Source organism: Mercenaria mercenaria, chromosome 12 (genome assembly GCF_021730395.1).
Source record: "Mercenaria mercenaria strain notata chromosome 12, MADL_Memer_1, whole genome shotgun sequence".
NCBI lineage: Eukaryota > Metazoa > Mollusca > Bivalvia > Venerida > Veneridae > Mercenaria > Mercenaria mercenaria.
The window spans coordinates 22,685,995-22,746,942 of NC_069372.1; the positions used below are offsets into that span (position 1 = coordinate 22,685,995).

General features: G+C 34.4%; 1 protein-coding gene and 1 long non-coding RNA gene across 2 annotated transcripts; both read right to left on the reverse strand.

Moving 5' to 3' along the window:
• Positions 1-3,647: 3,647 nt before the first annotated feature.
• LOC128547269 (uncharacterized) lies at positions 3,648-9,076 on the reverse strand. Its single transcript, XR_008366416.1, has 3 exons — positions 9,054-9,076; positions 7,617-7,681; positions 3,648-3,723 (listed from the first exon to the last, which is right to left on the reverse strand). It is a non-coding gene; the product is annotated as an uncharacterized LOC128547269 (long non-coding RNA).
• Positions 9,077-10,073: 997 nt separating this feature from the next.
• Positions 10,074-59,853, reverse strand: LOC128547513 (uncharacterized). The gene is made up of 8 exons (XM_053520477.1): positions 59,350-59,853; positions 32,017-32,074; positions 30,420-30,623; positions 30,042-30,151; positions 29,240-29,362; positions 12,329-12,418; positions 10,510-10,566; positions 10,074-10,112 (listed from the first exon to the last, which is right to left on the reverse strand). The coding sequence occupies exons 1-8, from the start codon at positions 59,851-59,853 to the stop codon at positions 10,074-10,076; spliced, it is 1,185 nt and encodes a 394-aa protein (XP_053376452.1).
• Positions 59,854-60,948: the final 1,095 nt, after the last annotated feature.

Genomic DNA, 60,948 nt, shown 5'->3' on the forward strand with positions numbered 1-60,948 from the left:
CCACGTTGAGGAATACTAAACCATCCGCCATGCGGTAACACACTGATGCGCATGTGCAGAACACAAGCTCATTAAATGATGAAAATAGTTTTGAATGAAATAGAATTGAATAATATACCTACGTATAATTGAATGATATACCTACATTTAATTGAATGATATACCTCTTCTTAGTCTTCTATTTACTACACTCAAACATAACTTTGAAGATTATGTGTAGGTGCTGAATAAAAACTTATGGTGTTTTTACATCAAATTTGTACATGTGCCAAAACAATAAAACTTTGTACACTGGTTGATGTTTAAAGATTGGGGGCAGAGATTAGAACAGGCACAGTGACATAAGCTTTGAACGAGTCAACAGTGGCTGCTGTGTGTGCAACAGCCAGCAACATGTTCCACTGACCTGCTGTTCTCGGGGAAAATGAATATACTACTTATAAGAATCTTTGGGTGTGCCAATGTGTCTGAAGCTGTATGTTACCTACTTATAATTGAATGATATACCTGTGTATAATTGAATGATATACCTATGTATAATTGAATGATATACCTATGTATAATTGAATGATATACCTATGTATAATTGAATGATATACCTATGTATAATTGAATGATATACTTGTGTATAATTGAATGATATACCTACATATAATTGAATGATATACCTATTTATAAATGAATGGTATACTACATGTACTTACTTATAATTGAATGATATACCTACATATAATTGAATGATAAACCTATGTATAATTGAATGATATACCTACATATAATTGAATGATATACCTACTTATAATTGAATGATATACCTATGTATAATTGAATGATATACCTACTTATAATTGAATGATATACCTATGTATAATTGAATGATATACCTACTTATAATTGAATGATGAATGATATACCTGTGTATAATTGAATGATATACCTACTTATAATTGAATGATATACCTACATATAATTGAATGATATACTACATGTACTTACTTATAATTGAATGATATACCTACATGTAATTGAATGATAAACTTATGTATAATTGAATGATATACCTACTTATAATTGAATGATATACCTACATATAATTGAATGATATACCAATGTATAATTGAATGATATACCTTCTTATAATTGAATGATATACCTACTTATAATTAAATGATATACCTACATATAATTGAATGATATACCTATTTATAAATGAATGATATACTACACGTACTTACTTATAATTGAATGGTACACCTTTATAGACGACATCCACCATCTGATATTAAGAAATGCTTCCATTTCATCATGTTTTAAATGTTCGAAAGGCTTAAGAATTTACCTTTGAAATACAAATAAGATGGTACTGAACAAATTTTTTAATCAAATATCCTGGTCTAGAGGTTATACAGTTGTGTTTGGAGTTCAGTCTGAAAACGCCAGCGTCCAGTTGGTAGGTTCTCAGAGTAGTCAATGGCAAAGTAGCATCCCGAGACTGGCCTCCAGACTCTGCTGCATAACTTACATATTTCATGTTAAGTTTCATCTTGCGTAAATGGTTATTCTTTTAAATTATTTAGTTATTGAATAAATGAATTGATTGAAATTACCTGTTTTATGTTTTCTGTGTATGTAACTTACAAATCTTTGTCTTCTTTCAAAAGGGTTTATATTTATTTTACAGATTTACCCTCGTTTTTCAGAGGCCTCTGTGGCCGAGTGGTTAGGACTGCTGACACTTAACGCTGTTTTTCAACAGTATTTCAGTTATGTAATGGCGGGCAGTTAACCTAACCAGTGTTCCTGGATTCTGTACTAATACAAACCTGTTCTCCACAGTTAACTGCCAACTTCACATAAATCAGAGGTAGAGGACGAATGATTTCAGACACAATGTCTTTTATCAAGTCATCATGGAGAACATAGGCCTCGCCTGAGGATCGAACTTATGACCCAGCGATCCATAGATATGCCCTCTCCCTACTGAGCTAAGCAGGCGGGCTGACTGAATCACTTGCCCCTCACCGATGTGGGTTCAAAATTTTACATGGAGTGTAGAATTCTTCATCTAAGGAAACCATCCACCTAGCTTACAGAAGATCTGTGGTTCTACCCAGGAGCCTGCACAAGCCTGAACAATGCCAGAGGGGCACCTTGGAGTCTCCTTCCACTATAAAAAGCTGGAAAAGTTGCCGTATGACCTAAATTCTGTCATTGTGACTGTAAACCCTACCAATAATGAAAAAAAAACACACCAGATCCAGTAATAAAAAAAAATACACCAGATCCAGTAATATATCTTAACATTTACCCTGCTAAATTTCTAAAATGGAGTGGTCTGTCATTCAATATGGGCAGCACCATTTATTATTTGAAGGGGTGTTCACGGAAAGTTCAGGGATGTGCAGGCTGATCTTAGTCTGCACTGGTTGCAAAGGCAGAATAGCTTGCCGCCAACAGGCTAAAGGTTAACTTATACAGACTTCCAACTTTGTTTTTGTTTTGATGGGTTTAACGTCACACCAACACAATTATATGTCATATGACAATTTTCCAGCTTTGATGGTGGAGGAAGACCCTAGGTGCCCCTCTGTGCTTTATTTCAACTCGAGCAAACACCTGAGTAGAACCACCGACCTTCCATTAGCCAGCTGGATGGCTTCCTCACATGAAGAATTCAACGCCCCGAGTGAGGCTCAAACCCTAATTGGTGAGGGGCAAGTGATTTGAAGTCAGCGACCTTAACCACTCGGTCACGGAGGCCACCAACTTTAGCCAGCAGCAACTGGGTCTTTTAAATCAACAAGAATAAGAGCAAAGAACTAGTATTTAAAACCTTTTATTTTCCCCTCTATGAATAATTCATTGGTATACAAATTACTCTTTCAACTGTCATTTAAAATATATGAATATGAAAAACATGCACTAAATGTGATGATTTTATCTAGATTTAGAATGTCACTTTGAGGCTTTTGGCGTCTATTTTGGATATTGAATGGTTTCTTGAATCTTTTCAAGTTTTGCAATTTTAAGGTTTAATACAAAATCTCTCCAAATATGAAAATTTTAACATAGTCTTATTATACACTGCACGGAAAACTCAATATTTCTGAAGGAGAGAATCAAGTCTGTTATCAAATCAAAGATAAAAATTTTTGTCTGATGACTATGCAGGTCAGTTATGGATGAATAATGCAAGCTACATGAAATTACATTTCCAAGCTTCAAAATATTCTTATGCCACACTTGTACCAAATGATGATAAAATCCTTTGAAATTCCCATATTTACAGTGATAAACAGTACAAAACAGTAAGTCAAACAAGTAGCTTGTCAGGTAAGAATTTGGAGAAAATGTGACTAATAGTATGCTTCAATTACTTAATGAAATTAAAGCCTAAAAAATAACAGTTCTGAAAAGGCTTACATTTTTACACTATTCAGGATCCTTTGAGAAACATTTCCAAAACTAGTAATAAAAACTGGGTTTTTTTAGGGCTTTCCTAATAATCTAAATGTATAACTTGTAAGATTTTAAAGTGATTATTAAGATTAAGAAAGTTTTAAAAACGCATAGTTTTTCAAGAAAAAAATGAAAATTGATTGGTCAATATGAAGTTGTCTTTCTTGGTCATAAATGCAGTTGCCTCCCTTGGTCCCTCACGGATGTTCATGTCCATGTAGCCAGTCCTTCTCTCCGTGAGCCTTCAACATGTGCTCAGCAAACCTAGAAATAGACACAGGATTTGTAAAACTGAAAACTTAACCCTTACCCATCTAAATTTCTATTATGAACTTGTCGATCTTTCAATTTGGACAGTGCCATTAACTGTTAAAAGGGGTGCATACCAAAAGGATACTGACTGAATGGCGAACAGTGCAGACCATGATCAGACTGCATGGATGTGCAGGCTGATCATGATCTGCACTGGTCGCAAAGGCAGAATCAATCATGTCCAGCATTATAAGGGTTAAACAATTACTAGTCTTCTTTGTAAAAATCTAAATAGAAACTACCATATTTTCTTGGCAATCCAGATAATGGGACAACTTTTACACAAGCTAATGAATTAGAAACTGTGGTTAAGTCAAGAAGGCATACACTGATGAAGTGATCTGTAATTTTATGTCTCAAAAAAGTATTATAACAAAGTTCTGTACATGTAATTACAGTCATGAACTGTTGAAATGTAATTTTAACAAAAATATCTACCACTAAAGGGCTTGGGTTTTGTCCCTATCTACACAGCTGGTCTTATTGAGGATAACCAAAACTGGAGCAACGTGCATAAAGCAATACCTCAAAAACTGAATTTTGAAAGAAAACTGATACTACACACCACAAGGCCAGGGAACAAAAGCCTACTAATAAAGAAAATTGAGTCGCACCATGAGAAAACCAACATAGGGCATTTGCGACCAGCATGAATCCAGACCAGCCTGCACATCCTCACAGTCTGGTCAGGATCCATACTGTTCGCTAACGGTTTCTCTAATTGCAATAGGATTTGAAAGTGAACAGTATGGATCCTGACCAAACTATGCAGATGTGCAGGCCAGCCTGGATGCAGGCTGGTTGCAAATGCACTGTGTTGGTTTTCTCATGGCACGGCTCATTAATGTTTGTTGCTTACTTTGGTGCTTACTTGTTTTTCTGAATACTGAACAAAAAAACAAAACAAAATAAATTGCAATATGTGAATGAACGAGGATTAACACAGTTTGGCAAATGACTTCAGGTTCCGTGCAAAGGAAATAATTCTGAGCAAAAATTTGAGCTTCAAACTTGTGCATGTTGCATCTAAAGCCTTTTAACACTGGCATTGAAACAACAAGATACCCAACTTGGCCTAAGTTGCTCATCATAAGGTAATGCCACATAATATAATAAGAATATAGTGAAGAAAAGCCCTAGACTTTACGAAAAGGACTTTTTTTGAAAGCTACTTTCTGTTGTATTAATAGTCCTTACCCTGCTGAATTTCTAAAATGGACTGACCCATCATTCAATTTGGGCAATACCATTTATTATTTGAAGGGGTAAAAATTACTGACTGAATAGCAAACAGGGCAGGCCATGCTGATCTTGGTCTGCACTGGTCGCGAAGGCAGAATCACTTGCCGCCAGCAAGCTAAGAATTAGTACCCTACTGGTGGAACTTCTGGGACTTCTGTATTGCCACTGCAATACTTGGTCACTTGTTTTAAACTTTGGAGTCACAAGATACGGCATGCAAGAGGGCCAAGATGGCCCTAAGTCGCTCACCTGTATAATGCACCATAACACTGTAAACATGTTTTACCTAGTGATTTCATGGAGACTAATATTCTGACCAATTTTCATTAAGATCGGACCAAAAAACATAGCCTCTTGAGTGTAAACAAGCATTTTCTTTGATTTGACCTAGTGACCTAGTTTTTTATCCTACATGACCCAGATTAGAACTTGTCCAAAATTTCATGAAAACAAACATTCTGACAAAGTTTTGGGAAGATTGGAGCAAAAAAGTGGCCTCTAGAGTGTATACAAGCTTTTCCTATGATTTGACCTAGTGACCTAGTTTTTGAACCCACGTTACCCAGATCTGAAATCATCCAAAGACTTCATGATAACAAACATTCTGACCAAAATTTATGAAGATAGAATCAAAAATGTGCCCCCTAGGGTGTAAACAAGCTTATTCTTTGATTTGACCTGGTGACCTAGTTTTTTGACCCCACATGACCCAGATAAAAATTTATTTCGATATTTCATGCAGACAAACATTCTGACCAAGTTTCATGCACATCAAATGAACAAGAGTGTTAAAAAGCTTTTCCTTTGATTTAACTGGGTGACCTAGTTTTTGACCCCATATGACCCATTTTCAAATGTGGCCTTGAAATCATCAAGATAAACATTCTGACAAAGTTTCATGAAAACAGAGTCATAAATGTGGCCCCTAGGTTGTTAACAAGCTTTTCTTTTGATTTGGCCTGATGACCTAGATTTTGACCCGACATGACCCAGTTTTGATCCAGGCCTAGAGATCATCAAGATAATTATTCTATACAAGTTTGTATCAAATCAAAGCATAAATGAAACCTCTAAATAGAAAATTCTGCCCCTGTCAGGGGCAGTAACTCTAAAACCTGTGAGGAAATCTAGCCGGTTTTCAAAAGGAACTGAGATCTTATTGTGACTTAAGCTGTTTGTAAGTGTGGTTAAAATCAAATATAAAATGTCACTTCTATCGTGTTCACAAGGTAAAAATTACCAAACTTTGGCTCTTTATGGGGTCAATCAGGGGCCGTAACTCCGGAACCTATGATTGGATCTGACAGATTCATCATGGAATCTAAGATTTATTGTTGTTGAAAAGTAGAGTTATGGGACCTATACAGTGCATGTCAGATCATGACAGTGAACAAGTGTGTGAAGTTTCAATCCATTCCCATTAGTGGGTACTGAGATACCAGCTTACATACAAAACCTTAACCAAGAATTTCTAAGTCGAAAAAGGGGCATAATTTTGTACAAAAGCAAAACAGAGTTATGGAAGCTGTGCAGTGTAGGTCAGTTTATCACAGTGAATAGGTGTGTAAAGTTTCAATCCATTCCCACAAGTGGTTACTGAGATACCAGCTTACATACAAAACCTTAACCAAGAATTTCTAAGTCGAAAAAGGGTCATAATTTTGTAAAAAAGCAAAATAGAGTTATGGAACCTGTGCAATGTAGGTCAGTTTATTCACAGTGAATAAGTGTGTGAAGTTTCAATCCATTCCCACAAGTGGTTACTGAGATACCAGTTTACATACAAAACCTTAACCAAATCGGGATGTCGACGCAGATGCGGACGCCGACACATGGGTGAGTCCAATAGCTCTACTATTCTTTGAACAGTCGAGCTAAAAATGTAGATGATGAATGAACAACAAGGGACTAGCACTTGTCGCAAAGGTATGATCACTTGCCACCAGCAGACTAAAGGTTTACTAACCGTAGGTATGGACTGGAATATCCAGCTCGTGGGTAATTGTTTAGGCGGTATTGAGGCTCTGTCTCGTTACCTCAAAAACAGTATAAATTCAGTTTCTTATGGTGTCATTTAAAGCATTAGAGCCAGCTTACAATAAGACAGAATTTTTAGCATGGATAAAAAAACTGTATGTACTCCTGGGAGGGTAGTTCATGGCTTTATCCTTTAACTTGCTAAATTTCTATAATTAACTTGTCCATCTTCCACTTTGGACAGTACCATTAACTATTAAAAGTTGTGCTTACCAAAAAGATACTGACTGAATAGTGAACAGTGCAGATCATGATCAGACTGCACAGTGTGCGACTGATCATGATCTACACTGGTCGCAAAGGCAGAGCAAAATGTGTCAAGCATAGTAAGGGTTATACCAAAATGCAAAAGATAGATGAAAGTATGTGGTGTTTTCTCTTTTTCTTTTCTTAGTTCTAAAACCGTCTTAATTAGATTCATGAAAACTAATTTTTACATGCAAATGAGATAAAATACTGGATAAAATTTGTTCTGTTTTCGTGACAACTGCATGAAATTGTGAAAATGTCAGAAATATAATTGTAAAAATGTCAGAGATATAAGAAAAGTGTGTTGTATATCTTACTCTTGATGACATTCCAGCGACGTGTCGCGTTTTACCGACTCTGTATGCGCCAACTTGTACAGCACCTGAAATATCAAATTTTAAGAATGCGATGTCAGAATTAACGGTTTACTGAATTACAGAATTTTATGTCAAAACACAGGAAATAGAGCAAAATTAAAACATTTTGCTAATTTTGTCACTTCTGATATTTTAATAAAGCATTATAATTTAAACGGGACACGCCTTAAGATTTTTACAATTTTTTTTTAAATTTAAGAAAGTGCCCTGATTAGTTTATAAATCTATATCAAATGATTTGGTGTGTTTTAAAAAAAGTGGTCATAATTTATGAAAACCTCCATCCAATTTATTTTACAACAAACACTTAATAATGTTTAAAAGTAAGCATTGTTATATTTTCAGGTCCTTTGGGATCATGGAATCCATTAAACGTTTATGTTTAATAGAGTTCCATTTTATAGACAACAGAGTTCCACTTTATGGCTAATAGAGTTCCACTTTATGATTAACAGAGTTCCACTTTAAGGTTAATAGAGTTCCACTTTATGGTTAATAGAGTTCCACTTTACGGCTAACTGAGTTCCACTTTATGGTTACTAGAGTTCCACTTTATAGACAACAGAGTTTCACTTTATGGCTAATAGAGTTCCACTTTATGGTTATTAGAGTTCCACTTTACGGCTGAGTTCCACTTTATGGTTAATAGAGTTCCACTTTATGGACAACAGAGTTTCACTTTATGGACAACAGAGTTCCACTTTATGGCTAACAGAGTTCCACTTTATGGTTAATAGAGTTCCACTTTATGGACAACAGAGTTTCACTTTATGGACAACAGAGTTCCACTTTATGGCTAACAGAGTTCCACTTTATGGTTAATAGAGTTCCACTTTATGGCTAATATAGTTCCACTTTATGGACAATGGAGTTCCATTTTATGGTTAATAGAGTTCCATTTTATGGCTAACAGAGTTCCATTTTATGGTTAATAGAGTTCCATTTTATGGTTAATATAGTTCCACTTTATGGTTAATAGAGTTCCATTTTATGGTTAATATAGTTCCACTTTATGGTTAATAGAGTTCCATTTTATGGACAACAGAGTTCCATTTTATGGACAACAGAGTTCCATTTTATGGTTAATAGAGTTCCATTCTATGATTAACAGAGTTACATTTTATAGTTAACAGAGTTCCACTTTATGGACAACAGAGATCCACTTTATGGGCAATAGAGTTCCACTTTATAGACAATACAGTTCCACTTTATGGTTAATATAGAATTCCATTAGTTCAGAACTTGCAACAACGACTAGAGAATGAAGGAGTAAAGAATTTGCAGCAAAGACTAGAGAATCAAGGAGTTGTTAACTTGCAACAAAGACTTACAAAATAAAGGAGTAAAGACTAGAGACTGAAGGAGTTGATAGCCTACAACAAAGACTAGAGAATGAAGGAGCTGAGAACTTACAATAAAGACTAGAAAACGAAGGAGTTTAGAACTTGCAACAATGGCTAGAGAATGAAGGAACAAAGACTGGAGAATGAAGGAGCTGATATTTACAACAAAGAATAGGCAATGTAAAATTTGAGAACTTACAACAAAGACTAGAGAATGTAGGAGAACCGTGTAGAAGAATGCAAATGTACGAGCTGTCTTGTTTCCCATGATGAACTTGCCCTGTAACAAAAATAATCATTCAGTTTCACCATCAGCAAACAAGCAATTAAGTTCATTGTAACTGTTTCTCTATCATTATCCTTTACTTGAAATAAAATCTCTACATCGTTGACATAAAATCAATGCCTTACAGCTTTAACATAAAATCTATGCTTGGAGCTAGGGGTCTGGGTCTTGTGCATGACATATCAACTCAGTATAGGGAACATTTGTGCAAAGTTATTTCAAAATCCTTTGATGAATGACAGAGTTATGGACCAGACAAGAAACAGACCATGTTAACCTTTAACCTCTAAATGTGACCTTGATGTTGGAGCTAGGGGTCTGGGTTTTGCGCACGACACATCGTCTCATTATGGAGAACATTTGTGCCATCCCTTGATGAATGGCAGGGAACATTTGTGTAAAGTTATTCAAAATCCTTTGATAAATAACAGAGTTATGGACCGGACACAAAATAGATTCTATTAACCTTTGACCTCTAAGTGTGACCTTGACCTAGGAGCTAGGGATCTGGCTCTTGCGGATGACATGTTGTCTCATTATTGGGACATTTGTGCCAAGTTATTTCAAAATCCTTTCATGAATGGCAGTTATGGACCAGACAAAAAATGTGAGATGGAAGGACACAGCCTATTACCATGTCCCCTTTTTTTTCTTCAAAAAAGGTGGATGACAGTATGAGAATAACATCCCACAAAAAGTACTTGTTGTATATGCATGACTTCTAATAATGACACAAGTAAAAGTAAACATGGAATTTCATCATTTCACTTATTTGTTTGCTTTTCCAGTAGAATAATCAGTGAAGCACTGATCACATTTAATAACATATTGCTAAAAGTGTCCCAACAACGAAACCATACTTAGCACAAGGGGCTGGATAATCTGCTTTTTTGCAAACTCTCACAAGCTTTTTTATCACCCTACTAACATTGACCGTTAGGATACCTGTCCCTAAACTATCAAATGCCTGCCCCTCACCAAAATCAACCAGTATGTGAAGTTCTAATGATAATAGAGGCAGTAGTTCAGAAGACAGTGAAATTGAGAAGCCATTAACATGAATGCAACAGCATAACTGACGGCGATTGTGACACTGGCGCCCAGGACAAGTACAATAGCCTTCCTCATTCTTCTAAAAGTCGAGCTAAAAATGTTAATTTAGAACTTAAGGTGTTTTACTCAATATGTCTGCAGAAGAACTTACCATACTGAGTGTGATTTTATCATATGGTTTGAGATTCATGTAACGTTTTATCCGCTCCTGAAATCATAGGAAACAGAACTGGAAATAATTATTCGTGAAAATGCTTAATTTTTAAAAAAATATAAATATAAAATATTAAGCCAGAAGTTAAACATCCTTTTACCACCTTTGTGGTCTCTCTCTCTCAAAAAAAAGTAAAACTGTATTGTTTGTACACAAACAGGAAGGAAATATGGTGACATTTTAAGGCAGGTCATATACTGTAAAAGCAGAAATTTTCACAAGGGTTTAAATTTCGCTATATTCGCGAGGTCCTACATCTAGCGAAAATTAATCCTCGCATACATATTTACCATTAGTATAATTCAAATTCAAGTAGGATACAATTTTTACAATTTCGCGAATATAAAACCTCGCAAACATACTCAAAATTTCAAATTCACGAAATTTTAACCAAGCGAAAATATGTGCTTTTACAGTAGCTGTGTTAGACTTTACAAAGAGGTTTGAAATGTACTTTTTCAAGTTCAGATAATTATTCATTCACGCCAAAAATAAAAACAACAAGGCAGTCAGAAAGACAGCTATATCCCCCGCCACTGCTATGGATAGTGAAAGGGTAAACCTTTGATTTTAGCTGTGACCTTGACCTTGAACTGACATGGCTGACTCATGAATTCTGCACAACGTCTTGATGAGGTGATCATTTGACCCAAGTTTCATGAAAATCCTTCAAGGGGTTTAGGAGATACAGAGCTGAAACCTTTGACCTTCAGTTGTGACCTTGACCTTGAGTTGACATGGCTGACTCATGAGTTCTTGATGAGGTGATCATTTGACCTAAGTTTGATGAAAATCCTTCAAGGGGTTTAGGAGATACAGAGTGGACACAAAATGGAAGGCTCAAACCTTCGACCCTTAGTTGTGACCTTGACCTTGAGCTGGCATGGTTGACTCATAATTTCTTCACATCGTTCTGATGAGGTAATCATTTTACCCAAGTTTTATAAAATTCCTTCAAGGGGTTTAGGAGATATAGAGCGGACACGAAATGGAGGGCTCAAACCTTTGACCCTAAGCTGTGACCTTGACCTTGAGCCGGCATGACTGACTCATGGGTTCTGCATATCGTCTAGATGAGGTGATCATTTGACCCAAGTTTGATAAAATTCCTTCAAGGGGTTTAGGAGATATAGAGAGGACAGAAAATGGAAGGCTCAAACCTTTGACCTTGAGTTGTGACCTTGACCTTGAGCAGACAAGGCTGACCCATGGGTTCTGCACATCGTCTTGATGAGGTGATCATTTGACCCAAGTTTCATGAAAATCCTTCAAGGAGTTTAGAAGATATAGAGCGGACACAAAATGGAAGGCTCAAAACCTTTGACCCTAAGTTGTGACCTTGACCTTGAGCCGGCATGGCTGACTCATGGGTTCTGCACATCGTCTTGATGAGGTGATCATTTGACCCAAGTTTTATAAAATTCCTTCAAGGGGTTTATGAGATATAGAGCGGACACAAAATGGCAGGCTCAAACCTTTGACCTTGAGTTGTGACCTTGACCTTGAACTGACAAGGCTGACTCATGGGTTCTGCACATCGTCTTGATGAGGTGATCATTTGACCCAAGTTTCATGAAAATCCTTCAAGGGGTTTAGGAGATATGGACCGGACACGATTTTGTTACGGACGGAAGGACGGACGGACGGAAGGACGGAAGGACGGAAAGACGGAAGGACGGAAGGACGGACGGACGCAGACCATTCCTATAATCCCTCCGCCACGGCGGGGGATTAAAAAGAAACACCTATGACTGACCTTTCTGCTGAAAGATGAGAATGGATCCAGACGCTCCTCGTACTGGGTAGAGTATTTGGTCAATGTTCCATCATCATGGTGACCAGCAGCCTGCAATAAAATTGCCATTCATCAATGCTGATAGTTACTAAATATGGTTATCGACAGATTAAACTGGCAGTCAATTTTGAAACTTTCGTTGATGGCTGACATAATGCTTTTAAAGTTTCAAATCTAAAACCAGAATCTAAATGAATGTCAAAGTTCAGAATCTAGCTCAGATTTTCATGTATGAGTTGCAAGAGTGGTTATGGAGATATCAACTAATCTAATAAGAAAAGATCTATTTTAGATTAAAAATGTGCATCTAAATACTGTAAGAACCCCTATATTTATGGTAAGCATGCTAATAATTTGTTGATTTGTTAGGTGCTGTGAGAAACCATATATTTAACCAAGCTAATTATCTTTATGTGGCCCTGTATGAACCCCTATATTTATAACCATGCTTATAATTCACTGATTTGCGTGGTGCTGTAAGAACCCGCATACTGTAAATTCATTTAATTTCATGGGCAAGAAATATCGTGGTTCTGGTCAAAACAGCAATTTCGTGGGGATATGAATTCGTGGATTTCAACTTTTGAACATAAAATGAATGGGAATTTTACTTGTTCGTTGGGATTAAATTTCATGGATTGGCACAACCAAGAAATCCATGAAAATTAGTCCCCCACGAATATTAATGATTTCACAGTACATGTATTTAACCATGTATTTGTCTAGTAATTCACAGATTTGTGTGGCACTGTAAGAGATGCTTTTGTCCAGTAATACACTTTTGTGGCACTGTAAGGACCTCTATATTTAACCATGTGTTTGTCCAATAACTCACTGACTTTTGTGGCACTCTAAGGACCTCTATATTTAACCATGCCTTTGTCCAATAACTCACTGACTTTTGTGGCACTCTAAGGACCCCTATATTTAACCATGCCTTTGTCCAATAACTCACTGACTTTTGTGGCACTCTAAGGACCCCTATATTTAACCATGCCTTTGTCCAATAACTCACTGACTTTTGTGGCACTCTAAGGACCTCTATATTTAACCATGCCTTTGTCCAATAACTCACTGACTTTTGTGAAACTCTAAGGACCCCTATATTTAACCATGCCTTTGTCCAATAACCATGACTTTTGTGGCACTCTAAGGACCCTCATATTTCCATCCCCTTTGTAAATTCCTGACTTTTGGGGCATCTAAGGACCCAATTTTTAAAACCATCCTTTGTCCAATACTCATTGCTTTTGGGGCACTTAAGGAACCCCTATTTTAACCAGCCTTTGCCCAATAATCACTGACTTTTTGGCCTCTAAGGACCCCTTTTTTAAACCATGCCTATATAATGACCTTTATGTATTTCCAGCTGTAAAAATACATCCCTGACGGGAGACCCAAAATAGCCAAAATGTGGTAAAAAATGCTTGCTGCATTTCATTTAAAATATATAAGTTTTTTTGGCACTGTATAGCTTTTACTTATTTATTTTGCGCTGCATGAAAAAACGGATAAAATTTTTTGAAAATTCTTGATTTTTTGTTTAAATATTTCAGAATTTTCTTTATTACATGAGATTTAGGGTAAAAATTTTTAAAGATTGTTGTTAAAAAAGTTATATCTTTAAGGATTTATAGGCCCCTATTGGCCGGTGTTTGAAAATTGTTTTTTTGCTTTGTACATTATTTTTATACAATGTCACTTAAAAAAAATTTACTTACTTATTTATTTTCTTTGCAATGTTTTTGTGTTGCTTGTATTTTGGTAGCTTCTTTCATAAACTTGGGTCATACCCACTATTTAATTTTGGGGGTCTTATTTTTTTATCTTTTTGATTTTTATTTGTTGGACTAAATATACTTCTTTTGCAATAAAAAAATGACCCTGACTTCTTTTCAATCCATGAAATGTTTTCAAAAAAAAAACTGGGTTTTTATACAAAAAAAAGAAAAGGGTCCTTTTGAACTGCAGCCCTTTGGGAAAATTTAAAATTTTTCAAAAAAGAGAAGGTCAGCTTTTTAGTGATTGACGTCTAAAAAATAGGTCCAAACTACATTTGCATCCTGCTGCACCAGAGACATATTGCCATCCCTTTTAAAACACAAGGGCAATTTTTAAAAAAACCCCAAATATTTAACAAAAAGGGTTGAAAAATGACTCTGCATGTTTTCAGGGAAACTTTTTAGGTGTTAATTATGCCATTTAATGCAAAAATTCTTCAAAATGCAAATTTAAATTTTATACGTTTTGAAAAATTTTGATTGTTTATAATAAATAAAATTCTCTCCAATTTAAATTTATTTTTCATACTAATCTTTTCAAATAATATTTTAAAATGTTTTTTTTTTTTTTGTTAAAAAAAAACAAATTGTGTATTAATGCTTTTTTTACTGAAAAGGAGATTTAAAAAACAACTTCCAGTGTTGCTTTTTTTTTATGAAATTTTTATTTTTTTAAAAAATTAAACTTTAGAATATTCAAGGTGTACAAAAATTTTTTTATTAAAATGACACATTTTTCATTTAATGTATAAAAGCCTTTTTGATTCATTGGGTTTTTAAAAAACTGAAAAAAAAAAAAAAAATTCAAAAATATCCTTCTAAAATTAAAGTCTTAAACACTATTTTAAAACTTTTCTTAAGGGGTTTTGGGGGGGGTGGGGGGGGGGGTGGGGAGGGGGTCTTTAATAGAAATTATTTTACACTTTTAAATTTTTTAAAACCCCAAAAATTTTTGCTCCCCCCCCCCCCCACCCCCTTGTCCCTTCCCTCCTCCCCCCCTCTCAACAACACATTACCTCAAAGTTGGGGAAATCGTTTTACCGTTTTCGTCGCAAACGAAAAACGGGATCAATCCCCACGGTAAATACGAGGGTACCCAAAAACACAAACTACCAAATAAAAAAATAGGGGTTTCCCGGGTTTGGGGACCATGGGCGTGCGCGACCCGATAAAATTGGGGGATATCACGTCTTCGTTATGTTAAACGTGTAGATCATAGCGAAAACGAAATATCCGCACAAAAAGATTTCTGCACTCAAAAGAATTTTCAAAGTAAGCTGTTTTTTTATTGCGTCAGAAGCAATAGCCGGAAACGTGACTAAACTGTTTTAATTTTGGGATCAACATCTTTATTCAATATGAGTAGCTTTTTTAAAGGGGACATTTTGAACATTTTTTATATTTGAGTGAGGTAGATTCACTGGCCCCGAATTTTGAAAATTTGGGGAAATCAAAAACATTCTCCAAACGAGTTCTTCAGCTGGGGGAATGAGAGAATTTTCACCTTTGTGCCCTTTTTTCAATCGTATTTAATTCCCTTTTCCGGTTTTTTGTTTTTTTGAACTTCTTAGTTACAAAGCCTTATTAAATTTTTAAAATTAAAAAACCCTGATTTTTATTTGCAGGAAATGAGGCATGACTGTTTAAGGGAATTATTTTACTTTATTGAATTTTGGACGGCACTCCATTACAGCATGTGCAGGGTTTGGGACCTTTTTACTTTTTAAAAACTTTGGTTCAACTTTCCATTGTATAAAAATAATTTAAAAAAAAACCCCCCCACCCATAAAAAAATGAAATTCCTTATTTTTTACATTTTTATTTATTCTCATTTGAAAGGGGCTTTTGATTTTTAAATTTTCTTAGGCTCCTGCATGTAACCAGTTTTAAGTTGAGCTTGTGATTCTCCCGTAACTGTCCCGGGCCTAAATATCTTTATTTTTATGGGAATGGGATGGCTTTAGAAAAAAATAATTTTAAACGGGCGGAAACATTGCCCGATGGGTTTTCACAAAAAAACAACATTTTTTGAAAATAGAAAAGATTTTCTTTAAAAAACTTGGTTCATCGTTCATATGACACAAAAAAAAATAAAAAATTGGTTGCCTTTCATTTTGGTAGATTATTTCCCTTTTTCAATTTTTATATGCTAATTTTTGAAGTTCAAAAATTATGTGTTAATGCATTACATTATCTAGGTTTTTTGTTTCGTTTTCCACACTCATTTACACGTGAAAATTGTCAAGGGGGAAATAGCGTTGATAACCCAACTTGGCGCAGACATGAAATTGGGCTCACTTTTTTTGGAAATATGTATACTGTTTAACGTCTACTGAACCCCAATTTTTTAAATAAATTGGTATTGAACTCCACTTTTTTAAAATAAAGTCATTTTGACCCCAAAAGTTCGAAATTAAAAAAATACACCCTTTTCTGGAGTTTTGAAGCATGCTCGATTTTTTGGGTCGAATTAAAGAATAAATTCAAACTGTTCAAAAAATGCAAGATTTTAAGAGTTGTCAAAACCCATAATCATGCGAAGTTTTAATTACTTTCAAATCCAGGGGCTAAAATTTTGGATCGCAAATTGAGTAAATTTCATGGAATGATAAAGATAAAATTTCACACAATTTATTTTGAAAATACAAATAATAAAAAGGGTTTGCGGTTTTTGTTAATGTTGTAGATTCGTTTTTCTTTTTGAGGAAAACATCTTTTTGTTAGCCATTTTTTGTTGTGGTTACTGTTATAAAAAAATGTGAGTCTATTTTATAATTAAATCTAAAAACGCAGGCTATTTTACAAATTGTACTGTTACGTTGAATCGCTTTTTAAAATATTGGTACAAAAATTTGCCTTGCCTTTTTTCAGCCATTTAGTTAAATTACGCCATAAATGATACTTTCCCAAAATTACTTTAAAGGGTCTTTTGGGTTTTAAAACGCAAAAAATTGTCCCCAAGAAAAGTGCAAAAAATTTTGAAGTTCGCAGTTTTTTTTAGGTTTCTAACATTTTTAAATTGAAGTCTAAATTTAAAAAGTAGATTTCAAATTAAGCAACAGAAAAAACTCTGCAAAAATTTGCAGTATTTTGGGTAAAAAAATTTAAATTTTGAGCCCCAAAATTTCAAACTAAGCCGCCACATTTTTTTGGTCCGATCTTATTTCCCGTTCCCGGAATCCCGAGTCGAGAGCCCAAAAATGATGAAGTTTTTGGGTATGACTAGACCTTTTGTTTTATTTTTAAAAAATTCCCCGGCTTTAAATTCGGGAAATTGTGAATTGGGTAGGCTTGGAAAATTTTCTATTTTGTTTCCAGCATGGTTATTAAAACTGAATTTTGCATGCCCATACTCAAATACTTTTAAAGTTATACGTTTATAAATCATGACTGTCAGATACCAAAAAAACCTTGTAGCTTTGGGGCTCCGGTTCATAAAAAACTGGGGGGGACGAAAGATTTTTAGCTGCTTTACCTCTTTTTTTTGCCTTTTCATAAACCGAAAAGTAAAGGTCGACCCCAAGTAAAAAAGGTCCCGGGAAATTCAAAGGGTTTAAAAGAAATTTTTCATACCTGTCAAGACCCCCATTGCGCGGTCCCAACGCATTCGCCTTAGATCACGTCACACCCCTACTATTAAAGGTCCCACCCAGTTAAAAAAAAAAGCAATAAATTGTTTTTTTCGTAAAAAAATTTTGAATCAACATGAAAGGTGACGTTGACACAGTTTTTTTTATACCGTATAATTTACTTTTACATTCACTGGTGAAAAATTTTTTTCTACCGCATGAAAAAACTCACAAAGAAAAACATGGAGGGAAATTCAAAACAGATCTATTGTGTGTTAAAAGTTAAATTTTTTTTGTGGGGGGGCGTTTCCGGTTTTTAAGGGTCATCGCCCTCCAGACCCACGAGGGAACCTTTCCCCCTTCGAACCCCCTCACCTCGGGGCCCTTTGTGGACCCTTTGACATATAAATGTTTGGTTTTTCTGGCTGGTCAGTCGTGTAAACAAACTACTCAACTGACTTTTTTTTTTTAAAAACTAAAATTTTTAACCGCATTACTTCTTTCTTTCTTTTTGAAAAAATTTGCTACGTTTTATTTCATTAAAAAAAGTTTTATTTAACAAATTTCTCCCCCCCATCCCAAATGATGTATGGGGTTCTTATTGCTGAAATTGATAACTGAAAAAAGGTGTTGGTCTTCCTTTAAAAATTTCAAAAGCGGTTGTCCGGTTTTTTTTTTTTTGTCCCCTTTTCACTTTTTTCAGGCATCTTGGTCTATTTACAGTATTGTTGTACTGCCCCAAGTGCTTGTTAAAAGCTAAAACCATTGCTGCGGCTCAAAAGGGTTTTCATCTTTGTTTCTTTTTTTATATTTGCAGCTGTGCCCCATGGGGGCAGTTTCAATCATTCAAAGGCATGATATATTATAAAAATTTTGTATTTGTGTAAACAGATTTTGGATTAAATCAGTGCATAGAATCAAATCCCAAAGGGGAACTTGGGCGAAAAAAAAATATTTTTGTTTCCTGTATCCTGACCTACCAAAAATTTTTGGCCCGACCCAAAATGGCGGTCCGTCCCCCTTTTGCTTTGAAAAATTTTTTTCAATTTTTTTGACAAAAATTGAAAAATTTTGCACTTTTTATGCTTTAAACATGGACGTGATGTTATAATTAAATTTACTGATACTCTAGGGGCAAAACCCCCCCCTATTTTTTTTTCTTTTTTTGCACAAAAAAAATTTTCCCAAAAAAGTTCCCTAAAAAAAATTTTTAAAAAATCCAAAAAAAATTTTTTCCCGACCTACCTACCCTAATTTTTTTAGCATGTTACCGGAAACAAAAATTTTTTTTTGACCTTAGTAAAAACTCCATTATTTTTTTGATGATAAAACTTTCGGACAAACCCTAAAATTTAAAACTGTTTTCAAAAATTTTAAACATTATTAGCTCGATCACCGTCACGGGGGGACAAAATAGTTAGTCTGATGTGCCGTAATTTTTTAAAAACTTCTTTAGAACCACTGGGCGATTTTACACCAAACTTCACGAAGCTGGGGTTGGGGCCTCTTTCAAATTACCCCCAAATATTTAATTTCCCTTAGAACTCCGAAAAAAAAACTTTTTAAATGATTTCTTGTCGAAATTGTTAGCCGGGAGGGTTTTATCCTTTATACAGGGGCCCACATTGGGGCCCCTTTCCCATCCAAAATATTGCATTTTTTCCCCAACATCCCAAAATGCAAGGTAACATTTCCCCAAAAAACACATAACAAATGGTTTTTTTTTTTTTTTTAATTTTTGTGTTACCGCGAAGCGGTTCTCGATATTTATTTTTAGCTCACCTGTCACAAAGGACAAGGGGAGCTTTTGTGATAGTGCCCCATCCGTCGTCCTCCATGCGTCGGTAAACTTTTTCTTGTGACCACTCTATGGGCCATTTTTCGTGGGTCTTTAGAAAATTGGTTGGGGCCTTTTATCAAATTTTCAATTTATTTCTGTTTTTTTCAGGGGTTTACTTCTTGAAGAGGCACACAAAAAGGAAAGGTCAAAAAATCCCGTTCTTGAAAACAAGAAAAAAACACCAGAAAATAAAAAAGACAGAAGAACAAGGGAATTTAAAAAAAAAAAAACTTTTTAAGGGAAAGGAAATTCAGGGTTTATTTAAAACTAAATTATTTTGAGAAAAGCAGTGTTTTACTAAACCTTTTTTACTTTTAAAATAATGGATTATCACATTGGTTTTTTTATTGTGAGCCCGTTGCGGAAGCGAGACATGTTTCCAAAAATCTATTGGTGTAGTGGTGGTGTGTCCCCCCGGTTTGTTTGTCCGACCAAAATTTTTGGAAAGCATTAGCATCTTATTTAATATGGTATGAATGTTTCCCCCTGAACGGTGCAGCGCGCCCCCGGGTTCCCATCTCAAAGGGGGAAGATCACACTTTAAAGGGCAAAGGCAAAAAAAAAATGACTTTGCCGGAGCATTTTTTTTTTCATGCTGGGGGATTTTGATGTAATTGGCAAATTTTTCACCATCATAAGATGGGTGTCATGGCAAAAAACCAGGCCCCCAGGCTAGGTCAAGGGCAACTTGAGGTCAAAGGGAAAAAATGACAACTTTTCTGGGGCCTTTCTTCTTCACCATGGAGGGGCTTTTATTTAAATTTGGGCCAAATTTTTACCACCTGAAGGAGTGTATGGGAAGAACCAGGGCTAAGGGCAAGGTCACACTTTGAGGTCAAAAGTCGTACGAAAGACTTTGGCTGGAGCATTTTTTTTGATGCATAGAGGGATTTTGATGTAACTTGGCACAATTGTTCTCTCATCGACGGGGTTATCATAAAATCCCAAATTACTTCCTTTGTTGTTACTAAAATGTTACATTTGTAACTTGTTTATTAGGTCGTAGGGGAAAAAACAAAACCACTTTTCTTAGTAAAAATCATGTTACATCCATTTTTTGGTGTATTTTGACTTATCCTGTGGTGCGGATTTTTGTGGGAATTTTTTTTTAAATTTTTTTTTTTAAATTTTGCTTCCCTTTTTTGTTACTTAAATAAATTATATTTTTAAATTTTTGCAATTCTTTTATTTTTCTAAATGTTTTCCTCATAGGCAAGAAGTGTCATGCACAACTCCGTCCTTTTGAAGCTGGTGGGCTTGACAAATTTCCTGGGGATTAGTTCTCTATTTTTCTGAGATTTTAAAGAGAATGTTTTTTTTATCCCCCCTGCCGTAAGCTTGTCTGTCTTTTGGGGAGTAGGTTTTTATGGCTTCCAGATGAAAAAACCATGAAAAATTTCGATTTAAAAATTTTTTGGGCATATTAAGGCAAATTCGACTTTGGGGTCAGTAGGTCAAAGGCAAGATAACTGCAACGCTTTGGCCTGGGTCATGCTTTTTAAAACGGTGTAACATGTAAAATTTCGTTTTTTGAATTTTAGGGGCAAAAGATCAAAAGGGCAAAGGCCATGTTTTGAAAAAGTTTAACCCTTTCCGAATGTACTTGAGACCTTGAGCCTAGGGGTGTAAAATTTGGTAATAGGTGTCACTCATGAAATCGGTCAGGTTTTCTTTTAGGTCATAGGTCAGGTCAAAAATAAGGCAAAACGTGAAATGTTTTTTTAATTTAATTGGAGCTTGGTGGTCATGAAAATTGTTAGGGAGGTTATTTTGACCCCAAAGGGGACCCCAAAAGGTTAGGTCAGTTGGGCCGGTCAAAGGGAAACCCCGGCCCGTTTTTAAAATGATGCACGGGGGGGCCCTGGGTTTCCTCCCCATTAAAAAATGGGAAAATCGCCATAGACCTATCCTGGTCGGGGTGAATTAAATTAACAAATAAATAACGGTTTTTTAAAACGGTTTTTATACGCCCCTTTGAAAAAGGACGTAATTTTGGGGAAAGCCCCCGGGGGGGGGGGGCTCCCAACTTTGTCCGGAGTATTTTCTACTGATTAAGGGATTTTGATGAAACTTGGACTTTGTTCACCACAAAGACGGATTTTTCATGCCAAAAACCAGGTCCCTAGGGCTGAGGGCGGGTAACTTTAAAGGGCAAAGGTCAAATTCAAGAAAGACTTTGTCCCAGCTATTTTTCTTTTCATGCATGGGGGGGTTTTTATGAAAATTGGCACAATTGTTTTATCATCTGGACGGATGTCTGCCGAAAACCCGGTCCCTAGGGGGTTTTGGTCAAAGGCCACTTAGGGATCAAAGGATACAAGAAAAAAAACTTGTCCGAGCATTTTCTTTATGCATGGGGGATTTTTGATATAAGTTGACAAAATGTTCTCCCACGGGCAAGGGGCATGCGAAAAACCAGGTCCCAGGCAAAAGGGCAAGGGCCAAATTAGAGGGCAAAGATACAAGAATGAAAACCTTGTCGGACTTTCTTCTTTTTGCATAGAAGATTTTGATATAACTTTGCACAATGTTTTACCACCCTGGGCAGTGTCTGCCAAGAAAAGGGGCCCTGGAAAAGGGCAATCACACTTAAACCAAAGGTCAGATACAAGAATGACTTTGTCGAAAACATTTTTTCTTCCTGAAGGGATTTTTTATGTAAATCTGGGACAATTTACCCCTTGAATGAAAGTTCATGCCTTTTCCCTTTTTTTAAATTAAATTCCCCTTTTTTGTTACTATAAATAGCTTATATTGTACTTTTTTTATTTCTAGTCGTAGGGGAAAAATCGAGACCCCTTTTTTTTTAGTACAACATGCATCACACAAATTTTGAGGTTATTTTGACCAATCCCTCCCGGTAAAGATTTTTGTGTGGACTTACAATTTTTTTTATGGGGTTTTTTTTTTTTTTTTTTTTTTTTTAAAATTTCTTTTCCTTGTTTTTACTATAAATAAATTATATTGTAACTTTTTTTTTTAAATTGACCGTAGGAAAAACAAGCCACTTTTCTGTGGTACAACTAGATTCTTTAAATTTAGGTTATTTTAAAAGTATCTCTACCTGGTAAGGGGTTTTTTTTGACTTAGAAAAAAAAATGACTTTCAATGATTACTAAAAAACCACAAATAAATTTTATTTTAAATCAGGGCTAAGGGAAGAAATTTACTGTGAGGGCGTATATTGTGCTTCTGGCACTCTTGTTGGGCAAAACTTCAGGGTGCTTTGGGGGGAGAACACAAAAATTTTTACAAGTTTGGCTTGCCCAGTTACCTTATTGTTTTTTGTTCCAAAGGTCGGATACCCGGAAAAATTTTAAAACTTTTCCATACAACAAATTGAGAACCTTGGGGGGGCATAAACTATGGGGATTGAATTTTTAGGTCTTAGGTAAAAGCTCAAAAAAAGCTGCTTTTTATTTGGTTAGTTCTTTTAAAGGGGTTTTGGGGGGGGTATATTCGTCCTCCTGTGACAACTTACATTTAGCTCACCTGAGCACAAAAATGTCAAGGTGACTTTTTTTATCGCCCTGTGTCCGTTCGTCGTCAAAATTTACTGTTAAAACTCTAGAGGGCACAATTTTGACTTGTCTTTTTGAAACTTGGTCAGGGTTACCCTCATAAAATCTTGGCCTTTGATGTTGGGGCATCTTTAATCAAAAACAGATCACAAGTCAAATAAAGGAAAAACTTGTTAACACGTAAGGTCACATTTAAGACATTTCTTCATGAAACTTGGTCCGAATGTTAAAATTAATTCCATGATCGATTTAATTGGGTCAAGTGGGGAAAAAATAGGTCACCATAAAAACAAGGGAAAAACTTGTTACCTCAGAGGTCACATTTTTTTGGCCCCCTCTTAAGAAAATTGGTCAAATTTACCCCAAAAAAATATTGGACAATTTTTATATGGGCGTCTGGGTCAAAAATAGGTGCTTAACCGGTCAAATCAAAGGAAAAGCTTTTTAACACTGAGTGGCCACATTTTTGACCTACTTAAAGAAACTTTGTCGAATTTTAATCTTGATGATCTATAGGCCAAATAAACTAGGGCAGGTGGGTTAAAAATGGGCGTGGGCAAAACAAAGGGAAAACCCTTTTTAACACTCCAAGGCCACTTTATGACTGCATCTTCATGAACTTAATCAAAAGTTAATTTAGTTTTTTAGTCAAGTTTTAATCTGGGTCATGTGGGGGCAAAACAGGGCCCAAATCAAATCAAAGGGAAAAACTAGTTAATCTTTAGAGGCTACATTTTTATCATTCTTATTTAACTGGTCAAAAAGTTGATCTTGTGATCTTTAGTCAAAAATGCCCGGTTTTAGCGTCAGGGGCCCTATGGCCCCCTTGTTTTTTGTTCTTGTGTAAGAGAAATTGACATTTTTGAATACAGATTACACAATCACATTTTCTTTATTTTGACAAACTTATTTCAAGCCTGACAAAAGCCCGTACGTTATTAAAAATTGTTATTCACAGTTCAGTATATTTCATGATGGATAAACAAAATTTTGTGATCTGTGATCATTATAAAAGTTAACAAAATAAAACTTTAAAATGTGAACATTTTTTCAAAAATAAAAAGTAATGCAAATCTTTTTATTGGTTTTATAAAAGCAAAATTGGGGTTTGGGTTTTTCGAAATAAAATTTTAAATTCAATTAAAACAAAAGAAAAAACCCAAACCCGCACAAGAAGGCTAATATGTCTCCCAGACCCCCCCCGACTCTTAACCTGCCGTGGGGCAAATAGATTTTTAATTGTGTCTGTTTTAAATCTTGTTAACAGTAGGTTGGGAATTTTTGTTTAAATTTTTTAAATTTGTATGATTTTACTCCCTGGGCACCGTGTGAGCTGGGTTTTGATAACCCTTTTCTTCCCCTTGGGGCTTTTTCCCAAAAATTTGCCTTTTATTAAACCCCCCTATAAACATTTTTTTAAAGGGAAAGGGGTATTTAATCCATCGATTCCCCCATTGAGCATGCCTTAATTCCAAAATTTTTGTTTTAAAAAAATTAAAAAATTTTTTAAAATTAAAATTTTTATGTAAAATTTTTTTGTTTCAACATCAAAGTTACCGCATTTCAAAAATTTGCTAAATTTAAATCTGACATTTAAATGTCAACTAGCTCGGCTTAAAAAGTTTTTGACAGGTTTTTTTTAAATTTTTAAAGACCCTTTTTCATCATAATTAAACAACAAGTCCAGAAATTATTGCTTAATTTAAAAAAAAAACCAAAATTTTTTGCATTTCCCAAATGCTTCCCTTTTTTAACAAAAAGGGGGAAAAAAATTTAATGATTTTTTTCCCAAGTTCCTTGGGAGTAGGCCCATTTAAATATAAAAAAAAAACAACATTTGCTTTTAAGAATTTGATGAAAACAAAAATTTCAAGGGAAATTTTAAAACAATACTTTTCTCATAAAAAAAAGCTTCGGGAAAACAGGGAAAAGCTCGACATACCCCAACCCCGTTAAAATGAATAATTTTAACCGAAAACGGGGGATAATTTTATAAAAATGCAAACAGGTTTTGGGCCCGTCCAAAAGGGAATTTACCCCAAAACAGTGATTTAATTTTGTGAATTTTTAATATCCCTTTCCAAAATTTTTTTGTTGGGGGCTGAGATACCACTTATAAACAAAAACACCCCCCAAATTTTTTAAAAACAATTTAAAGGGGATAATTCTGGGAAAAAAAAATGGAGTTTTGGAAATTGTGCATTTTAATCAAATTTCACAGTGAATAAATTAAAGTGAAATTTCAATCCCTTCTCACAAGTTATCGAAAAACCCGCTGACAAAAACGAAAACCCTAATCAAAAAAGGGGGCGCTGACAAAGGCCGCAAAGGCAAAACCCCCTTGGGCCCTCACGGCTAAAATTTTTAAAATTTTCTAACTTTTTTATACTGAAAAATATTTAAAAGAAATTTTTGGCTTCTGTTCTATTGGGAAAGGGTATTCAAACCAAAGTTTTTTTACTCTCTTGCTAAAAAAAACAACGGGAGAACAAAAAAAATTTTAGTATTTTTAAAATCTTAAATTTAATTTTGACTTTTTTGATCCCCCAAATAATAACATTTTGATTCTGGGGACCCCAAAGTTTTTTTTTTGTATCATTTAAAAAAGTTTGGGGTCTGCTGAAAAAAATTTTAAAAAGAACCATAATAATATTCCAACATAATAACATAAAGCCTTTTTTTCAAAATTCGGCCCCTATTTTCTGTTATGAACATAAAATACATTAATTTCTTGTTAAATCCTATTTCTGGTAAATACTTTCTTTAACATTTGTCAAAGGTTTGAATATTGCTGAATACACTAGACTGTTTCATTGAATCTGTTGGTTTTTATTACCTCCCTTTATGGCTCTAACTGTAACAGTTCGTGTGAAATATTAAAAGCAGTGCTCTTCTAACCATGTAATTACGCATACCATCTATTTGGAAAGAAAGCTATTTAATCTGTTTTTAAGATAAAAATTTAAAGCATTACGGACCTTTAAGACTTAAAACAGCTGGTGAAATTCAACTCTAGATTTTCTTGTAGGCACTACCACTAATTTTTGACTCTTTTTTTTTTCTTGCATAAATAATTGTATTTTGCAAAAAGGTTACGCGAAATAAAATATAACAAATGGCATTTATACCTCTATTTTCTTACAATGTCATGTTTTCAACAAAGTGCATGAAATTCATGCCTTGGAAAAGAAATGAAGTCATGATATGTCAAAGGCACACAACAATGCATAGTTCCAGTTAAGTTTTTTGTATCTGCATTGTAGTTTCATGTTTTTTTTATCTGTAAAACAACTTTTTCTGAATCAAGAAATATACAATAAGATACAAAGAGGAACTTTCAAAGTATTTGGTTTTATCCGGTTTTATGTAAGATACAATATTTAACCCTTAGCCTGCTGGTAGCAAGTGAATTCTGCCTTTGCGACCAGTGCAGACCAAGATCAGCCTGCTGCAGTCTGATCATGGTCTGCACTGTTCGCCATTCAGTCAGTATCTTTTTGGTAAGCACCCCTTTTAACAGTTAATGATACTGTCCAAAATGAAAGATGGACAAGTTCATTATAGAAATTTGACAGAGTAAGTGTAAATGAACTAATCTACTAGAAAGAACAAACTTTGTCTGACAACATTTACTACATATTCCTATTCTTACACCAAGGAGTATAGACAAGAGTTTTCCAGCAACTGTGAAAATTTTTGAAAATATTTACATAAAAAATTGGGGGAGATATGCCCCTTTTGAATATATTCATTTATATTGATGCCAGTGAAGGTTTCAAACATGAAAGTTACTAGTTATTAAACTTTAAAAGAGGGACATATATCTGTCAAATTAAAATGGGAGACACAGCTGCTGTGATTAAATATATAACATGAATTTCCTAAAACCTTTATGAAAATTAATGTGCTTCCATGCAGTGAAAATTTGACAGTATTTGACATAATACAGTATAATGGATATTTCCTTTCACTCTGACAGTCATTCCAGACATAAACAAAGGTCTTGTTATAATGTGCCTATTATCATGATAGGTGAATGAATAATATCAGTGAATCTATATTAACAAGCATCAAATTTATAATATTCACATTTTGCGTATGAAAGTCTCGTCAAATTAAGGTTACGTATACAGCTAAAACCCTGGAATCTTACACATTTAAGATTTTACGGGAACAATACAATCTGTTATTGTTATTGGCAATATTTGTCAAAGAACCCAAGATTTGTGCCTTAAGAAAACACAAATACACAATTTTATTTATTTCAGAATTCGCTGGTAAGAAGTTTTTCAGATAAAATACACTGCAAAGCTTTTCGCCCCTTAATTTTTAGATTTTCAACTGCAACAAAAATGCTATCTAAATTTTTTTTTAAAATGACACACATATGAGCCGCACCATGAGAAAACCAACATAGTGCATTTGCAACCAGCAATGGATCCAGACCAGCCTGCGCATCCGCACAGTCTGGTCAGGATCCATGCTGTTCGCTTTCAAAGCCTATTGCAATTAGGGAAACCATTAGTGAACAACATGGATCCTGACCAGACTGCGCGGATTCCTGACCAGACTGCGTGGATGCACAGGCTGGTCCTGATCCATGCTGGTCGCAAACGCACTATGTTGGTTTTCTCATGGTGCGGCTCATATGTGAAATCATGTCCCTTTGATTAATGCAGTGGATAGGCAATATTTGTGTGATTATGTATCCTTGTATGGTATTTTGTCACTGACTCCGGACAAAAATGAAGCTCATTTCAACAGCTGTCTTTTCATCCATACTGCAGAATGCCTAAATCTCTTAGGAAGAACCCGTTATCAGACGGTAATTTACAACTGTCATTATGGCTCTACTACATTAACCCTTACCCTGCTAAATTTCTATAATGAACTTGACCATCTATCAATTTGGACAGTACCATTAACTGTTAAAAGGGGTGCATATCACTGGCGCCATATCAGAAAGAAAATGCGTCTGTACATGTTATACCCTACCCCTAGGTATTCTATAAGAACCATGGTCATGAACGGGAAAATATACTAACCCATTTCAATCGCGTATTTCATAACTAAAACACGCAGTTCGGTAAATGTGTAATATGGATATTAAACACGCGATAATTTATCTTCCATTGTGTACAGGTCACATTTCTACAATACTTCTTCTCTTAGAAAAACAACGCGTACTTTACAGTTTTTCAACGTTACACAAAAACTTGCTTGAACTTCCCTGGTGAGTTCCGTTCTAGATTACAAAACCATTCTGATTGGCTGATGTGAAAATGTATGTCAATCGTCATTTTAAGACACGTGTATGCTAAAATGTGTATATGCAGGATAAATGTTCAAAATGAATTAAATAAACAGAACAGATGTTTACCAATGAATGATTTAAAATTCAAAATCACATACAAGATGAATTTCATTCATCATTTCGAGTTTTATTGTATAACTGTGAATATTTTGCATTCTGTTTTTTTTGTTTACATTTCGCCTAACATGTGCACACTGCTGTGACCTCTAGCCCGGATTTTCATTAGGGGAGTTCACGCAAGTTTTTTCTGTAACGTTGACGAAAGCATAAAATATATGGAGCATCTCTGCAATATGGAATTTTAAGACAATGTGACTGGTGCACGGTGGAAGATAAATATTCGCTTGTTTATATCAGTAGTACACATTTCCCTGAACTGCGTGTTTTAGGTATGAAATACGCGATTGAAATGGGTTAGTATATTTTCCCGTTCATGACCATGGTTCTTATAGAATACCTAGGGGTAGGGTATAACATGTACAGAGGCATTTTCTTTCTGATCTGGCGCCAGTGTTGCATATCAAAAAAATACTGACTGAATAGCGAACAGTGCCGGTCATGATCAGACTGCACGGATGTGCACTAGTTGCAAAGGCAGAATCAGTTATGTCCAGCATGATTAGAGTTAACCTTTAGCCTGCTAGCGGCAAATATTTTTGCCTTTGCGACCATTGCAGACCAAGGTCAGCCTGTGCAGGCTGATCATGGTCTGCACTGTTTACGATTCAGTCTGTAAATTTCCAGTGAATACCCCTTCAAATAATAAATGGTACTGTCCAGTTTGGAAGATGGACCAGTCCTTTTTTGAAATTTAGCAGGGTAAAGGTTAAAGTATAATTGAGATTACCTTAGTAGAGTATCCTGCTGACTGAAGGTAGCGGACTTTCTCGTACAGTTTGACGTTGTCAGATCTTAGCTTGTCTATCTCGTTCTGAAGCATCGTGATCTGTTGTTGCTGACCGATAGTTTGCTGAAATTTAACAGTTTACGTAGTCAGTAGATAACATGCCACAAAATCGACAATTTTTCCAGTCCAAGGAGAGAAACCTGCTTTAAACCTTCTGAATAATGTATATTTAGTTTGATTTACATAATTATGCTTATTAAATGGACAAATTGTTGGCCTTATTCCACAATACCATAAATCCACTTTTGACATTCTGAGCAAAAACAAGTTTTAAGTTTTTAAATATTAATGGTTAAAAATACATATGGCTTTTTGGAGTCACTTTTTTGCTGTATTGATTAGTTCTATAAAGATGTAAATAATATGAGAAGATAGAGCTCTTTAAGATGAACAAAATAATACCAAAATTTCAAAACTGCTATATTAATTGGAATTAAGCAGACAAAATTTTACCATTCTTTGCACAAAAAAATCCTTATGAAACAAAAATTTTGATTTTTTTCAAATATCGCTTTAAAAATCCAATGAGTCGGAATAATATCAAAATGATCATTTCATTAGCCAAACTTATCACTTATAAAGCATACTTCATAAATATGATCAAAAATTAATAACAAAAAAAAAAAAAAAAAAAAAAAAAAAAAAAAAAACCAGATACACCCGGTGTTTAAAATGTTTACAAAAATGTGAAAATCTTCCATTTTGTTTGACATTGGTTAGTTCAGAAAAAATGTATATTTACTGCCTCAAGTTCCTGGGCTCGGACCCTGTACCTCTCCCTCTGGCTCTGGACAATGGGCAGCAAAGAGTCAGCTGCTGACTTGGAGCCATCTGGGGACTGCGGGGTCATTGCTGCAAGTAAACTGATCATGTATAAAATAATTCAACCAATTCTCACTTATTCATGTGCTTGAAACAATGTAGTAATTAACATTTTAAAAGAAATTTAAATAAAAGTATTCTTTCAGTTTGCTTTTATTTTCCTCATATTAAATTCATTTCATAGAAATTTTAAAATTCAAGAAGGATTACATTCATAATACAAACTGTTGTAGAACATGATTGTACTAACAGTATATTGAAGTATTTGTAAGTTCATTGATGAACTAGGAAAACTTACCGGCTGTACTGACTTCTTTCACAGCTGAAGCAACCATCTCCGCGCCGGGAGTTACAGACTCAACTCCCTCGCCCTCGCCACGGAACATGGACGACAAGGCATTTACGTTACGTAGGTCATCTTCCAGCTGACTGATCAGGGACTTCTGTTCCTGTACGGTGGTTCCAAGCTCCACATACTCTGTCTGTAACTGTTGGTACCTGGCTGTAAAGAAAAACAAGACAGATACAATTTTAATCATGTCTAAACAATATTGGCAATTGGTACTATCTGCAATTAATTACCAATAATCATCTGCTTATCTGTAAATCTAGCTTTCCATATAGATAATGAGCTATGAATTTAAACACCACCAACCTTCTCCTCACACAAACAAGGAGCGGCGTTCAATAAACGCTTGATGCCCCCAGTGGCATCCTTGTCGGTACATTTTGCACCTAAATCCAAAACGAGGTCAAGGTCAAGGTCAAACTGAGGTCAGGTGATGTTTGAAGATGGGGAATGGTCACAGTTTACATCTGTATTAGTATCAATTCATTCTTGTAAGGGGTATTGATGCTAGACTAAACGGTCCCATTTGGTTAACCAAGAGATGGCCCATATAAAGCAACCTAAGTCCAAAATGAGGTCAAGGTCAAACTGAGGTCAGGTGATGTCTGAAGATGAGGAATGGTCACAGGTTACATCTGCATTAGTATCAAGTCATTCTAGTAAGGGGTATTGATGCTAGACGAAATGGTCCCATTTGGTTAACCTCGTACGGACCGATGAACGAATGAACAAACGGATGAACAGATGGACAGGACAATCACTATATGCTCCCGCATCAGTAGATGCTGGGGGCATAAAAACAAAGCTTAACACCTTAACACCAAGAAAGAGTGCTACTATACTTTATCTTCTGTTTTAGATTAAGAGCATATCTAAGAATCGAAATAATGTATAGCAAAATCGTGTTTTACCTAAATTAATACACTCAAAATTGGTTCTGCAGACGTATAAACTCTTTCCATGTATTAATAACATTAAAACACGTTTTTCTATACATTATTTCTTAAATGAAGAATACGTAATTTCTGATTGTCATTACAGGTCAAAGAAATTAGTCTTTATAATTTAAACCAAACATATGATTAAATACATTTATCGAAACTTCTAATTCTCCCTCAATATTTATATTATTTAATATATCCTTTGTGTTACAAATACTATATCAATGAAATGTCCCATATGTTTAGAGCAATTAAATTGTAAAAGGTTATGAATATTATTTTTTATTTTTTATTTCATTTTGCAACCTCAACCAAATTTTAACAAGTCACAAAATACACATAGATGTCATACAGAACTTTCTTTAATCAACAAATGTAGGAATTCAGAAACTGTTATAATATATACATGAACAAAATGACCTTCTCTTAGGAAAAAAAAAATATTGTGACATGATATTTGATCATATAACAAAAATAATTCAATATCTGCCCTTCAATATCCTTAATAAATGATATTTTCATAATATTTAGAAGAAAAACATCCAGGTATATTTTTGTGACTTTTTAAAAATAGGAAGCGGTCATAAAATGAATAAAAATAATACCATTGCAAAGCCCACAGACACTTGGGAGTCTGGGTACCCGCTCCTCCGCCCGTGCCAACTGCAAGTCAATATAATATGTGGTTATCATAGAACATGTTTTATTACAATTTTAATATGTTTTTAAAAAATGTACTTTTCACTTTCAATGCTCTAAGTACTTAGAAGTAGTATTCAGAGAATTGATAGTAAGAAGTGTATTTTTAAAACATGCTGAAATTGTGACAAAACATGCTCTATGATCACCACATTATGGTAAGTTTGTGTTAAAATGCTAAAATATATTGACTTACAGTTGACAGGGGTGGAGGAGTGGGGGTATCCTGACTCCAAGTGTCTGTGGCATAGCCCAATTTGTTTGAGATTTCAGTATATTATTTACAACATATTCTCCTATTAAAACATGTGAGAAATTTTATAAATGTACAACTTGCAATATGAAATATATTATAAAAAATATTGTGAGGGGACACTAGAAATTTCTATTAGTGTATTTGTCTTCCAAGGTCTTCCATTAGGTAAAAACTAAATTACCCCAGAACAGTATGGTACATTAATAGCTAGTTTATTCAGATGGCATATTGTTTATATAACCCATGTCAATGGTTGAGTTTATGTTTGGACATTTTTTGAGCATATATTTTGTAAAAAGCAGTTCCAAGGAATTCGTTTTTGTAGGACATACCTAGTTGACAGCATTGACCATAATTTACATTTCAGTTAAATTGTAAGGTTATTGCAGTATCTATTTGAATACGGTAATTTGTAAATAATCATGGCTACATTTATTTCTGTGTATTTAAAACTGAACAAGAGCACCGCCAATGGGTGCCACTTCTATTCATCTGCAAGTGCTGGACAATATGCAAGAAAAGAGTTATAGTTCAGATTTTCTAGGTACAAAAAGGGCCATAATTCTGACAAAATGCAGGTTAGAGTTATGGTTCTTGGTCTACGAAGTCAACTGATAAACGTGTGCAAAGTTTCAAAGCTGTAGCTCTTATAGTTTTTGAGAAAAGGTGACTTAAAACAAAAATTTTAACTCTAAGTACAAAAAAGGTCATAATTCTGACAAGATGCATATCAAAGTTATGGTTCTTGGCCTACATAGTCCCCTAATGATGATAAACAAGTTTGAAAGCTGTAGCTCTTACAGTTTTTGAGAAAATGTGGACCTAAACAAAAATAACCAATGCCGACACCGATGATCAAGTGACGACAATACCTTGTAGATTTTTGTCAAAAATCAGACGAGCTAAAAATGACATCACATGTCCTGCTTAGGTCAATGAAAACTACATGTAGTTAGATTACATAAATATAAAGTAACTTGGATAAAATGATATTCACATATAGCATTAAGATATAAGTTTTAAAGCTTAAATTAATACTTTTGTCACAAAAAATTGTCAAAAATTCTATTTTCAGATGATTTGTTTGACAACTCTTCCTGAAGGAGATTAATTGTATTTTCCTATTTTGTCTAACAACTATTTATGCATGAATATATTATATCACTTGTTTGCTTTATTTCCAGTAGATGAGGTAGAAATGATCAGCTGCACAGTCGTATACTAAAGAAATACATGTACCATATATACAGGTACCAAACCCCCTCCCTCGCTCCACCTCCCTAACTGTTTTGGGTTTGAAACCTCACTTAAAGTGTACAATTCATGTGATGAAGCTATCCAACTGGTTATGGTTGAAGGTCAGTAATTCAAATCCTTCTTTGTTTCATATAAAAATCTTTATAGAACATCGCTTTTTTCTACACCTATATTTTTCATGAAAGTTCTATCACAAATTAACGAAAAAATGAAAAGAAAATAGTTCCTAGTGAAATGCAAGTCAGTTGTGGTCTGCTACCCAAAATATGGCACATATTTGCTCCGCACAATAAAAACCTACTTCCAGTTTCAATCTGCAGAACTTGCTGTATGGGGTGTATAAACATAAAAACTGTCTCATTTCATGCAGAATGTATTCTAGTAGAGAAAAAATGTGATTAAAGCACTCGTTCTACACGAATTTGTGCAAAAAATGGGAAAATTAGAATCTATTTATTATAGACTTGTTTTCACTACACCACGGAAACACATTTTCGACCGAATTACTGACCTAATTCCTTAATTGAAGGCAGTCTTGTTTTTTTTTTTGTTAGTTAGTTCCTAAATACTAATACATTCTTCTAGTATCACCACAGATCTGAATTATTCAGACTTCAATATTTTTACCGAACAATTTATCTGAACATTTTCAGACCTTACAAAAATGTCTGTTAGACCTGATTTGAGAACAATTTCTATTTTCTCAGAATTAAATACATTGACTGTAACTTATGATGATTAAAGTAATATTTTGAAAATGATACATATTTAGACATTTTGCAGCATATTTTGGTTTAAACAATTTATTCTGAATACAATGGGTACACACATGCATACATACTGGTACAAATGAAAAACTTATGAGCAAATTAACATAGGATTAGAAAAAGACTTATATGAATTTGTTTCCTTAACTATGTAAAATTTAATGATGTTGATCTGAATATTTTGAGTCATGTTTTAGAATGCACAAAATACAAAATACACTTCATGAGATCACTTTAATACACCTATGTGATTAATTATTCAAAAATGAAAGATTTTTATTATTTTCAGATTTTCTATTACTTAAAAAAACAATATGTCATTACATTCATATGAAATTGTAAGGCAATATTATCATTAGAACTATAGTGAATTTTTCTCTGTTGATCTCATTGTCAATGATGTAAGCAGCAGCCATTTTCCCGCCTTTTCACTCCAAAAATGGCTGCACATTGTAAGATTTAATTGCTTAATATTGTTCAGTCAATAAAATAACTACCAAGAGGAGACTGTGAAACTCGACAAAGTCAAGTCATTTACTTTTGTATTGTATTTGTTATTGTAGGGTTTAGAGGCACACCGACATGGCAATGTTTACAGATTTTGACGGTGGAAGAAGACCCCAGATGCCACTCTTGGCATTGTTTCAGGCATCAGTGGGCATCTGGGAAGTACCACTGACCTTCCACAAGCAAGCTGGATGCCTTCCTCACAATAATAATAGAATAATTCTTACTCCCCAAGCAAGGTTTGAACCCATACCAGTGTGGAGCAAGTCAACAACCTCACTCTGCCACAGAGACCTCTCAACTGATTTGTCCTTCTCAAACAAGAAGTCTTATTATCTTCAGAAAATAACATGAAATTAAATTAGTCTCCAAATATTTCTGAATTGATGTCTGAGTATCTTTTAAATAGTTTTAAAACAATTCAAAGCTAAAAAATCATGAGAAAAACCCTAGGTGGATTTGGTGAATCAAGCGATAGACGTTAATAGCCATAGAACAGTGAGTTTATTCATTCAAGGTTTTGACACTGCATCATGGATGAAACTTAATTGTAAAGCAAGTTGTTCACAGTTTTGGCTTTTTCCCTAAAAACTTGTGTAATTTTGAATTTTGTTAAAGTGACTTTCAGTTTCAACTGATTAATTATTAATGTATTAATTTTGCAAGAAAAAACATTATAGAAAAGAAAGTTCAGAAAAAAAAAACATTTTTGTCATGAAAGTATACGTCCTATCAAATTATGTTGTAAGGGAAAAGAACGTTCCAAAACAACGTCATCATGATTTTAATGTGTCATCAAATGCAGGGAAAAGAATGTTCAAATAAAAAAGAATCAGGAAAAAGAATCCATTATCGGGGAATTATTATGCTCTTCTGATCATTTTTTTTTTTTCAAAATCGTATTTGATTGATGATTGAATTAGATATAGCTAAGAAATTCAAAATATTTTTGAGCTTAATCAGAACTGTGTTCTGTTTATTTTGAAATTTAAGGGAAACTTAATAATAATACTTAATAATTTCCCTAATTTCCCTTACAAATAAAAAGAAAAATATAAAAAGATTTTTTTTGTAAAAAATAATTACTGTTAGAAGCTAGTGACTTGAATAGGCAGAACAGAGAAAGCAATGTCTTTATGATTTTTATGTAGAGACCTGACCTTAAGAAATTCCATTTATAGATTTTTTTTTTCAGGCATTATACACAAGATGAAATCAGCTGAGATTTCAAGACCTTTCACACTGTTTTTTTTATATATGTAATGTTGAATCCTCACAAGCTAACATTAGTAAATATAAAAAAAAAAACAGTACAGCCAGTAGAGTCTTTAGGTAACTTTTATGAAGAGCTTCTACATCTACTGCCCAACAATCAATTCTGATTATGACAGGGAGGCGCTTGTCAGGGACAGACTGTTAATCGATGAGCAAGCTCATCAGGTGCAAAGTTAAAAAGAACTACAATTACTAAGATTAAAAACATAGATATAGATTAGATGGTTACAGTTGCCAGCCTCTCAGTTAATAGAATCAAACTGGGGCTGGACTGTATGTAGGGGGAGACCATTCCAGGAACGAATTGTTCTTGGAAAAATGGAGTTAGAATGGTACTGCATATGAGAGTGTGGGATCAAGTAATTCAGGATCCTTGTAGGTTTGAGAATGTTATGATGAACTGCAATAAGACTGTACTTTATGTTAAAAAATATAATAAGGGAATTTTAGATGTGGCGTTGTTCAAGGGATTGCCAGTTGAGCTCTTTAAGCCTTTGGGTGACAGTCTGCTTGTTTGACTATAGTTGTTATATACGTATCGAGCTGCAGATCATCATATCCGATCAATTTTGTACAGATTTAGTATTATTGTCATACATGCCAGATTTCTTTGGGGGAGAAAATAAAAATGAAAAATGATTATCAGGAAACACACATTTGAAAAAAAATAAATTGATTTTAAAGTGCCTCACCAGGAATGTCGCAACTTCCTTGAACGAGACAAAAAACGATTTTTTGTACATTAATTTGTTTGAAAATTACAGTTTTTGTGATGAACAAGGTGCAACACAATGAAATAAATCAAAATGCAATTAAATGCATTTCATCAATTTATAATGTCAATGATCTAATGATGAATGTAACTAATTACAACTCCCACAAGCTGTTATTGACCATACTGTGCGTGGGGGGGGGGGGGGGGGGGGGGGGGGGGTATTTACTTGAACACCATAAGAGCAACTTTGCAAACTCGTTTATCATCATTGATGAGTTGTTGCCCTTGATGAACTTAGGAACTAGAATTTCTTAGTTAAAATTCATTCAATTAGTTAAACCATGTCAAGGTCCATGACTCTCTCTTGCATTGTGTCAGAAATGGGGCCCACTTTTCTCAAATACAACAACTTTTTTTATCATCAGTAGCTACGCATGTAAGTCAAGTAACTAAGATTTTTTTGCCTATTGCCTTATGTCAAGCAATAATAGATGAGAATTGGCTCCTGCAGGTGATGCTCTGGTTAAATGAGCCATGCCATGAGAAAACCAACATAGTGCGTTTGCGACCAGCATGGATCCAGACCAGCCTGCGCATCCTCTTTCAAAGCCTATTGGAATTAGAGAAACTGTTAACGAACAGCATGGATCCTGGCCCAACTGCGCAGATGCTCAGGCTGGTCTGGATCCATGCTGGTCGCTAACGCACTATGTTGGTTTTCTCATGGCGTGGCTCAAATAATCCTTTAAATGCAAAGCCAAGGTATGCCTTTAAGATCTCAATGTATCTTTTATTTTTTAAATGATAATGACTTGTATAAATTGTAATAAGAGCTATATTATTCATTAAAGTAAGCTATGCTTACCTGTCTCTTTTTTAATTCTTTTAAGAATGGTATAAATATGTATTTTCATAAGATTTTATTATGTTTTATTGTTTTATAAATATGATGAGCTGAAAATAAACTTTTTGAATTGAATCTGAATATAAACTTAAAAACTTCTTTCAAAATTCAAGTCTTATTGCCCAATTCACATGAATGGGTCTTACTGCACAATTCACATACACAGGTCTTACTGCACAATTCACATACATGTGTCTTACTGCACAATTCATATACATTGGCCTTACTGCACAATTCACATACATGGGTCTAACTGCACAATTCACATACATGATTCTTACAGCACACTTTACATGCATGGATCTTACTGCACAATTAACATATGTATGTATTGCTGCAATACATAAATGGGTCTTACTGCACAATTTATATAAAATAGGTTGAACTGCACAATTCATATTAATGGGGTATACTGGACAATTCATATTAATGAGGTATACTGCACAATTCATATTAATGGGGTGTACTGGACAATTCTATTAATGGGGTGCACTGCACAATTCATATAAATGAGTTGTACTGCACAATTCACATAAATGGGCTGTACTGCAACACACAAATGGGTCACCACACAATTAACACCATATGGATTATACTGCACAATTCACATAAATAGGTCTTACTGCACAATTCACATAAACAGGTCTTACTGCACAGTTCACATAAATGGATCTTACTGCAATACATAAATGGGTCTTACTGTAACACATAAATGAGTTTTACTGCAAGTTCCCATAAATGGGTTTTATTGCAACAGTTCACATTAAAATGGGTCTTACTGCAACAGTTCACATAAATGGGTCTTACTGCAACAGTTCACATAAATGGGTCTTACTGCAACAGTTCATAAATGGGTCTTACTGCAACAGTTCACATAAATGGGTCTTACTGCAACAATTCACATAAATGGGTCTTACTGCAACAATTCACATAAGTGGGGGGATCTTACTGCACAATTCACATAAATGGGTCTTACTGCAACAATCCAAATACATGGGTCTTACTGCAACAATCCAAATAAATGGGTCTTACTGCAACAATCCAAATAAATGGGTCTTACTGCAACAATCAAAATAAATGGGCCTTATTGCAACAATTCACATAAATGGGTCTTACTGCAACACATAAATGGGTCTTACTGCAACAATTCACATAAATGGGTCTTACTGCAACAATTCACATAAACGTGTCTTACTGCAACAACGCACATAACTGGGGATGGGGGTGGGTGGGAATGGGTCTGACTGCAACAATTCACATAAACGTGTATTACTGCAACAATTCACATAACTGGGGGGGGGGGGGGGGGGGGGGGGGGGGAATGGGTCTTACTGCAACAATTCACATAAATGGGTCTTACTGCAACAATTCACATAAATGGGTTTTACTGCCGCAATTCACATTAATGGGTCTTACTGCAGCAAATAAATGGGTCTTACTGCAACTTACTGCAACACATAAATGGGTCTTACTGCAACACATAAATGGGTCTTACTGCAACACATAAATGAGTCTTACTGCAACACATAAAAGACTTACTGCAATACATAAATGGGTCTTACTGCAACACATAAATGGGTCTTACTGCAACACATAAATGGGTCTTACTGTAACAAATAAATGAGTCTTACTGCAACAATTCCCATAAATGGGTCTTACTGCAACAATTCACATAAATGAATTTTACTGCAACACATAAATGGGTCTTACTGCAATAAATATTTGTCTTACTGCAACAATTCACATAAATGAGTCTTACTGCAATACATAAATGGGTCTTACTGCAACAAATAAATGGGTCTTACTGCAACACATAAATGAGTCTTACTGCAACACATAAATAGGTCTTGCTGCAACAATTTACATAAATGAGTCTTACTGCAATATATAAATGGGTCTTACTGCAACAAATAAATGGGTCTTACTGTAACACATAAATGAGTCTTACTGCAACACATAAATAGGTCTTACTGCAACATTTCACATAAACGAGTCTAACTGCAATACATAAATGGGTTTTACAGCAACAAATAAATGGGTCTTACTGCAACACATAAATGTGTCTTACTGCACATTTCACATAAATTGGCCTTACTTCACAATTCACATGTTTGGATCTTACTTGATAATTTACATAATACAAAATTTTGGACAGCTTGTAAAAGATCACCTTTTTTCACTTGATTTCTTTTCTAAATTCTGATTTTGAGAAATTCTTGTAAGTTGTGAAAGAAAAATATCAAATTAATTAAATGAGCCACGCCATGAGAAAACCAACATAGTGGATTTGCGACCAGCATGGATCCAGACCAGCCTGCACATCCACGCAGTCTGGTCAGGCTCCATGCTGTTCGCTAATGGTTTCTCTAATTGCAATAGGCTTTGAAAGTGAACAGCATGGATCCTGACCAGACTGCGTGGATGCACAGGCTGGTCTGGATCCATGCTGGTCGCAAAGCCACTATGTTGGTTTTCTCATGGCATGGCTCATATATATCTTAGGTTTCCTTTTTAACTAAAATATACTAATTACCACAATAAACATACAAGACCAGCGAATATCTTCCTTTATAATTTTATATATCTTACTTGAAAAGTTGGAAAAAATCAATAATTCTTGTATTTTATCAAATTTCCAACTTTTCCCTTATGAAAAACCTTCACTATTGTCAGTGTGTGGTCAGTTTATGTCCAGTGTGTTTCCAGTCAATAATACTCTAAAATCCAGTTACTTGCCAGCCTATTTCCAGAGCTGACAATAAACTGATCCAGTGTGTTGCACTTAATAACCATCATGTGTCCATGTGCTTGTCAGCTGATTTCCAGACCTGAAAACCAGCTGTAAATTTAACTTCCAGTCTGCTGTCAGTTTATATACAGTTTGTTGTCAGTGATGTTTGTAATGACGTTTTAACAAAATTTCATTGATTTTTCATATAAAACTATTTGAAGGAGCTAAATTATATAGAGGTATCTGGAAATAAACACTGACAACAATCTGGCAACAAACTGGTATGCAATGTCAATCTGACAACACACTGGATACACAACTGACAACAAGCGGCTTTTTGGACTTTCCAGTCTGTTGTCCTTGTATTGTCAGTGCACAGCCAGTCAACTGGAAATATTTTTCTGACAACACACTGGCATATTGCCAGTGCGTTGTCATTGTATTGTCAGTGTATAGTCAGTCACAACATGCCAGGCTCTCTTACATGGACAAGAGAAACACTTTAGCAAACTGGAATCATTATTTAAAGTTTTAACTAAATTCCTTTATGCAGTACAAAGTTACGAGCACTTATACATGAGTGTTTTTTGTTTCGGGTTTTAACGCCGTTTTTCAACAGTATTTCAGTCATGTAACAGTTGGTATACATTAGTGTGGCAGATGGACTAGTTTTGTTGTTTGTTTTGGGTTTAATGCTGTTTTCAACAGTATTTCAGTCATGTAACAGGGGGGCAGTTAACCTAACCAGTGTTCCTGAATTCTGTACCAGTATCAACCTGTTCTCTGTAAGTAACTGCCAACTTCCCCACATGAATCAGAGGTGGATGACTAATGATTTCAGACACAATGTCATTTATCAAATAGTCACGGAGAACATAAGCCCTGTCCTAAGATCGAACTCGCGACCCCATGTTCCGTAGATCGACGCTCTACCTACTGAGCTAAAGATGGACTAGTATCCCAATATATCGCTTACTACTCAGTGTTACTATTTTTTTTTATTTCCCCCTAGGAAAATTGTCTTTATTACCATTGTATTGTCATAGCATTGTCAGTGTATGGGAAGTTTGTTTCCAGTTTAGTGTCAGTATATATTTTTTTCTATTTATCCTTATTAATGTTTAAAATATGAATTTTAATGTGACTTAAAACCTTCATTTTACTTGTGATCAATTTTAATACAAATTCAGATTTGCAATATTTCAGTTATCAATAATATAACATTGAAACCAAAGGAAATGGTAAATCTGCAAGTTTAATTTTACAGGGTAGCGAAAATACATGACTTTTAAAATTTCTGTATCTGTTTAGCAAAAATACTTGTTGCGGACAGAATCTGTGTTACAATGAAAACAAGTAACTGTAAAATGATGAAAAAGTACCTTTACAATGTGCCCATCAGTGCTGGAAAACTATTGAAAACTGAAAATAGTTTTGGAGGGAAAAATGCAACACTTGGCCATTTTGATAAGGTGTCTTGTAATATTTGTTCTGCTGTGAAAATTGCTAAGATGGGTATATTGCCAGTGTATTGCCATTGTGTAGCCAGTGCATTGTCAGAATCTGCTCTGAGTAAATTTATATCCAATGTACTGTCAGACAGACAGCCAATCCATACAATATTGTCACTTATGTAATTTTTATCTCGATTATTCAAAGAATAGAAGTTATTGGACATGCCCCTATGTTGTTTTTTTTTTACAAAATTATAGATTGAAACTAATTACACACTTGTTCAATGTCATGACCTGACATGTACTAAGCAGGTCCCATAACTATACTTTTTTTCCAAAATTAAGCCCCTTTTTCCACATAGCATTTTTTGCTTAAGTTTTTGTATGCAAGCTGGTATCTCAGTACTCATTCAATTCGATTATAGAAATTATGTTTTTTATTTCCAGTTTCTTGCCATTTTCCTGCCAGATTTCTTCCAGACACTGGAAACAAGCTGACAATATTGTCAGTGTGTTTACATGCTGATTGTTATGAGCCAGTTTATTGTCATATAGTTTGCAGATTATTCCCAGAAACTGGAAATAATATGGAAATAGTGTCCATATTATTTTCAGCAAAACTTTTTTTCTTGGAAGTTTGTTCCCATATAGGAGTCAGATTATTTCCAGTTACCTTTTTTTTTTGACAGACTGTTGCCAGATCATTGACAGTTACCTTGCAGCTTAATGCCAGCTTGTTTCCATATTTCATTTTCGTAAGGGTTATTCAAATTGGTAACACTATTTAAAATAAAATACCAATCTGACTAAGATGCTCCAAAGTGCTGTTGGTGCTAAAAAAATTGTATGAGCAAACATTTTTGCCATCATCTGATTTTGATGAAACTTACACACTTTTTACTTACGGTACACATTTTAAACATATTAAAAGTTGTACCTGACACTGAGAAATAACAAAATAAGTCAGTGAAAATGTGTATTAAATAATTCTAGGAAAAAATCTTTACGGCAGAATGGTCTGACATAGAAATTGTAAAAAAATATTCAAAGGAAACGTTCTATATGGATGTTAAATTTAAATTTAAACAAAATATTGCAGAATATTTTATTTAAACAAAATACAGGTGATTTGACAACATTTTATTTTTTCTTCATTAACTAACTTATCAAAATTGAATTTGAAAGAGCTCAATTAAATTACATTTTAAAACCAAATAAAAACAGGCAAAATATTTACATTTTTAATACACTGTAGTCAGTTTGTAACCAAAAATAGCATTACCAACTTATTAATTCTTCTTCTTCTTCAAAAAAAAATTGAATTTCAACATTTTTCACATACTTGTAAATGGTTCCAAAATTCAAAGCAATCTGGGCCCAGTTCTTCAAAACTTTAACAGGGGATTAAGCTAACAGTTGATTAACTTTTAAGATTAGTTTTCGACATTTTAGAAGACTTAGAAAAACAAATGTATGAGTTAAGAATTATGAAATTTGAAAATTCTTTACAATAAAATCAAAACATCATACTAGTGTTCCCCACCAAGACTAGTGTTTTGAATCAAAATTTAACCAGCGGTTAGTTTAACTGCTGGTTAAAGTTTCGAACAACTGACCCTTGTTCATTTACTTTTCTTTCCATGGATTTTTTTTCATGGGATATGTGTGTGTCTGGTGGGGAGGGTTACAACTAAAATTATTTGCCTGGTGAGAATTAAGAAAGATTCAGATGCTTTACCTTTACAAGCATGGATTATGCTGACCATAATTACTTACAAGACTTAGTGTCATTTGATCACATCTATATAACTTTCCAGATTTATGAATTCTTTATACAATTTTGTTTCAACTTCCAAACTTGTGGAAGAATATTCATGATATATTCGGCAAATACATTTGGCACTTGAAACATCCATTTTTTTCTTTTAATAACCACGAAACACCACCTCAAAAATGCGTTTCCCCTTAATTATATACCTTAAACAACTCTTCTTAATTAATTAATTAATTAAAATAAACAATATATAACAATTTCATAACTGTCTAATAGTGAAATGCAACTTGTTCACAGTTTGGATGATTTTTTTTTAAATATATTCATGCAGATGTATAAACAGCCTAATTATTATAAGAAAACCGTATCTTAATTTTGTTCATGTTTCTGAAATGCATCTCAGAAAATTACTCTTTCCACATTCTGAATCACTGTTTTTGTACCCGTATGTTACAACAGAGCTATTTAACAAAAATTCATTGGTCAGTTTATCAAAGGTCATTTTTACTACTTTCAAATTTTAAACTGAGGCTAATCATTGTCACAAAATCACAAAAAAAAAATTTAGAATTTTTTTATTTTATGAAAATCTGCTTGTTCTGAATATGTCACTGAACAACATAATTATGAAGGGCATAATTATGAATATTCTAGAAGATATTCTGTAAAAGAACGAAACTTTCTGACACAAGCCTATGAATTATTACAAAATATGAGAAGAATGTAATTAAAACACATTTCTATTAAATTTCAAATAGGGATAAATTCACCAAAGTCTATAAAGGAAAACTGGTAACTATATCATTACTCTATTAATACAGTATCTTTTTATGCCTTCAAAATGAGGCAACATTATCAAAACCACAGTTTTTCCGTTAAAACTTAATTTATACACGGAATTTAGAATACCGAATATTTAACACACTAAACGTTATGTTTTAAAATGTTACATTTTTAAATATAATTATAGAGTTTTTATTCAAACATCTTGAGAAAAAGAATATAAAGTGTATCATCTGTGCATAAAGAAATGTAAAGTATGTTGCGCAATGCAAAAAAATCGCCGTGGTGCTAGCTAAACTTGAAATAATTGCTGATTTTGATCATTTAAAACAAACTGGAACAGTCAAAATACTTATTTCATAATTATCATATTTTATTTATTAGTTTTATATTAATTTAAATTTTTTTATAAACATATTTTCATAATTTATCGTTCATGATTTAAATCATATAATTTTCATCATTTTTATAAATTCTTTCAAAAAATAAGTTGTTGGTATGTTGGGGTGCCGTTGTATCTCCCGTAACTTGAAAAAAAAAATGCAGGGGATTTTGCAAATTTAATTTGAATACTGTAAAATCAATATTAGGTATGGAGATACATCATTCCGCAAAGTTAAATTGGCATATATATATAAATTTCCATTTTTATGTAATCATTACGAATTCAAATCCACAAATTCATGTCTATCCAAAACTGCCTTTTTAGACGGAAGCATGAAATGTTCCACACAATTAAACAATTTCACAGTGTGCTTACAAGGCTAAAAGAATTCAACTCAAACATGGTAAAAAATTGTAATATTACCTTTCTGGCTGAAAGCCTTTTTTTTTCAGATTTGTTTGTTTGAATTTAAAGGCACCCAGGCTTCCAGGTCATACAATAAAAAAATAAGTAAAAAATAGAAAAATAGGTATCAGAAAATTAATGCTAAAATTATTTCTTAAGAATGCTTTGAAACTTAATTACTGACAGACTATAATGTTATGGAAACACATCTTTTTTTTTCTTGATCTGGCATTTTTAAGATAGTTTAGAAACAAAAAACTCATATTCTAATGTTCCTAATATGACCAAACTTCAATTTTAAAGAAGGATCATTTTTAGTCAAAATCTGGAGGTCAATGCCTTTAAGATAAAAATGTATTTTTCCAAGTGAATGCCATATGCAATGTTTTTATGTGCGGCAGAACTGAATTGTATGATGTTAAGAAATGAAATATTCTTTTTAGGAGTTCATGCGAAATTAATGACAGAAGAGGATCAGCAAATCATGGTGATTCATGTTTAATTTGCTGATCCTATTCTGGCATTCATTTCGCAAGACCTCTGAAAAAAAATTAATTCATTTCTTATATTTATATATTTGTTTTCCTTTAGTAAACAAGGTTATATCATAAACTGCACACATTTTGTTGCATTTAGCATTAAAATCAGCTTCCCCGCCATCCTGTTCAACAGACAGAACAACTGCGACATCATCTAAGGAATATTCTCCCTGACTATACGCGGACGCCGTCTAAACAGGGACCTGTTATCACTAAGCAGCCTTGTCATAACTTTGGCGCCTTTCCTTTTGCTGTTCATACAAAATGCACGTCTTATTTTTCGATGGAAAAGAATAGGGCAAATGTAAATATTAAATTATGGTGTTCACGTGTGAAATATATTTTGATCTTACATATAAAACAAACACATTTTCTTTTTATTTTATGATTTTCAATGGATTTAACCAAGTAACACCCATTTACCCATTTTACCCATGCAACGTCACATGCACTGCATCATGGCCGCATTGGCGTCACAGTTTTTCATGAGATACCAATATCTATTTTGAAAATTTATCAAACTGTTCTATGAAGTTTCTAGATTTCTTCATCAATATCTTTGTTGAAGCACATTTTGCAAAGAACTTTCAACTATTTGTAATTCATATACATGCACAGAGGGGTAGCTTTCTACCAGTGAAAAATAGAAATGGTCTTTTTTACTGCTTCGAAACAGTGAAAATATCAATTTTATTTTCATTGATATATTCCAGTAATTCACCCAAAAGTATGAAATAAAATAAATAAAGGAAGTGACGTTGCATAAGGAAACACACTCGAATGTATTCCATGTTTACTTTGTACATATTTTTGGTGGAAAAAAACATGTAATTATGCATTATTACATGTGGCACTAAAAGATTGTAAAATAAAACAAAATGAATATAAATACAAAATTCCCAAATAAAGTAGAAGAAAACAATAAAAAAAAATAAATGATAGTGATTTTAGATTAAGGGTATTTAAAAGACATATTATAATATTTTTGAGTTCATGCAATTATGTAATATATTCAGATTGTGAATAAAAACGTAAGTTTCCTTATATTATTGTCTACAAAATTATAATTACAAGAGGGTAGCAACATTATGAGCAGTTTGAAGGATCCATGAAAATCTTTACTTAAAGGGGGTTATTCAGATTTTGGCCAAGTTATGGACAATGCTCGTAACTTTAACGTTCAGGTCATTTACACTTTTTTGCTTGATACAAGTTAGATTTTCACTGGTGTTTACAAAATTTGAGTTTCCTGTCCTGGTCTGCTCAACCAAGTTTGAGATATTTTAGCATACCAGTAGGTATAACTTTGCCCAAGGAATGTTATAAATATAAGACCTATTGTATAGCAAGATTTGCACTAACTTGTATTTAACATAAACTTTTTAGAAAGGTTAATTTGAAAACTTATTCATATTACCTCCCTTTACCTATATTGGTTGTGTTGTGCAACCAAGATAGATTTTTAAAAAAAAAAGATGATTTCAGAAGCTACTCAGTTTTAAAACTCACCTTTTGGTTAAGATTGTTGGATTACACAATATCTATCAAATGCACATGTTAAACTAGAAATTACATTGAAGTAAAAAGAAATACTCGGGTTTTTAGATACTTTTCGTATTAAAGCGAGTGAATTAAAAAAAATATATATAAAAGTCATTAAAACATGTATTTCTAATACTTAAGGATCTAACACTATGGAACTTATCTTTTTGTTTGTTTAATAAATATGTAACAAAATACATGAAAAGCCCAAACAGTTGTGCTTAAATGCGATTGACTATCTTTATAGAATATTTTTGTTATTAGAATATTAAACTAAAATTACAAGGCAATTAGTCTGTGTTTTTAAAATTTTACTGTTTCACATTGCAAGTTAGTCCCTATGATAGACACTTATAATGCATTTATAATTTCCTTATTTATTGGAATTGAATTTTTACTTTTTAAATTAATTACTATACAAAACTTTTCATTATTTCAATGTTTTTATTTTTGTCTTTAAATAAAACAAGGGAAGATTTATCTTTTGTCTTGTAAATAAAAAAGCAAAAAAAAAAAAAAACAACCATTCAACTTTCGCTAAACTTTTCCTTGTCACAAAAAGTTCGATGTTTATTGCCGTATTTTTTAAAACGCTTGTTCAGCATTCGTTCAGTTTCACTTACTTATAAATGTTTGACACTTTGCCAAACGCCTTTCAGAAAGGTATAAAAAATGAATTAATAAATCAAACTGTCTTACCCTACCTATAAAATTCCTGCATTTCTAAATATGGAAATCCCTCCATTGACAAGCAGTGCTCAAAATCTATGGGTCGGATAATATTTCACGAACGACTATGACCCAAAATTGTCACTTTCTATCAGCCATTTGGTAAACAGCCATTTGTTCATTAAAGTATAAATGTTCGTTAACAGACAATGAAAATTAATTAAAGCTATCCTCCGCTGACAGTATAAGAAGTGTGTTTGACGTTTTAATTGCGACAAGTGACATAATTTTATCAATTAAGTGAATGTGGCAATTTAACGACTTTAAACATTTGGTGGTATGTTTTAATTTTGTAACTCACGTCTGCATATGCAATGAAGATGTACTGTTTCTTAAGTCAGACAGGCAAAAACCCGCACGGCTATAAAAATCACAACGTCTTTTTTTTGTAAATGGAAAATAGAATGCATATGCCAGGACGGTATCAGAATTTGTTAATTGTTTGTTTTGACAAATAGAAGACATGGTCTGGGTGGTGAACACATGCAATTTTAAGAAAAGAGCACACAGTGTATTTTTACGATTTCTATTTCAGATACTCCACAGCACAGTTTTCTGGGTCTAACAAACCCTTACAGATCAAATTCTGATGCAGTAAACAAAACAAACATGTTGTAAAGGTCACTGCATAAACGTGAAAGAAATATTGTGAATTTTATGGGCTTTTTCTTGGTCAAAACTGCAAAGTTCCAATAACATAACAATGATTTCCAAAGTGCATTCTATGATATTACCCTATGTAACCTCAATAACTCAAAACAACAATGCCTTAATAATGCTCCACACATAAAGATAAAACAGGCGATACAAAACAAAACAGTCCTTCCTTTTTTGTAATTAGAAAAGTTTTTTCATTTGCCATACCAGACTTTGTAAAGAAACTCAGATGCTTCTTTTACTGTGTCATTTGTTACACCAGACCTTGTGTTGAGACACAGATGGTTCATTCACTGTGTCATTTGCCATACCAGACTTTGTAAAGAAACTCAGATGCTTCCTTCACTGTGTCATTTGTCACACCAGACTTTGTTTATAGACTCAGATGTTTCCTTCACTGTGTCATTTGTCACTTCAGACTTTGTATTTAGACTCAGATGCTTCCTTCACTGTGTCATTTGTCACACTAGGCTTTGTATATAGACTCAGGTGCTTCCTTCACTGTGTCATTTGTCACACCAGACTTTGTATATAGACTCAGGTGCTTCTTTTACTGTGTCATTTGTCACACCAGACTTTGTATACAGACTCAGATGCTTCTTTTACTGTGTCATTTGTCACACCAGACTTTGTTTATAGACTCAGATGTTTCCTTCACTGTGTCATTTGTCACACCAGACTTTGTATATAGACTCAGATGCTTCCTTCACTGTGTCATTTGTCACACCAGACTTTGTATATAGACTCAGATGCTTCCTTCACTGTGTCATTTGTCACACCAGACTTTGTTCATAGACTCAGATGCTGCCTTCACTGTGTCATTTGTCACTTCAGACTTTGTATATAGACTCTGTGTCATTTGTCACACCAGACTTTGTATACAGACTCAGATGCTTCCTTCACTGTGTCATTTGTCACACCAGAATTTGTACGTAGACATGGATGCTTCCTTCACCGTGTCATTTGTCACACCAGACTTTGTAAAGAAACTCAGATGCTTCCTTCACTGTGTCATTTGTCATACCAGACTTTGTATACAGACTCAGATGCTTCCTTTACTGTGTCATTTGTCACACCAGACTTTGTATATAGACTCAGTTGCTTCCTTCACTGTGTCATTTGTCACACCAGACTTTGTATATAGACTCAGATGCTTCTTTTACCATTTCATTTGTTATACCAAACTTTGTACGTAGACATGGATGCTTCCTTCACTGAGTAATTTGTCACACTAGACTTTCTACAGAGACCTAGATGATTCCTTCATTAAGACACTGCATGTACAGTGACACAGATGAACTGTTCATTGTGCCATTTGTCACACAAGGCTCTGTACATGGACTCACGACAGATGCTTCTTTTACAGTGCCATTTTTTATACCAAACTTTGTACATAGACACAGATGCTTCCTTCACTGAAGAATTTGTCACAGGTCAGAGACCACTAATTCCAAAAAGTACAGGGAACTTACTGGGAATAAGGTAAGTGTATACCTGGGAATAAGGTAAAGTCTGTGCGTTCTGATTGGTCAGTCATGTAAACAAACCCAGGAAGTGATTATTTTTTCAAAATTGATATTTTTTCACTGCATTTACAGTATTTTATTATACATTTTGACAAAATTTGCTACTTTTTATGTGTATTGAAAAAAAGTTTTATCAAACGAATTTCTCCCGCCATGTCAATGATGTAAACAGGGGGTCATCTCATTCACACGAAAATTACTTAAATAAAGTATCACTATTCATATGTTTTTCGTCCGATATTTTGGTAGAACTAAGATAGTTCTTGAAAAACTTGTAATTAGATATACATGTTTCGATGTATGGAAGGCCGTACACGCCATAATGTTACAATGTAAGTCTATGGGAAAACAATTGGTGGTCTCTGACCTATAATGGAGCTAAAACATGACTTTCGTCGGAAGTCATCACAGGTAATGTAAATGGCCACAAATCTGTTGTAAATGATGTAGAAAGACATTTTCGTGCAAATATAAGCGTGAAATTTGATTTTTTTTTTTTTTTAAATGGCCTCATTTTTTAACAGGTGTGCCCATTTTTATCTGGGCTTTTTGGCCAAAAAGGGTCATTTTTATCTCTGTAATGTTAGAGAATGATCAAAATTATTAGACCTTATTTCTATTTTTTACGGAATGAATCGTATTTCAGCTTCCAAGTCAAATCAAAAGCCGACAACTGAAATTTTCACGAAAAATTGCAATCTCACGACGACAGGGACCGAGTCTGGGCATATAAATCGACAGGGGGTGACCTCAGTAAACTGTCCATATCTTTCTTAAAACTGTTCATTTCTTGATGAAACTTTGTAAGACATTTGGTATTGGATCATGTTTCACAATATCACTGTAAAATTGGAAAATGTGATACGAAACATTCATCTATAGGTCAGAGACCACCAATTCCAAAAAGTACAGGGAACTTACTGGGAATAAGGTAAGTGTATACCTGGGAATAAGGTAACGTCTGTGCGTTCTGATTGGTCAGTCATGTAAACAAACCCAGGAAGTGATCATTTTTTCAAAATTGATATTTTTTCACTGCATTTACAGTATTTTATTATACATTTTGACAAAATTTGCTACATTTTATGTGTATTGAAAAAAAGTTTTATCAAACGAATTTCTCCCGCCATGTTAATGATGTAAACAGGGGGTCATCTCATTCACACGAAAATTACTTAAATAAAGTATCACTATTCATATGTTTTTCGTCCGATATTTTGGTAGAACTAAGATAGTTCTTGAAAAACTTGTAATTAGATATACATGTTTCGATGTATGGAAGGCCGTACACGCCATAATGTTACAATGTAAGTCTATGGGAAAACAATTGGTGGTCTCTGACCCACACCAGACTTTCTAGTAACAGACACCTAAATGCTTCCTTCACTGAGACTCTGTACTGTGACACAGATGAAATGTTCATTGTGTCATTTGTCTCACCAGCCCAGGAACTTGAATGCTTCCTCTAGTGTGTCACTAATGTCACACCACACTATATACACAATCTGTATTCATACACCTTACCTGAGAGCCAGATATTTCTATCTGAACCTTCAACTAGTGATAGGTTCTTCTTCTTGCATGCCGTACTCTTTTATTTAATAGAAGAAATGAAGTAAAACAAAATGCTTTTCTTTTGAGCACTATTTTATCATAGTAGCGTATGAATTTACACATTCATTCATAAATTTCCGCATGTGAGAAATCTTACCCCAGGGTGTAAGACGAGTTTTTCTAGCACCATCAAAAGCACAGGAAAATCCTGTCTGGCATGCAAGAAATTTAGCTGCCTCCTTTACTCCTTTATCTCCCACACATAGACATCTGACTTTGTTCTAGATGCAACTTGAATTGCTGGACATTACTGTGAAATCATTAATATTTGTGGGGGACTAATTTTCGTGGATTTCATGGTTGAGTCAATCCACGAAATTTAACCCCAACGAACAAGTAAAATTCCCATTCATTTTATGTTCAAAAGTTGAAATCACAAATTCATATCCCCACAAAATTGCCGTTTTGACCAAAACCACGAAATTTCATGCCCATGAAATTAAATGATCTTACAGTATGTGGCAATTTCATTTTCACAGTGAATCACATTCATCAGATTTCAGTTGAATGGAGAGGTTATACAATGAGCATTGAAAAGGCTTAATATAGCGAATATCTTGGCTGTCTCTTTTTGACGAAATTTCATTTGTTACAAGCATTTAACAAATTGTTAAGTTTTTTAAGTTATTCTGTACAGCTCATAAATTATTTTGTGTATTTAACATATTGTTATTTGTATTCTGTAAGTTCTTACAATTATATGCATTTCATAAGTTTTTCTGTGCATTTCTTAAAGACACATCTGACAGTTTCTTATATGTATACAGGCAAAAATTTTCCTACGGACAGAATTTCTTTAAACTTTGTGTACTGACTGAGAATCAAGTTTAAAACGGAAATATGTATAAAAATCAGGTACCGGTGCTTGATCTTGAATTATCTGCCCTTGAAAATCAGAAAATACTAAAAAATCCAATTTTCAAGGGCAGATAATTCAAGATTAAGGCAAGAAAACTGTGCATATTAATTTATCAAGACAGTATATCAGGGAACAGTGAGACCCCATTTAGAGTATAGCTCAACTGCCTGGTCCACTACTGCCAAAACTAACCAACAGGCTTTAGACAAGGTCCAGAACCAAGCATTGCAGATCATGACAGGTGCTACAAAGTCTACACCAATCTCCTTCATGGAGAAGCTAACAGGCACACAGCCGTTACAAGACAGAAGACATGCAAAGGTTCTGCTTCAAGCAGAGAAGTTCAGGTCTTTTTTTAAGACCATCCCATGAAAGCCAAGCTAGATGGCTACACAAAGAATCGGCTCAAACGTAGCAGCTTCGTACATGAGGCAAAGAAACTCAACCGAGCGTTCAAAACTGAGCTGAGCATACCAACGACTCCCCTAGGTAGTGAAGACATTATAAACCCACTAGCGAATGATCTGTCCTCAGTGACTGTGAGACTTGCTGTTCCTTGTCTTGACTGCGGGAAGCAAGAGGATGAAGGCATTTGGAAGAGCCTCACACTTGCTATGATCAATGAAGACTATCCTGCGGAATCATGGACTCATGTCTATACAGACGGATCAGCCACATGCACCGTCAAATGGAGGAGCAGGAGTTTTCATTCAATACCCATCTGTCAAGAGATAAACACTACATGCAGCCACAGGAAAACACTGCAGCAATTACAAGGCAGAGACTGAAGCACTCATGTAGGCCGTCTCTATTGTTGAAGACTCGGCAGAAGAAAGCTCCTCAGTCGTCTTTCTCACAGATGCACTGTCTGTCATGGAAGCTCTGATCAACAATAAAGCTCCACAGCTAGCCAGGAGAATGCACAGCCTGAGTATAACCTGCAAAGTAGCACTTCAGTGGATTCCATCCCATTGTGGACTTGCAGGCAATGAAGAGGCAGACAAACTGGCTAAGCTAGGAGCTCAGTCAGAACAACCAACAGAACCTGTGTGTTACAAGGAGAAAGTCACCATCATCAAGGCACCAACGAGACCAAGGATGGAGGAAGATGCTTTTCATCTCTTTGATCGGTCTGAACAAGTGATGATGGTCAGGCTCCGCTCAGGGCACAACAAGCTCAATGCTCACATGTACAAGAAATACAGACTGACATCATCGCCAACTTGTCCATGTAGTGAAGAAGATCAGACTGCGGAGCATATACTTCAGAGATGTAAAAGGCATGACCAGGAGCAAGCTGTGACTTGGCCGGTAGATACCTCAATCCACCAGAAATTGTATGGAGGCATTGAGGATCTGCGGCAAACCACAAGTTTCATTGAGGCTACTGGTCTGACAGTGTAGTCCCGAACGATAAGAAGAAGAAGAATTTATATTTCTATTTTAGTGATCATTTGCATTCAGTATACAATGTTTAAAGAAATTTGGTCCATGAGAAAGACCAGGACTTTGAGGTATCATTTTGTCATGTTCATAGTCACGGACAATTAATGCAACTGTGTCTATATTGACATGGGGCAAAATTTTTTTACGGGTAGAATTTCTTCTTTAAACTGTTTTTACTGACAGAGAATCAAATCAAAAACAGAAATATACAAGAGATCACAGAGTGATCTTGGCGCCCACCAATGTGCCATTTTTGAGTGTTCCAAATTTCAAGACTTATTGACTAGCTCAAGGTCAAATTTCATTTCAGTACACAACACTGTGCATGTGGTCCGAATTCGAAAGCTGTAGCTTGAGAAATGTGAAAGTAGGTCACTAGGTCAATGTAAAGGTCAAAGTTTGTTTCGGTACACAATCTTATGCATGAAGTCTAAATTTGAAGCCTGTAGCTACAGAAATGTGAAAGTAGGTCACTAGGTCAATGTTAAGGTCAAGTTCATTTCAGTACACAAAACTATGCAAGTGGTCCAAATTTGAAGGCTGTAGCTCGAGATATGTAAAAGTAGGTCACTAGGTCAAAATCAATGTCAAATTTTATTTCAGAATACAAAACTATGCATGTGGTCCAAATTTGAAGCCTGTACCTTCAAAAATGTGAAAGTAGGTCACTAGGTCAATGTTAAGGTCAAAGTTCATTTCGGTACACAAAACTATGCATGTGGTCCAAATCTGAAGGCTATAGCTTGAGAAATGTGAAAGTAGGTCACTAGGTCAAAATCAAGATCAAATTTTATTTCGGAATACAAAACTATGCATGTGGTCCAAATTTGAAGCCTGTACCTTAAAAATGTGAAAGTAGGTCACTAGGTCAATGTAAAGGTCAAAGTTCATTTCAGTACACAAAAATATGCAAGTGGTCCAAATTTGAAGGCTGTAGCTTGAGAAATGTAAAAGTAGGTCACTAGGTCAAAATCAAGGTCAAATTTTATTTCGGAATACAAAACTATGCATGTGGTCCAAATTTGAAGCCTGTATCTTCAAAAATGTGAAAGTAGGTCACTAGGTCAATGTAAAGGTCAAAGTTTTTTTTGGTACACAAAACTATACATGTGGTCCAAATTTGAAGGCTGTAGCTTGAGAAATGTGAAAGTAGGTCACTAGGTCAAAATCAATATCAAATTTCATTTTGAAACACGGAACTATGCATATGGTCCAAATCTGACGCCTGTACCTTCAAAAATGTGGAAGTAGGTCACTAGGTCAAAATCAAGGTCAAAGTTTTTTCCAGTTCACAAAACTATGCAGGTGGTCCAAATTTGAAGGCTGTAGCTACAGCAATGTGAAAGTAGGTCACTAGGTCAAAATCAAGGTCAACTCATGTCAAGGTTCATCTTGCCACTCAAAAATATACATGTGGTCCAAATTTGAAGGCTGTAGCTACAGAAATGTGAAAGTAGGTCACTAGGTCAAAATCGAGGTCAACTCATGTCAAGGTTCATCTTGCCACTCAAAAATACATATGTGGTCCAAATTTGAATGTTGTAGTTATTGACAAGAACATTTTAAAAGCTTTTCCCTATATAAGTCTATAATGAACTATGTGACCCCTGGGGCGGGGCCATTTTTGACCCTAGGGGGATAATTTGAACAAACTTGGTAGAGAACCACTAGATGATGCTACATTACCAGTATCAAAGCCTTAGGCTTTGTGGTTTGGACAAGAAGATTTTCAAAGTTTTTCCCTATATAAGTCTATGTAAACCATATGACCCCAGGGCGGGTCATATTTGACCCTAGGGGTATAATTTGAACAATCTTAGTTGAAGACCACTAGATGATGTCACATACAAAATATCAAAGCCCTAGGCCCTGTGGTTTTGGACAAGAGGTTATTCAAAGTTTTTCCCTATATAAGTCTATATAAACCATGTGACCCCCAGGGCGGGGCCATATTTGACCCCAGAGAAATAATTTGAATCATCTTGGTAGAGGACCACTAGATGATGCTTCAAACCAAATATCAAAGCCCTAGGCTCTGTGGTTTTGGACAAGAAGGTTTTCAAAGTTTTTCCCTATATAAATCTATGTAAAATATAGAAATAAACAAAGGGCCATAACTCACTCATAAATTGTTGAACCAGTCTGATTTTCAGGGGGACACAACTAGGGTACCAATACATCATTCTGACAAAGTTTGGTCAAAATCCCCCCAGTAGTTTCTGAGGAGATGCGATAACGAGAAATTGTTAACGGACGGACGGACGGACGGACGGACGGAATGACGGACGGACGGACCACGGACGCAGAGTGATTTTAATAGCCCACCATCTGATGATGGTGGGCTAAAAATAAAGCAAATCATAGGTACCCAGCTTTGGTCATGAATTGTTTGCCCTTGAAAGGCGGAAAATACTGAAAAATCCAATTTCAAGGGAGATAATTCAAGATCAAGCACCGGTACCTATGATTTTTAATAAATATATCTGTTTTAAACTTGATTCTCAGTCAGTACACAAAGTTTAAAGAAATTCTGTCAGTAGGAAAAGTTTTGGCTATACACATTATAGGAAACTGTCAGATGTGTCTTTAAGTTCATCTGTGCATTTTTCCAAGTTCATAGTTGTTCTGTATATTTGATAAATTATTCTGTACATTTATGTAAGTTGTTTTGCTCATTTTGTGAGCAGTAATGTACATTTCATAAATTGTTCTGCACATCTTGTAAGTTGTTCCTTGCATTTCATTTTGAAAAAAAAACAATTGCCAAGGTTCAGGCAAATCACTACCAAATCAAATGTAAGCATGTCCAGTCGCATTTAGTCCATTAATATAAATATTCCTACTCTTTCTTTCTTCCCTCAAGCTCTTTCTCAATAGCATCAAGATTTCTATAAATCCGTTGTGTTTCAGTATGCATTTGTAACAATCTGCATGCTATGCTATAAAAATGTTGGCATATGAATTTTATGCAAAAAAATTCAAAAAAGATATCAAAAGATTCAAAAACGGATAAAATTTTGATGGTTGTATTTAAGAGTGTAACTTGCTTCTATTATAAGCCAAAACCACATTTTCTTTTTGCTATGTAAGAATGTAGTTCTTTATGAGAATATATGTTTCTGAAAATCTGATCTTCTAGAAAATGTTGAAATATCATTACTAAATAAGCGGATTTTATATGAAGTAAAGAACAGACAGATTTAGTCGTGTTCAACCTTCAAAAAGAATCAACCTACAGCACAGACTTTCAAAACAAGCTCATCAAATACATAGCCAGGAGAGACCTTTGGACTTCTATCGGAGGGGTCCAGATATAAAAGTACTTGAATACAAGATGCAGGCTTGTTCAACGTTCATGATGGTTTTATCCTACTGTAACAGAGGCGGGCTTGTTGTGCATTATGGTTTATCTTACAGCGGGAAAGTTTTAAACCGAAATGAGACGTTTAAACCCGTACAAGATATGGTACAGCGAACTCGCAGCTTTTTGTAACTGAAATGCCGCTAGATGTCCAACCAAAACCAGACAACAATGATAAATCTTTGTAAAATCTTTCATTGTCATTTGAGTTCACTGATCTAACTTATATAAATTAGGCAAAACAGTTACAGCGGAAATAATGAAATAATAGCAGAATGGTACGATGCACTGATGAGGGGTTTCTAACACAAAACATAACCATTAGCATAAATAATTTTTTGTAAACGGTTGATAATCTGACATATATTCCTATCTTTTACTGTTTTCACCACAAATGTCACATGTTATATACCACCTTAAGATTAAAAAATCTCCTCGGGAAAAAAACACGTATTTGCGCATACTAATTGAATATTTTGAATGATATAAAGAGCATATGACATGGGGTAAATTTAATAGCTGACAATGAATAGGTGACAAAGTAATTGTATAAATTAGGTACAAAACAGAGGTATATTGTGCGTTATGATAACATTTTTGACAAATACAGCTGAAAAATTATTTAATAACTATGCATCTTGTGATATAGCTTGGCATCTGAAGCGTGCGTATCAGTCAATCTGACACGACACTTTCCGCTTTATTTTTACCAATATACAAAAAATCCCGAACACTTGTTTTATTTGACCGAATAGAAGAAAGGTAACGTGTGAATGTTAAATATATAGTGCCTCTATTAATACGAGATTTTATGAAAATAACTGAAATATTGAAAATCAACAATTTACGACTATACTTTTTTATTCTATTTTTTCCAGCATAGGAGGCAATAATATAGAGATAAAGACACAGATGAGGGTCAAGGGTTTAAATCCTCGAGTAGTCATGTGACTGTATCTACTGTATGAAATGCCAGAATATCTCCCCAGCTGAGGAATTTTCCATAAATAAACTTTCCTACAAACATTCAACCCATAAGTAGTAGAAATGTTTATTTCTAAATACGTTAGCATCTATAAATAACAGACTTATTATAAACATTCACTGTTGACCTTTGTAGTAAATTTGAAAACAACAACAGAAATATTAACAAAACAGTATCTGTTATTGTTTAATAATGCATCTTGCATAACAAAAACTGCATTCCTTACATTCCTGTTATTTTTGTATCTTGCATACCAATACCAGAATCTCATACTGACCTTTCATTTTTTTTGTATTTTGCATACCAATACAAATGTACCACTATCTCATACTGACATTTCATTTCTTTGTATTTTGCATATCAATACCATATACTGGCCTTTCATTTATTTGTATTTTGCATATCAATACTGGCATCTCATACTGACCTTTCATTTATTTGTATCTTGCATAACAATACCAGCACCTCATACTGACCTTTCATTTTTTGTATCTTGCATAACAATACCAGCATCTCATACTGACCTTTCATTTTTTGTATTTTGCATAACAATGCCAGCACCTCATACTGACCTTTCATTTTTTGTATTTTGCATACCAATAACAGCACCTCGTACGAATACCAGCATCTCATACTGACCTTTCATTTTTTGTATCTTGCATAACAATACCAGCATCTCATACTGACCTTTCATTTTTTTGTATCTTGCATAACAATACCAGCATCTCATACTGACCTTTCATTTATTTGTATCTTGCATAACAATACCAGCACCTCATACTGACCTTTCATTTTTTGTATCTTGCATAACAATACCAGCACCTCATACTGACCTTTCATTTTTTGTATCTTGCATAACAATACCAGCACCTCATACTGACCTTTCATTTTTTGTATCTTGCATAACAATACCAGCACCTCATACTGACCTTTCATTTTTTGTATCTTGCATACCAATAACAGCACCTCATACTGACCTTTCATTTTTTGTATCTTGCATACCAATACCAGCACCTCATACTGACCTTTCATTTTTTGTATCTTGCATACCAATACCAGCATCTCATACTGACCTTTCATTTTTTGTATCTTGCATACCAATACCAGCATCTCATGCTGACCTTTCATTTTTTGTATCTTGCATACCAATACCAGCATCTCATACTGACCTTTCATTTCTTGTATCTTGCATACCAATACCAGCATCTCATACTGACCTTTCATTTCTTCTATTTTACATACCAATACCAGCATCTCATACTGACCTTTCATTTCTTCTATTTTACATACCAATACCAGAATCTCATACTGACCTTCATTTTTTTTGTATTTTGCATACCAATACTAGCACCTCATACTGACCTTTCATTTTTTGTATCTTGCATACCAATACCAGCACCTCATACTGACCTTTCATTTTTTGTATTTTGCATACCAATAACAGAATCTCATACTGACCTTTCATTTTTTGTATTTTCCATACCAATACCAGAATCTCATACTGACCTTCATTTTTTTTTGTATTTTGCATACCAATACTAGCACCTCATACTGACCTTTCATTTTTTGTATCTTGCATACCAATACCAGCACCTCATACTGACCTTTCATTTTTTGTATTTTGCATACCAGTAACAGAATCTCATACTGACCTTCATTTTTTTTGTACTTTACTTACCAATACTAGCACCTCATACTGACCTTTCATTTTTTGTATCTTGCATACCAATACCAGCACCTCATGCTGACCTTTCATTTTTTGTATTTTGCATACCAATAACAGCATCTCATACTGACCTTTCATTTTTTGTATTTTACATACCAATACCAGCACCTCATACTGACCTTTCATTTTTTGTATTTTGCATACCAATACCAGCATCTCATACTGACCTTTCATTTTTTGTATTTTACATACCAATATCAGAATCTCATACTGACCTTCATTTTTTTTGTATTTTGCATACCAATACTAGCACCTCATACTGACCTTTCATTTTTGTTATCTTGCATACCAATACCAGCACCTCATACTGACCTTTCATTTTATGTATTTTGCATACCAATACTAGCATCTCATACTGACCTTTCATTTTTTTGTATTTTACTTACCAATACTAGCACCTCATACTGACCTTTCATTTTTTGTATCTTGCATACCAATACCAGCACCTCATGCTGACCTTTTATTTTTTGTATTTTGCATACCAATAACAGAATCTCATACTGACCTTTCATTTTTTGTATTTTACATACCAATACCAGCACCTCATGCTGACCTTTCATTTTTTGTATTTTGCATACCAATACCAGCATCTCATACTGACCTTTCATTTCTTGTATTTTACATACCAATATCAGAATCTC

Excerpts from the sequence above, each read along its gene's own strand:
- LOC128547513 (XM_053520477.1), bottom strand. The coding sequence starts at position 59,853 with ATGAAAGGTCAGTATGAGATGCTGGTATTGGTATGTAAAATAGAAGAA. Across the intron at positions 29,363-30,041 it reads GAGCCCAGGAACTTGAGGCA|CAAACTATCGGTCAGCAACA; the intron begins GTAAATATACAT and ends GTTAAATTTCAG. Across the intron at positions 10,113-10,509 it reads ATAAAATCACACTCAGTATG|TGCTTCACTGATTATTCTAC; the intron begins GTAAGTTCTTCT and ends AAATGTGATCAG.